Source organism: Phoenix dactylifera, unplaced genomic scaffold (assembly GCF_009389715.1).
Source record: "Phoenix dactylifera cultivar Barhee BC4 unplaced genomic scaffold, palm_55x_up_171113_PBpolish2nd_filt_p 000315F, whole genome shotgun sequence".
Lineage (NCBI taxonomy): Eukaryota > Viridiplantae > Streptophyta > Magnoliopsida > Arecales > Arecaceae > Phoenix > Phoenix dactylifera.
The window spans coordinates 379,489-451,577 of record NW_024067785.1 but is presented as its reverse complement, the minus strand read 5'-3'; the positions used below and the strand labels follow the sequence as shown (position 1 = coordinate 451,577).

At 41.5% G+C, this 72,089-nt stretch overlaps 2 protein-coding genes and 1 pseudogene across 3 annotated transcripts; 1 reads left to right on the top strand and 2 right to left on the bottom strand.

Moving 5' to 3' along the window:
* Positions 1 to 23,765: 23,765 nt before the first annotated feature.
* On the bottom strand, positions 23,766 to 46,200 carry LOC103718446 (pentatricopeptide repeat-containing protein At5g48730, chloroplastic). Of its 2 annotated transcripts, none has more exons than XM_008807275.4 (4): positions 45,591 to 46,200; positions 27,552 to 27,958; positions 26,185 to 26,914; positions 23,766 to 24,421 (listed from the first exon to the last, which is right to left on the bottom strand). In XM_008807275.4, exons 1-3 carry the CDS (start codon positions 46,026 to 46,028, stop codon positions 26,194 to 26,196), a joined length of 1,566 nt encoding a protein of 521 aa, XP_008805497.2. In that variant the 5' UTR covers positions 46,029 to 46,200; the 3' UTR covers positions 23,766 to 24,421; positions 26,185 to 26,193. The 2 variants fall into 2 exon arrangements, with proteins under 2 accessions (XP_008805497.2, XP_008805498.2); XM_008807276.4 differs by having other exon boundaries at positions 26,185 to 26,911; positions 45,591 to 46,198.
* On the top strand, positions 34,036 to 36,165 carry LOC120105585 (annotated as a pseudogene).
* Positions 46,201 to 52,245: 6,045 nt separating the features above from the next.
* Positions 52,246 to 67,068, bottom strand: LOC120105583. The gene is made up of 2 exons (XM_039118165.1): positions 66,279 to 67,068; positions 52,246 to 52,280 (listed from the first exon to the last, which is right to left on the bottom strand). The coding sequence occupies exons 1-2, from the start codon at positions 67,066 to 67,068 to the stop codon at positions 52,246 to 52,248; spliced, it is 825 nt and encodes a 274-aa protein (XP_038974093.1).
* Positions 67,069 to 72,089: the final 5,021 nt, after the last annotated feature.

Here is a 72,089-nt window from a genome sequence, read left to right as displayed (position 1 = left end):
TTCTCCATGAAAGACCTAGGTGAAGCATCTTATATTTTCGGGATTAAGGTCTATAGAGATAGATCTAAGAGGATGCTAGGCCTATTACACAAAATGTACATAGAGAAAGTGCTGAGGAGGATCAACATGGAAAACTCTAAGAGGGGATTGTTACCCCTAAGGCATGGGATAAATCTCTCCAAGAAGATGTGCCCTAAAACATCTGAAGAGATTCAGCGCATGAGTAGGATCCCTTATGCTTCGGCAATAGAGAGCCTCATGTATGCCATGCTATGTACTCGACCTGATATAGCATATGTTGTGAGTATCACGAGCAGATATCAAACGAATCCAGGCGAGGAGCACTAGATAGCTGTGAAGAATATCCTTAAGTACTTAAGAAGGACTAAGGATATATTTTTGGTCTTTGGGGGAGGCACTGAGTTAAAAGTAGAAGGATACACTGATTCAAATTTATGACTGATCCTGATGATAGAAAGTCTACATAAGGATATGTATTTTTATGCAATGAAGGATCGGTAAATTGGAAGAATTCCAAATAACTGATTATTGCAGATTCAACCATGGAAGCAGAGTACATTGCCGCATCGGATGCTGCGAAGGAAGCGTTCTGGTACAAAAAGTTTGTCGAGGAGCTAGGTGTCATGTCATCAGATGCCACATCCCTTTTCTGCAACAACAAACAGCGCCATAGCACTAGCTAAAGAGCCAAGGTCTCACCAGAAGTCCAAGCACATAGAGCGGTGATTTCATCTAATTCACGACTACCTCGAAAAGAAGTATGTAGAGGTGGAGAGAGTAGACTCCACTGATAACATGGTGGACCCATTCACTAAGCAGCTGAGTCAGAAGAAATTAGAAATTAGAAGTTCATCTTGAGAAGATGGGACTTAGATACATGTCTAATTGGCTTTAATGCAAGTGGGAGATTGTTAGAAGTATGCCCTAAAAGCCAATGTGGCTGACGCATATTTGTAATCTAGGGTATAAATTTGTAATTTGATACTTATTAATAAATAAGATTGGGCAATTTATTTTTCATTCATGTTTGTATGTGTCCATGAATCGTCCAAGAAATTAATAGATGATGACACATATTCTCAAGGAGTTGAGAATTTGAGGCATGTGTCATTAGGTATTAATTTCTAAATACTTCTGATCGATGGATCCATCATGAGGGACGGTGATCGATTCGATGAGATTAGTGCATAGATCACTTAGTCAGATGGATGAGTCTCGAGTCCATAGTGTAGAGACACTGAAGTGATTATGCAAGTACTTGTTAGAGAACAAGGTACTGAGCATGACCAAAGAAAGTAGTCGCATGGATGTCTATCCACTCGTCAGTGACTACTTATGCTGCAGTTGTATGACTGGTCCTTTGACCTGCGATGCCTTAGCTATTCACTGTGAGGTTGCTATAGTTTGACGAGCATGTGAACTTGGGCCCTAGCCATTCGGATCCTTGTAGTGCGGATTGGCTGCAGTAGGTTTATTTTGGAATAGGGTTGCATCTAGATGGAATCTATCGATCTTGATAGATTAGGAGAGATCCTATGTGATTTATGAGACTGAATTTGATAAATTTCTGGAATAGGGTTTGACGAGTTATCCATAACCTCCATCACGTCGGGATCCATGATAGAGAGACTACGCTAACTGTACCTAGAGGTTCAGATATTCTATTTTGCTAGATTGCCACCATATACTGCTAGGTATCACTAGTGGATTATGAGACTCGAAGGCATTCACTTGGTAATCAATGAACCTTGAGAGTAGAACTGAAATTGTTTCAGTCCACTGAAAAGGGTTTCAGTGATATTGAGATAGAGATCTCAATATATCTCACTACCAGTCAGAATAGAACCTACGGGGTCACACACATAGAGGATTTAATTAGTCAGACTATCATAATTATGATTTAGAATCACAATTCATGTCAATTATCAATGTGATTGGTGATTGAATTAACCCACTAAGTGCTAGTAAGTTAATGAAAGGAAAATTAAGTGGAATTTATTGCAATTGGATTGCAATTGGGCTGATTTAATTAGCCAAATCAAATTGAGTTCGACCCAAACTGATTTGGGTTTGATCCAAATTGATTTGGGTTCATGATTGGGTCAATTTGATGAAACCAGGCTTTGTGCGGATTTTAAAGTCCACATGTCGTCGTAGAATGAATATGACTTAAGTCGTGTTCACACTATGCGGACTTTAAAGACCACATGACATCATAGGATATAAATTCCGTAAGTCATATGCAGACTTTAAAGTCCACATGTCATCGTAGAATGAATATGATTTAAGTCGTATTCACACTATGCGAACTTTAAAGTCCACATGGCACCATATGGTTTAAGCCTAATCAGATTAGGCTTAATCTAGATCCATAGACACTTGTCATGCATTGATTTGATGGCACTGGGTAGGTGTCGGTGTGCAATAAGTCTCTGGAGATCTCACCAACTAAACATATCTCATATTGTCTAAAGATCAGAGTGAGTACCATACCATAGGGTAGAGAGGCCCTCGTCCTAGTCACAGCCTCATGCATCTGTCTGATCATCATAGCTGGGAGATTCAGGGGAATGCCTTGAGTAACATGCACCATAATGGCCAAATCTCTCTCGGATACATGGTCGAATCTCCCACTCTTCAAAAACAGTATCCGACCGATGAAGTTATGAAGCAATCTGATCTCAGTAGAGAAGGCACTGGCTACCAGATCATCAGAGTAGTTGATCTCATCTCTCTCCATGATCAACTGTAAAGCTCTGATCCTATCCTCTGGCCTATCTGCTATGGCACCCTCACAAGGAAGATGGAGCAAATGTCCTAGACTCTCCTCAATAACATGGATCTCAACCCCTCGAACCTCGGACATGAGCCCGCCTGCACCGACCCGTAGGGTAACATAAAACTTACGAACTAAACCCGGCTAGGTATGTAGGTCTAGGAAGCAGAGGTACTTCCATCCTTGATGCTTGATCCAACCACTTAGCCTAAATCCTTCTTGATCCAAAAATTCAAAGTTTATGTGCCTACCTGTCGTTACCGGTCTCCCCGCATATCTAGCAAGCAAAATCGAAGGGGAAGGCGGTTGGGGAGGCTCTACTCATGGCTCAGCTCGTGGAGGTACTGTAGATGGCCCACTAGCTTGCTCTTCCACAGTAGAACTACGTGTCACTCTGCTAGATCGCTTGGCCACGACTCGTTTGGGTCTCATTTTGACCTAATCTTCCTTTTGATTTGATCTACCGGCTTGGGAGAGGGTGGAAATGGAGTTTACCGACGATTGTAGTGAATGGAGGAGAGGAAACAGTGTTTCTAGGGATCTAGAATGAATGGAATGACCTAAATAGTGTTCTCAGCCAGCCCTAAAAAATAAGGGACCCGTCGTCGAGTCGACCCCAGTTTTTGCTTAGGTCGGCTCGCGTGGGGTCAACCCCACTTATATCTCGGGTCGACCCGAGTTCCGACCCCAAAAAAAAAAAATTTTGATGTTTCAGTTTTTTGATCCTTACCAAATTTCTATGGATCACTGATATACATGAGAGGAAGCTTTAAATCAATGATTTTATCAATGTTTCATAGGATTTAGGAAATGAGAGGAGCGTATCATGAAACATTTTTTCTTTTCTAAGCAAAGGGGTCATATACTCCTAATTCTCTTCTAAGCATACAAAATCTATTTTCACTAAGAGGCTTTGTAAATATATCAGCCAATTGATTTTTCGTGCACACATGTTCAACATTTATATTCCCATTTTGCACATGATCTCTTATGAAGTGATACCTTATTTCAATATGTTTTGCTTTAGAGTGTTGTACAGGATTTTTAGTTAAATTGGTTGCACTTGTATTATCACATTTTATGAAAATCTTATCAAGCTTAATTCCATAATCCTCTAATTGTTGCTTAAGCCATAATACTTGAGCACAGCAACTTCCAGCTGCAATGTATTCGACCTCAGCCATTGACAGTGCAACTGAATTCTACTTTTTGCTAAACCATGATACTAGATTTGCACCTAAGAATTGATATATCCCATTAGTGCCTTTTCTATCTAGTTTGCATCCAGCAAAATCCGCATCTAAGTATGCAATTAGTTCAAAACATGAATTTCTAAAGTACCATAATCCTATGCTAGATGTACTTCTTAGATACCTAAGAATTCTTTTAACAGCAGATAAATGTGATTCTTAGGATTAGACTGAAATCTAGCACACATTCCAATACTAAACATAATATTAGGCCTACTAGCAGTAAGATAAAGCAAGAATCCAATCATACCTCTATAGAGTTTAGTGTCAATGCTCCTACCTTTTTCATCTTTATCCAACTTACTAGTAGAATTCATCGGAGTTCCTATTTCTTTGTAATCTTCTTTCCCAAACTTCTTGAGAATTTTTCTTGTATATTTGGTTTGGTGAATGAAGATCCCTTCCTTAGTTTGCTTGATTTGGAGTCCGAGGAAGAAATTAAGTTCTCCCATCATGCTTATCTCGAACTCACTCTGCATTAACTCAGCAAACTCTTTTTACAAGGAATTGTCGGTAGCACCAAATAGTATGTCATTTACATATATTTGCACTACAAGAAGATTTCTATCTTTTCTTTTAATGAATAGTGTTTTATCTACATTTCCTCTATTGAACTTATTATCTAGCAAGAATTTGCTTAGTCTATCACACCAAGCTCTAGAAGCTTGTTTCAAACCATATAGTGCCTTGTGCAATTTAAATACATGTTCGGAAAATTTATGATCTTCAAAATCGGGAGGTTGTTTTACATATACTTACTCTGTTATGTAACCATTCAGAAAGGCACTCTTTACATCCATTTGATATAATTTAAAATCCATATAGCAAGTAAATGCAAGTAGTAATCTAATAGGCTCCTAATCTAGCAACTGGGGCAAAGATTTTCTCAAAGTCAATTCCTTCTTCCTGATTCTAACCCTTAGCTACTAGCCTAGCCTTGTTCCTAGTTACTATTCCATTTTCATCGAGTTTGTTTCTAAATATCCATTTGGTTCCAATAATAGTTTTGTTTTTAGGTCTTTTAATTAATGTCCATACATCATTCTTTTAAATTGATTCAATTCTTCTTGCATGACATTGATCCAATTTACATCATGTTCGGCTTCTTCATAAGTTTTAGGCTCTATTTGAGATACAAAGGCAAGATAGTTATTAATGTTTCTTAGATAGGATCGAGTTCTTACCCCTTATGATGGATCATCTATTATTAAGTCTTTGGGATGACCATGTGCATACCTCCATTCTTTAGATAGATCTGATGTTGTGGTGAACTATGATCATCTTCCTTTTTCTTCCTCACCTTGCTGTGATGTATCCTCTTGCTCATGATTCGGTGTATCATGAATACTTAGGTTCTCAAGCTCGAATGTTCCTATATCATCATCAAAAATATTTTTCTTCCTAGAGGTCTCACTGTTAGTTTCATCAAATATAACATTTATTGATTCTTCAACAACCATAATGCTCTTGTTGAAAACTCTGTATGGCCTACTAGATGTAGAGTATCCTAAGAAGATACCCTCATCTGACTTGGCATCAAATTTACTTAAATTCTTCTTGCCATTATTTAAAATATAACATCGACAACCAAAAACTCAAAAATATTTGATAATTGGTTTCTTATTCTTCCAAAGTTCCTAGGAAGTTTTTTTTATTATTGGGAGAATTAAAACATGGTTTAAAATATGGTAGGAGGTGTTTACAGCTTCAGCCCAAAAGTACTTTGAAAGATTTGACTCACATAGCATGGTGCGAGCCATTTCTATCAAGGTCCTATTTTTTCTTTCAACAACCCCATTTTGTTGAGGCATTCTAGGTGCTGAAAATTGATGAGATGTTTCATTTTCATTACAAAATTCTTCAAAGTGTTGATTTTCAAATTCGGTTTCATGATCACTACGAATTGAGATTAGAGTGGTGTTCTTTTCAGTTATAACATTTTTGTAGTATTTCAAAAAGGCTGAAAACGCTTCATTTTTATGTGTAAGAAATGACACCCATGTATATCTTGAAAAATCATCTACAATTACTATTCCATACTTTTTGCCTCCTAGACTTGCAGTTCTAGTTGGTCCAAATAAATTCATATGGATAAGCTGTAATGGCTTACTAGTTGAGACTATGCTCTTAGATTTGAAGGATGACCTTGTTTGTTTACCCAATTGACATGCACCACAAATTTTATCCTTTTCATAAGTTAATTTTGGTAAACCTTTCACTAACTCCTTTTTAACTAACTTTGAAATTAATTCCATACTAGCATGACCTAGTCCTCGGTGCCATAGCCAACTAGTTTCATTTATCTTATCCTCATTGGCAATTAGGCATAATCCATTTTTCTTGCCTAGATCGTCAAGGTCTACTATGTAAATGTTCCCATGCCTATGTCCTATGAGCACAATACTATTATCTTTGGGACTAGTGATTATACATGCTGAAGATTTGAAAGAAACTTTAAAACTTTTATCACAAAATTGACTTATACTTAGCAAATTATATTTTAGACCATCAACCAACAAAACATTATCTATGAATGTAGATGAAGTGATACGAATTTTATCCTTTCCAATAATGTGACCTTTGGCGTTGTCCCCAAAGGTTACCACTCCACCATCTTTAGATTTCACGGTGATGAATTGATCCTTATCACCTGTCATATGTCTTGAACAACCACTATCTAGATACCATAGTTGATTCTTCTCATTGGTTGTAAGATATACCTGCAAGTAAAATCAAGGATCCATTTTAGATACCCAAACTATGTTGGGTCCTTTAGGGTTAGTAGTTATAGTTCCTTTTGGAGCCCAAATTTTCTTAAATCTTGATTTACCTTTTACATTTAATTTTTGGTTATTGTTAAGTTTTCTAAAATCGTATTCATATGCTTTATGCCCTATTTTGTTACAGCAATAACAAGTAATGTTTTCTTTTTTGGATTTTACAAATATATTCTTCAAATATTTTTGCTTTTTGTTTGTTCTATACCCTAATCCTGCTTTATCATAAACATCTCTTTGACTATCAAGAATCATGTTAAATTTAATTAAGCTGAGTGTAAATTTATCTGCTAGAGATTTATATTTTTCTACTTCTCCTTTTAGTTTAATGTTTTCATTAATTTGATCTTTAGTTTTATTAGTAAACTTCTTACTTAATGTTTCATAATCATTAGATAGTTTTAGCTTATCTTGCATTAGTGTCTGATTTTCATTCCTTAAAATTTTATTTTTAGGAATAAGCTTCTTATGTTCTTCCATAAGATCTAGAAAGGCATCATACAATTCATCTACAGTAAAATCACAATCAAGTTCAGCATCTACCTAATCGTTGTTTGCCATGTAACACACTTGAGCTGTATGTTGCTGATTTTTCTCTTCTGAACTTGATTCCTCACTCTCACTCCATTCAGCCATGAGAGCTTTCTTTTTGAGTTTTCTTGCCATCAATTTTAATTGTGGACAATCTATTTTGAAGTGCCTGGGCTTATTGCATTCATAACAGATTGGCACTTTTCTTTTCTTTTTTGTCCTTACTCTTTTCTTTGCTCGTGTTGCTTTTGGAGAATGGCTTCATTTTGTGAAGTCCTTTCTTATTTCTTATGAATTTTCTGAACTTCTTGGCAAGTATAGCTACTTCTTCCTCATTGTACCCCTCTTCATCATCGGACTCATCCGACTCACTGTCTTCTTTAGGAATTGTGGACTTCAAGGCAATTGTCTTCTTTTTCTTGCCTTCTTCTTTCAAATTTTGCTTTATTGTTAGCTCATGGGTCATGAGAGACCCTAGAAGCTCCTCTAGCTGAAATATATTGAGGTCTTTGGCCTCTTGAATTGCAGTCACCTTGGCCTCCCACATATGCGGTAGAGACCTGAGAATTTTGCGTACCAATTCAGAGTTAGAATAAGATTTGCCTAAGCTTTTGAACCATTGATTATGTCGGTGAATCTTGTGAACATTTCAGTTATGCTTTCAGAGGATTCCATTTTAAACAATTCGTATTTGTGGACTCGCATATTTATCTTAGATTCTTTAACTTGGTTTGTACCTTCATGTGTGACCTCTAATCTATCCCAAATTTTCTTAGCTGAATTATATGTTGATATTCTATTGAACTCATTTGCATCTAGTGAGCAATAGAGGACATTCATGGCTTTGGCATTAAGTTGAGTCATCTTCTTATCATTATTATCCCATTCCTTTTGTGGCTTAGGGATGACCGTGCCATCTAGGCTAATAGTGGGTGTGTGCGCTCCTTCAACTATGATTCTCCATATATCATAGTCTACTGCTTGTATAAATATTCTCATTCGTGCTTTACAATAAGTATAATTAGTGCCATTAAATAAGGATGGTCTATTTGTTGATTGTCCCTCGGATAGAGAGCTACCTATATGAGTTGTCATGATCTTTGGCTTTTGATTGTTAGATCAATAATTAATATAAGAGCACCTGCTCTGATACCATTTGTTGCCCAAGATAACAACCCAAGAGGGGGGGTGAATTGGATTTTCTAAATTTTTAAGATCTTACTTAAGGTGATAGATGTATGAGTAATTTATCTTGTGTTAATTATATATGTGCAGTGGAATTAAAAAGAGAGAACACAATGCAAACACACAAGAGGTATAGTGGTTCGGTGCTCTCCAAAGCACCTACGTCCACTCTTCAAGCGTCCCCTTGGAAATTCACTATAATCCCGCGGATTATAGTTGGATTGTTTTACCGGACTCTCAATTCAAAAATCCTACAATTGGTTTTATGGGATCACCAATAACATAACCGTTGGTTTTATGGGTTTACCAACAACCTACACCGTTGGTTTTGCAGGCTCATCAATAAACCCTACAAGAAATAAAAAGGAGAGTTTAAAGCTCCAAAATGAGAAAGTAATACAATAATGCACTTAAAGAAGAGTTTAAAAAGTATTTATCGCTTTGTAGATTGCTCTTCTCTTCTTTGCTAATGTTGCTTCACTCCTTAAGGGGTTGGTAGAGCTCTTAAATACTCTTGAAGACTGCTCAACCACCTTCTTTTAGAATTTAAATGAAGCACAATTGATGAAGACACTTGGACTTTCTTTTCTCTTGAATGCACTCTTGATTTTTGCAAAAGATTCTTTCCCCTGATGAATAGTGCCTCTGAAATACTTTTCCAACCTCTATTAGTCACTCCCTAGCTGTTGGAATGGAGAAACTAACCGTTTCTAGCCGTTGGAGACTGAAAATGTACTTCTACATGACTAGCCATTATGCTATCAATTGTGCTAAGGTCGACCCAAGCAAATCTGGGGTCGACCCAAGTTACTATTCCACAGACTGGGGTCGGCTCCAGCTATAATGGGGTCGACTCAAGCTTGGCTGGGGTCGGCCCTCTTAGAGTTTCCAGAGACTTGTCTTTTTGTCATTCTGGGCTGGGGTCGACTCAACTTCTCTTGGGGTCAACTCAAACTTTCCTGCGGTCGACCCTCTTAGGGATTCCAGAGACTTGATTTTCTGACTCTTCAGGTTGGGGTTGACTCATACTTTCCTGGGGTCGACCCAAGCTACAGTGGGGTCAACTTAAAGTTATATGGGGTCAGCCCTCTCAGAAATTTCAGAAAGTTGTTTTTCAGGCTCTTTTGGCTAGAGTCGGCTCATCCTCTTGGGTTCGACTCAACCTGGGGTCTACTCATGGTTTCTTGGGGTCGACCCTAACTCTGTGCCATTTGTGCCATTTTATGCCAAAATGAACCAAAACGTGCCAGGATCGACTCCATTACTTCTGGAGTCGACTCCAACTCTGTGCCAAGTGTTCCAAGGGTGTGCCACATCATGCCAGGTCGTGCCTAATGTATCAGGATCGACTCCAAACTACTTTTGGTCGACTCTAACTCTTTTTTTCTGCACTTGAAGGTTAGTTTAGCACATTGAAGTAATAAAAAGTTATTCCAACTAAATTGATGAAGTATGGCACATTCAAGTTTCATTTGTTTCTACTAACAAAAATACGGAAATACCCCTTATAAAGAAAACTTCACTCTTAGTTTGGACAAACTGAAAATTAGATTTTCTCTCAAGTTCTTCTAGTAGATTTATCCTTGGATAAGTTCTTGAAGGTCATATTCAACATTGTAGAAGAGTGTATCATGAATGTATCAAGATTGTAGAATGTATCGAGGGTATATCACTTCTCAACATTGTAGAAGAGTGTATCATAAATGTATCAAGATTGTAGAATGTATCGAGGGTGTATCACTTCTCTCTTCCTTGAGTGTCTATTTACTTGATTAACTTTGTTAAATGCATTGGTACTTCCATATGGCCTTCATGATTTTGTAAACATCAAAATAACATTATGATTCTCATAGAGGGTGTATAGACTTCGCATAATGATGTCATTGTAGTTTTCTTAACCATCACTAAATATGATGTAAAATGTATTGTAGTGAATAATGGAAGCTTTGTGAATGTATAATTTTATAAGATTTTTTGCAAGATAAATCTGTCTGTTGGTTGATTAAAGAGGATCAACTCTCCTTTGATCGAATTCTCAGATTACCCCATCTCCATGGTGGAGTTTATCTCCCTCCCAATCATAGCTAGCCAAGCCTTAAAGCCAGCAACCACAATGCTCAATTTTTTGGTTGTAGAAGTCTCATTAGTGTACAATGCCATCCTAAGTTGACCTAGGTTGAACATCCTTTGCACCATTGTGTCTGTCTACCACTTATGAAGTTTCCAATCGGATATGGCATAGGAGAAGTTGGTGGTGACCAAACACTAGTTTGTTAGCGCTATATGGAAACTTTTTGAGGAAAGAAGCCTATGGAAGAACTCCAAATTGAAGGCTTCGATACTCGTGATGAGCAAAAATAGAAGCAAGGGGAACCAATCGAGAAACTCCTCTAAGTTCCTCTCAGCAAAGCGGACCCAAGCAGGATAATCAGACCCAACCTCAATGAAACTCCCAATCTCAGTTGATGAATTTTCTTCATATAAACACTGATGTCTTCACCTAGTCAGCCTCCAATATGTCAGGTATAAGCACTGATGCGATTGTTCATAGGTAATGTGTGGACCCACATTTAGACAAGTTTGGCAGAAAAAAAGGAACTCCACTCCCAAGAGGCAACAGACCGTTAATGAGGAGGTGGACCAACTTCATCTAGGAAGTCTCCTACCCCAACTGTTTAGCAAACATCATTCTTGCGAAGAAGACTAACAAGAAGTGCTACCGTGTATTGATTTCACCGATCTCAATAAAGCTTGTCTCAAGGACAGTTTTCCACTACCAAGGATCGACTAGCTTGTCGATGCAATGTTTGATAACATATGCTAAGCTTCATGGATGCGTTCTTGAGCTACAATTAGATACAGATGGTACCAACGATAAAAAAAATTTCCTTCATCATTGATAAAGGCCTATACTGCTACAAGGTTATGCCATTTGGACTAAAGAAGATTGGAGCCACTTACCAGAATTCGGTCAACAAGATATTCAAGTATTAGATCGGTCGCAACATGGAGGTTTATGTTGATGACATACTAATAAAGAGCAAGAAGACCAAGTAGCATGTGACCAACCTACTGAAGGCATTCACTACTTTGAGAAAGTACTGCATGAAGGTCAATCTAAGCAAGTGCACTTTTGAAGTTACTGTAGAAAAGTTTCTCAGATTTACGGTCACTCAGCACGGAATTGAAGCCAATCTAGAAAAGATCCATGGAGTGATGAAAATGATACCATCAAAGATGAAGAAGGAGGTCTAGCACTTAGCAGGCCAAATCACGACATTAAGCAAGTTTGTGGCAAGATCAGCCGAAAAATGCTTACCTTTCTTCAAAGCATGGAAGATTAAATACCTTTAGTGGTTTGAGGAGTGTTATATCGCCTTTGACCAACTCAAGCAATATCTTAGCTCACCATCCCTCCTCACCAAACCAAGTCTAGGGATATTCTGTATCTCTACATTGCAGTATGTCTTTATGCCGCAAACTCAGTCCTCATCCATGAAGAAGATGGAGTATAAAGGCCAATCTATTACATGAGTCGAGCTATCTGAGGCATAGAGATAAGGTACCCTAAGCTTGAAAAGGGACCCTATGCTCCTATTCACCTTGGCTAGAAGACTGCAAACCTACTTTCAGTCCCATTCCATCATTGTGTAAAAGACCAACCATTGAGACAAGTTCTTCAGAAGTTGAATGCATCATGAAGGCTGACTAAATGGGCAGTTGTGCTTGAGGAGTTCGACATTCACTATCTATCCCGACCAACCATCAAAGATCAAGCACTAGCCTACTTCCTCGTGGAAGGCATGATTTCTAAAGATACAGAGGTCAGCACAGAGCCATAAAAATACAAACTAGAAGATCCTTAGATGCTCCATGCAGACAGATCCTCCAACCAAATAGAAGTGGAGTCGGGCTAATCCTCACTAGCTTGGATGGAGTTGTGGAAAAGTATACCTTGTGTTTTGGCTTCAAGGCATCCAACAACCAAGCCTAGTGTGAGGCTTGCTTCATCAACCTTAAGGTCACCCAAAAACTTGAGTTCGACTGAAGGTTCTCAGCGAATCCCAGTTGATCGTCAGACAAGTTTGAGGAGACTTTGAAGCAAGGGTTCCCTTGATGGCTAGATATCCTCAAAAGGTTAAGGGCATCACAACCTTTGAGGAGTTTAAGGTCCTATAGATTCCTCATTCAAAATATGCTAGGGCCGACCTACTTTCAAAGCTCGCCACCTTAGAATGAGCTGACCTGCAGAAGATGGTCTATTTTGAAGTGTTCGACAAGCCGAGCATCGAGGAGAAGCCAGCTTCAGTTCTACAAGTAGATCTTAAGTCGAGCTGAATTAACCTCCTCATCAATTACCTTTGAGATAGAAGACTTCCTGAGGATAGGTAGGAAGCTCATGGGATTAAGAATCAACCCTCACACTACATCCTTCTAAAGCGGAAGCTCTACAAGGGGTCATGCATCCTACCTCTCCTTCGATGTTTCCAACCTTCTAAAGCTAAATAAAAACCCTATTAAGAAATTTGTTAGAACCACTTGGGGGGCAGGGCCTTATCTTACAATGTCCTCTAACAAAGCTATTATTGGCCAACTATCCAGAATGTTGTAGCTAACTTTGTGAAGTGGTGTGGCCAATGCTATTGACTCACAAACATCTAGTGACATCGGATGGCCCTTCTCACATTGATTAGCACTCTTTGGCCTTTTGCCCAGTCGAGCATGGACATTCTTAGATCTTTCCCAAAGACAACCGAGCAAAGAAAGTTTCTGAAAGTGGCCATTGACTACTTTACAAAGTGAGTCAAGGCCGAGCCATTAGCTCGAATCACTAAGAGAACATCCAGGAATTTGTCTGGAAGTTCATTGTATATCAATTTGGGCCTCCTCGAGCCATCAACACCAATAATGGAAGGCAGATCAACAATGTCCGCTTTACAGATTTTTGCACCGACCTTCATATAGATTGTTAGCTCACCTCAGTCGGACTTCCTTAGGCCAATGGGGAAGCTGAGGTGATCATCAGGATCATTCTATAGGGCCTGAAGGCTTGGCTAGATCGAGCAAAGAGGCTCTAGGTGGATGAGCTCCATAGTATTTTTTAGGCTTATCGAACTACTCACTGAACTCCAATGAAAGAAATATTCTTCATGAAATCAACACCTAAGAGGGAGGGTGAATTAGGTATCTATAAAAATAATGGCAAGTTAAAATAAATACTAAACAATCACAATAATAGTAAATATTAGCAATTAATCCAACCAAATAAGATATATAAACACAAGTAAAGAGAGTTAGGGATAGAGAGATGAAGCCAATATTATGAGGTGGTTCGGCCAAATTCTTGTCTACATCTACCTTCTCCCAAGGATAGCTCCGTCTTGAGATTCCACTAGTTGTAAAACTCCTTATAATATATAAGTTGGAGACCACCAAGTTGCAACAACACCACAATTTGAAAACCACCAAGTTGTTAGGAGTATGCCCTAGAAGTCAATTTGGTAGACGCATTGTAATTATTCCGAAGGCATAAAATTTGTACTTGATCTTTTATTAATTAATAAAATCAGGCACTTTGTTCATTTATGTTATTATGTGTTCATGAATTGTCCTAGGAATTAATAAAATAATAATACATATTATCAAGAGTTAAGAATTTAAGGCATGTGTAATTAATAGTTAATTTCTGAATAGCTCCTAATCGATGGATCATCATGAAGAACGGTGATCGATTCGATGAGATTAGTGCACGGATCACTTTTCTTGATGGACGAGTCTTAAGTCCATAGTGTGGGGACACTGGGATGACTGTGCAAGTGCTTGTTAGAGAACAAGGGTACTGAGCGTGACCAAAGCAAGAAGTCACTTGGATGTCTATTCACTCGTTAGTGACTTACTTGATACTGCAGTCGTATGACTAGTACTTAGACCTGCGATGCCTCAGCTAATTATGGTGAAGTTGCTGTAGTTTGATGAGCACATAAACATGGGCCCTAAGGGTCCTTGTGGTGCAGATTGGCTGCAGTAGGTTTACTGTCGGATTAGGATTGCATCTAGATGGGATCTATCGACCTTGATAGATTAGGAGAGATCCTATGTAATTCATGAGACTAAGTTCGAAAGACCTTGGCCAGGATAGTTCTGGAAAAAGAGTTTTCCAATCTTGAAATTGAGTCAAATGAATATGACATAAGATAGACTATGGGGTTTGACGAATTATCCATAACCTCCGTCATGTCGGGATCCATGATAGAGGTACTATATTATACGCTAACTGCACCTATAGGTTCATCCCTTCCATTCTGCTAGGTTGTCACTATATGCTGCTAGGTGTCACTAGTGGATTGTGAGACTCGAAGGCATTCACTTGGTGATCAGTGAATCCTAAGAGTAGAGTTGAAATCGTTTCAACCCATTGAAAGGAGTTTCGATGATATTATGATAGAGATCATAATATATCTCATTACCAGTCAGAATAGAACTTACGGGGTCATACACATTAGAGGTTTTGATCATTCCGACGGTTGGATTATGATTTGGAATCAAAATTAAAATTGATTGTCAATTTGATTGACAATTAGTTTAACCCGCTAAGAGTTAGTGAGTTAAAGAAGAAGGAATCACAATTGGATTGCAATTTAATTGATTTAATTGGACCTAATTAAATTAGGCTTAACCTTATTGAATAAGAATGGGAAGGCCTAATTAATTAGAACTCCTTATTAGATAAGGAACATGATTCATGAAGTCCAATTCAAGTCCTAATTGGATTAGGATTCATATAAATCAATTTGGAGGACACATTGGGTTCTAATTGGATTAGAATTTAATTAATTAGGTGGGACCATGTAATTCCTAATTGGATTAGCAGACCCACGCATGGAAGGAAGGGAGGGAACCCTCCCTCCATGCGTGTGGAGCAAAGAAGGAAAGAGGGAGGGGTGTCCGCCCCTGCTCCTTCTCACACGCATAAAGAAAGCAGGGGCGTCCGCCCCTCCTTTCCTATAATGGCCCCACGCCATGTGGAGGGGCAGATGCCCCTCCTCCTCCTTGTTCACGCGGATTACCACATGGCATGAGCACATCCCTTGGATTCTCTTCAAACTCTTTTAAGTAAGGGTTGCGATAAAATTAAATAAGGGGTGTTGCAGATTTTGGAGGGATAAATCAAGGAGTGATTGATCTCTGAAATTATTCCATATTTGTATAGGCATGAGATGCCTACTTAAAGGGCCCTGGCATGAAGCATGAAAGCATTGAAGCCCTCCTGCTGCCGCCACCCTCTCTCCCTTCTCCCTCCTTGGCATGAGCAAAAGAAGAAGAAGAAGAACCGCCATCCTCTTCTTCCTCCTCTTCGACGTTCATCATCTTTCTTCTTCTTCCTCTCAAAGTAATCAAGGAGTTGATTAAAAGGAGAGAAATTCAGCCATCAAAGGTGATCTCTACAAGAGAGCTAGCACCCCGGTGAGATCTTGGAGCGATCTATACCTCATGTGGATACCTGTAGAGGTCAGACGCTTGTGCGGCTTCAAGAGAACCAGAAATCCTACGATCATCAGATAGCGGTGAAGTTCTATCCGCTCAAAGGTAAAGATTAGATCTTTATAAATTCTATATAATTAGAAATTGTAGTAGATCTGAAATTAAACTAGTCTTTTAATTTTAATCTTTTCTTTAGATTTCATAAATCTGAGTTAGAGAACTCTAGAAAATTTTTGAAATCTACGTTCCCTAGAACGTTTATGAGATGAACGACCCCGCACGTATCTTTCCGCTGCGATTGTCGCAATGCATGCGAGGGTAATCCGACACAAGTTTTACTCTCCAATCTAATACTCCACTAGATTGAATACAAAACCCACAAGCTTGTTCTCATAATTACAAACTTTAATTCTCACAAATCTAATACACAAATAAGCTCACTATACAATTCTCTCACAATAGTAAAATAAGAGCACAATAGGAGCAATATGAAAGTACTATGAGAGAAGATGAGAACTTGGTTGAGAGAGAGATGCTTTGGCCGAGCGATGTGCTTTGAGACTTCACCGAAGGTCTCTATTTATAGGTTTGAGAGAGCAAGACATGTTGGAGGGCATTTAAAGCTTGATTTCCATCAATCTTCAACCATAAGGCATGATTGGCTTGATTAGCTTGATTTCTTCAATCAATATATGCTCAAATTGATCTTATTTTTCATAAGTTGATATGATTTGAATTTTGCACATGTTTGAGTGTGGTTGACATGCTTCAGCATGTGGCTTGGACATCCCTTTCTTGTGGCAAGATGACTTCTCTATGACTAAGATGACACATAGCATCATCTAGACCATTCAAGCTTGATTTCATTGATTTACTTATGCTATTCATGCTCTTGATAGAATGGACAAAATTTATTTCTCTTTAATCAGTAAATATACTTTTTCAAAGTTCTCTTACACTCCATTTAGAGAGATTTGACAAATAAAATCAAAATCACTTAGATTTTGCACACATGGCATCATCTAGATCATTCAAGCTTGATTTGGTTGATTTATTTTTATTTATGCTCTTGATGGAATGATTTTTTTTCTTTTCAATCAGCAAATATACATTTTCAAAGTTTTCTTACACTCCATTTAGAGAGATTTGACAAATAAAATCAAAACCACTTAGATTTTGCATACATGGCAAAATCAAGTGTAACTAGTGGACCATTTGGGATAGTAATCCCAAATTATCTTTAGGTAGGGCTATAAATGGGAGAGCACATACCCTTGATAAATAAGTATTAGTTAACATAATTTATAATAATATGATGACATAAAAATAAGATATGACAGCATAATTTCAAAGTTTACAAAAATCAAATTTAAAACTGGCAGTGTGCAGAGATCTTATTATTTTATATTTAATTTTCATTCAAACCCTATCAATATTGGTGCCGTTGCAAAGCTTATTTTATGAGATTTCTAGTGATATACAGTTTGCAATATTCTGAAATCATTTGGTCGGTCAAATATCTAAAATACAGAGAGCATGTCTTTAAGAAACTTATAAGCACACATACATGGAAGAACTTGGATTCAAATTCATTCAGACTAAAAAATTACCCTCGATAGAGGTCGGACTAAGGCCTACATTGACGCGCTCGCAAAAATATTTTCGCGAAACTAATCTCCCAAGTATAGGAGAATCGCACAAGTAGTAAATTCTCGGAAGTCCGAGGTCGAATCCTCAGGGAACGAAATATAATGAGATTATTTAGTATAATTTCATATTAATTAATTCAATAAATTCGTGGATTAAGATGATGTTTTGCAAATAGAAAATAAATCAGTAAATAGAGAATCGAAGTTTGGATAGATTAAGATGGTGTAGGGATCTGGAATCCCCCTTAACAATAGTACATTCAAGATATAAACTCTACGGTTTCTGATTTAAAAGTTCAAATGTTGGATAGATCTAACATGGAATATATTGTTTGAACACACGAACTCAATTTCTAAGCATTCGTCATGCCGGTTATGTATACGACAAATCAAATAATAAAGTAATCCATGCATCAATAGATATAAACCATTAAAGAACTATCTACAACATAGACAAGCAAGAAACCAAAATATATCAAAAGATCTAAATTGAATAGAACAATAGTTTAGAGTTTACTTCAAGAAAGTAACAAGTCAAGGGTTCTCCCATCACCCTTCACCTAAGGGATTAGCCGGCCATCAACATAAAAGAAAACTCCCCTGTTCCTCTTCCTTCCTTTTTTTCTTTTTATTTTCGGAAACAGGGCATCCCCTGTTTCCTTTTCTTTTTTTTTTTCTTTCCAAATGGCAGGGGGCCTCCTCTGTTTTTCGAATGAGGGAATGAGAGTCTCTCGGCCCAGGGAGAAGCCTTCTATATCCCCCAATAAATCCCTAATGCCAGTTGCAAGATACCCCGAACGTGAAATCGTGGGAGCTCGGACGTGGACGGCTAGGATGCGGACGGATGGGAAGACGCTCGCGAACAACTGGGAGGCGTGTTGATTGTGGATGCGGAATCTTGAACACGGGATGATGCTGGGACCTGAGACTCCGGAAGATTGCGATCGCCTGGAGGAGGATCTGATCGTGGATCCTAAAGCATGGGAGCTGAGATGCGGATGCTTCGGGCGGACGTGTGTGGCGGGCTCGGCTGAAGATACTTGCAGATGGCTGCAACGCTTCACAGGATGCTAGGATCACGGTGTAAATGCGCGGACGAAGCAGATGCGGAAGACTGGGAGACTGCTGATTATGTGGCCCGATCGAAGGGGATCAGGATCTCTTCCACGCGGGCGGATCGCTGATGTGGCTGGAACTTGGACTTGTGGAAGAAGCTGGGACGCTTGAAGAATCAGATGCGGACGAGATGCTTCATGGGATGCTGAAATCACGGGGTGAAGTCAGGATGCAGGGCTTTGCATATCCGATTCGGAAGCATGGGATACGGAATGCTAGGAGATGCGGGATCTGGATGCTTCGTGGATACTGGGTGGAAGCTGTGAATGCGAGAGATTAGATCATGGGATCTTGGCTGGGAATTAAGATGCGGATGAAAGAGGCTTGGGTGCTGAATTGCAAGCTCCTTCAAATGAATGCCTGAAATTGTGCATGAGGGCTCTATCAAGATGAGATGCACGGGCTGCTGACTGGAAATTGGTTGCAGTGAACTGGACGGCTGAACTTAGTCTCCTTCTAGTGTGCAACTGGAGTTGACCCATGCGGTCGGCTGGTCACCTGCAGTGATGCATCTTTTCTAGACCCAATGCGTATTTTAACTTTGATTTACGATCACCTGCACCCCACAAAAATATAATATTAATGCAGCACTTTTATCATTATTTGTTAGCAATAATACTAATTTAAGTGATGTATAGATCGCACTTTTGTGCTCTCATCATACATCAACCAAGATGGCCTTAAAAAGTAGTTCCGGACAGCGATGGCTGCTACTTACCATAAAAGGTACTGATTGACAACAAAATTTGGAATAGATTCATTATCTTTTTCCTTGACATGGATCATCGCGATAGCAAAGTCCAGCCCTTCTCCAAGGATACAAAAATGAATTGATCCTTCTAGCCATGAATGGAGAATGGGGTAGATGGAAAAAGGTGGTAACCTTGTCTACTAGAAAGATAGCACCACCCTTTACTTCGGGGGTGCTCCTCATTCGGAAGAAAGCTTGGAATATCCCTAGAGAAGGATGATCCCAATAATTATCCTCCAACCATTGGGGTTGGATTGGATGGGGACAAGCTGAAATATGTATAATAGTTCAGCAAAAAGGTTCGAGATCAGAAGTCTCCAACCTACCTTTAGGGTTTTCTCATAAATAGTGAGCTAATTCTTCTCTAGCAATGTCACCCGATCAGAAGGGCCAGGCAACTCCAAAATGAAGTCCTGAGGGATGTGGTACTCGAAGTGAATCTTTTCTAAATATGCTCTTCTCAGCATATGGGGCAAAATCGACCGCTGAATAAGATCCCTCCAAGCCTCTAAAAGCTCGATCAGATGAGTTTTGAACCACAGGCTCATCATTCGATGACCTCTCCATCATCAGTCTCAACACTTCCCTTGAACAAGAAATAAAAGAAAGAAGGAAAAAGGGGCAGAACTAGGAGATGGGACTAGGATAGAGAACCAGAGAGCCCTACAGAAAGTTTTAAGTGAAGAAACTCTAGTGGAAAAACAAATGGACGGAAGCCATTGGCGACGATGAAGGAAACCTTGGTCGAAGATGAAGCAGAAGGAGGATTTCGAGGGTTAAATGCTGGTTCAACCTCGGCCATTCTCAAAATGATTGGTTGCAGAAACTTCAGAGCGGAGACGAAACACGGATTGCTGGCATTATATAGAGCCTTGGGTAGTTCAAATCGATGCGACCATTCAAGCCATCGATCTAATCTCCCCATGCGTCGATTGGGCGTTCGACTCCGAACCGTCACCAGGATCACTATCGTCAAAGCGTCAAATCATCACCCTAGAAATTTGCTATTCATGATGCCATTTTGGAAAAAGCAAATGTTTAGTCTCCAAAAGGATTTTGAAACTAACAAGACAACCCCGACTAATCAACTCTCTAGCTTGTCTTTCTTAATCGGTTTCGCATGAGGTAAGCTACTTCCTTTACCCGAGTCGATTAGGGCACCTCAGCCTTTGAAGTGAGGGCCAAGGGTTATACCTTGAAACTGACCTATGCTGATAAGGCAAATTGACCTATGAAAGCTCACCATCTCATCGCGGGCTAACTATTCCAACTTGTCATATGGCCGATCCAAAATACTAAGAGTCCTCTGTATTTCAAACTCTGCGTATAGTTGGCAATAACTCGTTCGTATCACTAACTGCATCTTAACAAATACGGTACCCAAGCAAATCCCGTGACCAGGAAACATGGGCAAGATATACAATTTGTTATTTTATCAACTAGTGTATAGCCTCGAACTACTCGATAACGGGCTTCAGCCCTCACCTACATATTGCATTCTCGAAGCCCTTTAGGTAAAACATTAAGTTCTCTTTCGACTCTCTTGCACTGCCTTTCTTAGGCCTCCTCCTATTCTTTAAGAGTTGTATCTGACTTAGGCATCGGGAGGGTCTCCCAGTGGACACATTTCGATAGATGCACTTTTTGTTTTCATTATTTCTAGTCAGAGCCAACATCGGAGTGCCTTCCGAAGCCATTCCTCCACTGTCCAACACCAACTCGTGGGTGCTCGATGTTGGGACTGCCGATCAAGTGCAGTAGTCTAGCAGAGCATCATCGCGGAGACGTGCAGCGATCCTATTCGATCTTTTCGACCTGGAGGGTAGAGTTGGTCCTGTGATCCCTATCAATTTACTGTCTGGGTTGGACCGGTTTCCAGCTGCAACGGATCGCATATAATTCCAAGATTGCATGGTCAATGATTGGGATGCCATTAATCAAAAACATTGTTGTTTGTTTATAAAAAACGGATAAAGGTGTAGGTGCTTAAGATTTCGTAGACTGGAGCCTCACTATTAATCTTGGAGTTATGCTTCGTTGTGCTCTCTTTTTGTTGTATTTGTTCTTAAAAGTCTTACACGAAAGGAGAAAGTCTTTCGCTTTTAACTAGCATGAACTAATGCCAACTGCCAGTCAAACAAAGAGACAGGTATTAAGTCAACCTATTTAGTTTTTTGGCAAATAAATTATTATTCCTCTCACGTCCTGACCTTGCTCATATCGGTCATTTTGACATAAACAATTCTGATGGGATAAGGGTTAAAACAGCGGTACCGATCAATACTCACAAACACCAGTTTGAACTAATTAACGTGCAATGTTTCCCTATATCGTTAACAAAAAAGAGAAAATTATACGTCAGCCCACCTAGGATCCTTTTTTTTTCTTCATGTCTTGAGTCCCAGAATACAGACGCACATGCCATCTTTGCTGCAAGAATTTCTTCTCTTTCCGGTGTTTGTTCTTTTGCCGAGCAGGACCAGAATGTGAGGGATGGGGACCGATGAGTTCCCTGACGACGAAGCAACTCATCCTACTCTGCCACCGCCCACCCATATATAAAAAACAAACAGTAAAAGGCCGTGACTCACATGATCCACTCCTCGCGCCACCACCAGACACGGGCCTGTTGGCGCCTTGTGGGCGTCCCCACCGAAGCTCCTCTGTAAAGGTGCGCACCCCCACTGGGTAGCATCAGTCAAATCCTCTCCCGTGGCTCGCCAGCACCATTCTTTTGATTCTTAGTATCTACTTTCTTCAAACACACAATTTTATTTATTGTGTATATACTGCTCAAACCATCTATTGCTGAGTTGAAGTCCTCATGCAAACACATTCATAGATATTTATTTGATCTGTTATCCCCATTGCCCTTCAAAAACATACCATCCACGAATGATGCAAGGCATGAGCTTCAATTTTCAATTGGTCTGACAACCACATGCACAGTAGTGAGCCCAGATCCCCTGCAATGCACGGATTGCATCTGGCCACCATCAGAAGATGGACAGATATTACATAATACGTGATATACATGACAAAGGATCACTCGATGGTTGTCGACAGACAACTTTGCCTGTCTATATACATACATATGTCTGGTACAATGTGTTTTAATTTCTGATTGAGAACTGGACATCTGTTGCGTCCACTGACACTGCATATTAAAATAATTACTTCAGTTGTTCTGGGAGAGTAAATGACAAATGTTGAGATATACTTTGGACTTTGATATATCAGGTTGCATGTAATGCATTCAAAAGTGATCACGACTATGAGCAAGTCCATCCTGTGATACCCAATTCTATAGCATGGATAGAGAATATGAGAATCCATGCAGACATATGTTTAGTCCCACATTGGTTATTCGTTGGATACATATTAGATACTTATACAGGATCAAGAAATATAAATAATACCTTTTAGCTAGCTATTTTGGGTGATATCATCGGTTGTGACAAATGGCATCATAAAGACATGATCTATAACCTATGTGAACTAGCAGATCCTGCGGCACAGATTTATTAGAGCTGACCATAGGCCGATCGTAGTACTTGCGATTAGATTTGAATATATTTAAACTCTTACTCTGACGAGGACATCATGGCTTGAACAAGGTGTGTTTAGCCCTATATCAGTTATTCGTTGGATGGATGAACTCAAATAATACTTTTCGACTAGCCATTTTAGGTAAAGTCCTGAATTGTGATAGAAAAAGGACAAAAATATTTTGTGCATATTAAGCATCTCGCATTCTTGCAATACTGTGTAGAGAACTTGCTTGAGTTATTAGATATGATAAATGCACTCGATTTAACATTAAGAGTAATTAACAACTTGCAGTTCAATTTTGTAAGACGCGTTCTGCTTTTTTCTTTTTATCTATCCAGCCCTGTTGAACACTGCCTAAATGAGGCAGTAATTGTGAGTTTATCATGTAATAAGGCCACGCAACTTCTAAATCCGCCAAGTAATATCGTTTTAAAGCAGGACTGTAATTTTACTTGTTCTTGATTGATCATTTATACATTGCATAGAAACTTTATATGCATATCTGATTTTAGAAACATCACAATTGCATATCTGATTTTATATGCATATACTAAAAGAATCATACCATCCTATTGGATAGTCTTTTCAAAATCAATTTTATGATACTTTGAATCAATTAATAGATAAATTATAGAAAAGAAAAAACTACTCAGCTCGCGTGGGATACATGTCTAATTATTGCCCAAGTTTTTTTAATATTTTTATTATTTAGCGAACGGTGACAAAAGTTGCAACCATTTCTGACATGACAAAAACAGAGACACAGCCCTAACCGAAAGAAGCGTAGACCATTCTAGACAAACTCGAATTATACCAGAGCAGAAGACCTTGGGCCAAGATAAGACCCCAGAACAGCGGCCAAGCCATCTTACAGACATATCCACCCCACCCCATGTCACAGGATGTTAAATAAACAAAACAGAGCTCCAAGCAAAAGTTCACATAACAATTATAGAACCCTCTCCCAGAGCAGAGTTCCCTAGAAAAAAAGCAGTATCAAACTCAGTTACTGCGCAAGATTTTAATCTCCATTCACCGTACAGATGTGGTGGATTGTGATTTTAAGGTACGATCAGCCCCATCACCAACTGGTGCTCCATGAAAATATGCATGAAGTGCGACAAGAAACTTTTGTCTGGTCACCTCGTGAAGAAATGATGAAAACAGGTAAAAGAAAAAGAAGCTTTTGGAAGTTTTGAAGATTAAACAAAATGATGCTCGAGACACTTTTCTCTCTGGTCTTTATTTTATATTTGAAGGCCATTGTCTTATAGATCAAATTGGTCTCCATTCTACAGAGAGCCAAGGAATGGGAAGGCAAACGCCACATCCTGCAAGAAACATCCATATGAGAAGAAAAGTTTTGCTGATGGGGCACAATAATAAAAAAATTCTAAACTTACAGTTAAATAAAATTGTAAATGTTACTGGTATCTAGGTCAATTAAAACTGGAACAAAGCAGCGAAAGCACAGGTTTCTCCAGTTTTGATTGAACTTTCTGGCCACGAAACATTTTGTAAGCATATAACCCTGTGCTGCAATTTTTGGACGCATGGAAAGTCTAGATCAAGTATATAGTTGATAAAAACCATGGGAATTATAAGTTGATAAAAGATAACTGACTCCCGATAAAATTCAGTCCAATACATCAAGATAGAAGAACCAAGGACTTCAAAAAAACATATAATCCATTAATTTTTATAGCTATATGTACTAAATATCCATATTTTTTTCTTAATTCTCCTCTACAATATTTATATATTAATACCATATATCTTAGGGATCCACAAAATTATTTTGACAAACTTCTCATAATTCAAGATTAATATAGATGGCTACATGAATATAAAGTTATGAAAATATGTTTCTTCATTCAATATCAAGAGAGCACAATTTGTCAAGAATGAGTGGACTGAGAACTGTGAACTTAAGGTCTCCCAAACCTGAACTGACCTAACCTATGAGCAGATATTTGTGATCCAACCTTCAAACCTTTCCTAGTGCTTGAAGGTATAGTAAAATGGTAAAATTCCTCCATTATCAAAAAAGAAAAGGGTAAAACTCCTATCCCGAGAAATGGCTTATATCCACTATCCATCTGCCTAAAGCTTGGATTTCAAGGTAGCAGGCTGATGTCTAAGCCAACAATTTTTAGACTCTGTTTACAATCAATGTTTAGACCCATCTAACAGCCTAACATCCAACCAAAAGTCTGACTTCTGTCAGAAGTCCAATTAGAGCAAAAGCCCTAATAAACCCCTGTAGCAATGACCTCCTCAAGTATAATTTAAATAATTTCTTGATAGAAAATCACAGCCAGCCATCAAATACTAATCAAAGTTAGTTGCATGCATCATGTGTAAATTCAGCATCACTCACATAAATAAAAGAGTATGGCAAAAATTTCTTAATCCAAGACAGTAATTGGTTGACGGGAGTATAGAAACTTGTTACACATGAATAACATGTAATGGGATTGTAACCATTTTTCAAAAATTACTTCCATTTAACTAATGCACGTGTATCATACTACTTGAATCACACAGGTTGAGAATAAAAAGAATGATAGCAAAATACAGTGAACCCAAACATTAGATCGTGGTCACAACTTATTCTTAATTACTCTTAGTTTAATCACATGCATTTCAAAATTATTATGAAGCATCTTTCCTCCATATCTTCCACATACAACTGATCCTCCATATTCTCCTTATCTAAAATTTGATGGATTAAACATTAGATGATTCAAATCTAGACACAGTAAATACAGTCGATCAGCCATGTTTCATCCGTGCTATAATGATTATGACTGCAAACCATGGTAGAAAGCCCTGTCAGTCTGCCTATATTTAACATATTAGAAGTTTCAATGCATGATCGAAACAAGAAATAAAAAAAGCAGCAGCAATTGCTAGCTCTCCTTAAATTTGAATTAAATTGCACAGATGGAGCCATGGTGAATAAAACATGGCAAATCATCAATCCTTCCTTTTCTTTTAGAAAAAAAACAACATACAATTTATTACTTCTGGCACTAAAGAGCATAAATAATGGAGTACTCAATTATACCACAGAAAATGTCTACTACTTCACCTTCAGTGTTCAAGCTTGTAAAGTAGCATCGTCCACCAGTGTGGCAGTCTGTACTCTGCTGATATTGCGAAGATCCTGAACATGATGATTATCAATCCCTCTGCTGAGATAAGCCTTAATCATGGTGCTGTAAGTTATCTTGTCTGGTGTACAGCCTCGTGTCTTCATCATTTCCAGCACCCCCCTCATCTCTGCCAAGTACCCAGCCCTCCCATATGCATCGATCAAGCAGTTGAAGAACACAGTATCTAACATCACATCCAAGTTCTCAATAAATCTTAGTAGTGCTTTTATTTTATCCAGATCCCCTGCCCTTCCATAAGCTCTAACAAGTGAACAGAGTGTAACACAATTGGGCTTGATCCTTTCAGACTTCATCAATCTAAAGATATACTCCATCTGCTTCAGGTCTCCTGCCCTCCCAAATGCATCAATAACCACGTTATAAGTAACCACCGACCAGGAGAAGTAGTACTTCTGCATGTATTCCATCACAGCACCCATCTTTTCATACTTCCTAGCTTTGCCATAGGAATCTAGAAGTATGTTGAAGGTTTTGATGTTGGGGGAAATGCCAGAGTTTTGGAACTTGTCATAGCACTTCTCCATTGTCTCAATTTGCCCGCTACCACCAAAGGCTCGGAGAGTAGCATTCATAGTCCATACATCAGGTTTGCAATCATGGTTAGAGAGCATTTCCATGAGTGTTGACTCCATCTCCCAAAACCTTCTTGGAAAATAGAAACAAGAGATGACCAACTGTTGCACATGTAAAAAATGATTGCAGAATTGAACTAAGTAAATGCAAATATATGATAAAGAAGATTTGCCATGCATACAAGTTTAATTCTATTAGTCCATATAAACTTAAGCTAAAAATATCTTGTTCTCTTTGATGCACTCAATGGTTGGTTTTAACTTTAAACCATTGAAGACATTTGCTGTTACCAGCATAGTTCCGTTATATTTTCCAAGTGTAAGCAAAACGACTTATCCTCTCCTTCAAGTGCTAAGTGGTTGATCTGAGGCATACACTCCATTAGGTACTCTACAAGATTTGGTAAATGGATAATTGACTTGGAAAGGTACTTTAATATTCAGTCACCCACTAACCTAACCAAGAAACTAAAGTTTTGGGAAACAGTTAAATGGAAGGTCAGTAAACTTTGATGTTTCTGATTTCCAGCTATATCCAAATATGGAGGCAATTAGCGATGTAATTCAACTGATGTGGGCATGGATGATGGTGGAAAACATGGGTTATTTTAGCTTACTGTTTGTGGCAGATGGCAGTGGGCAAAAAAAAAAAAAGAACTGTTAATGTATGAGAGGGAGAGATCAAACTGAATAAAGCAAGAGTAATATACCTGCCTGCTTTTCCATAAGCATCAATTAGTGTGTTGTATGTGATGGTGTTAGGCCTTATCCCCATGCTCTCCATATCAGAAAGCAGAATCTGAACTTTGTCAAATGCAAAGACTTGCAAACAAGACTTGATGAGAATGGAATATGTCTGGACATCAGGATGGCAGCCCTCAGTAATTTTCATCTTGTTGAGCAGAGAGAATGCTTGGTCAAAGAGGCCACTCCTACTGTATGCTGAAATGAGGGCAGTGTATGATTCATGGTTTATGATGCAACCTTCATCAACCATGGTTTGGAAGAGTGCATGGGCCTTTTCAGGCTGTTTGCATTTTCCAAGCATGACAATGAGTTTAATATATATGCCAATGTTGGGCCTGTACCAAAGCTGCTCACGGAGTAGTTCGAACACCTAAGTCATCCAACAATAAGAACTTTAAGAAACTTTGAATGAAAAGGAGAGGTGTGTAAAAATACTCACCAGGTACTTGCTTATAGTTATTTTACATGAAAACCTTGTAGCATGAGATGCCAATTGATGAGGATAAAACAATCTAATAGATGCATAGACATAGAGGTGCACAAGAACACTCAACTGTTTGCAACTCTATAAATTACGCTTATACATGGAATGAAGATATTATTTGAATTTATACTAAACAAGGTTCACCATCTAGATACCAGACACCGTGCTGATATTATGTTGGTATAGTGTTGGTATGCCCAGTACCACAAGAAATAGAGATGCAAAAGTCAACATGGACATCATTGGACAAGCAAAACCACAAGAAATTACACTAGAGTTGATGAAAAGAGCATTCTTACTTTGATCATGCCATATGCTTAGCAACAAATGTGAGGTATTTTCATCAAACAGGGAGAACAGACTACATTAAACATCCAAATTAGTACTAGAGTTGACAAAAAGAGCATTCCACTGATGGGATTTATAGAAAATTTATATAAGTCCTTATAGAAATAAAATATGATTCAATCCCTAAGATTAAATAATAATTTAAAACAGCGTATGCCGTACCGGCCCAAACCGGACGGTATAAGACGTACTATACCCGATACGCATGGTGTACCAACACTCGGTACGCCAAAAAAATTTCGTACCATACCATACTGACACTGTGTTAGTGTGGCACCAGTACGGAGTCCGATATCGAGATGACAAACCTTGATTTAAACTAAACTAGGCTTGACTCAATAACTTTCCAAAGGCATCTAGATGGTGCCAAATCAATCAGATCCATCTGCAGGTTTGGATGTTTTTTGACACAAATTATAGACCTTGAAATCATCACAAATCCTATCGCTTAACTGCAGCTACAAAAATGTAAGTGGCAATGAGCAGCTTGATAAATCTGTTAAGTTCTATAATGTGATTGAGCATTCAGGTGTGAGTATATAGAATATTTTCAATTTTTCAAGCGAAAAGGTATATGCATATTAACTTGAGAGGGGAAAAGAAAACACCACAAAGCTCCCCCCGCAAACCCCCCCCCCCCCCCCAACCTGCACATATGCTCTAGCAACTCCCCTTGAATTGTCATAGATTTGACTTTTCTTGAGTACTGAAATCAGGAGACTACATCTAACTTCAATGAAGAGATCAACAATCTAATCAACAGTGAAGAGGTACCATGAGGGAAAAGATCCAGAATATAATAATGCTAGGAACAATGGCAATCAATCTTCATGATTTGTCCTCTCCAACAGAACAAAAGTTTTAGCAATCTAAAATAAATTATACTACTGTTTTGGTAAAATGAACTTGGACCAATATATGGTGATAGAAAAGTTTGCAAGTAAATGGCAGAACCAAATAAACTATGTCGCCGTGTTGGCCACGGTGCAATACCTATCATCTAAACTAGATTAAAGATAACCTCATACTTTCTGGTCATCTAAGAGATTGTTGAAGAATCACAATTGAAGACAAAAAAACCTACCATTCAATTAGATTTATAAAATATCATCAAAGAGTCAACACACAATGCTCCACAAATTGTGTGAATGATGTAGCCTTTTGCAAGAAAAGAATTATTACATTTCTTAAGTGGTCATCAATAAACAATATAGTGAACAAACACTAGAGAATGGCATCTCCAACTTTAAACAACCTAGGCAACACCAAATAGCTTATGATGAGACAAACTATGGACCAGCTAAACTTATGTATTGGAACCGGAAGGTGGCTACCCATCATGAGATCCATCAGACAAAGTTCAAGAACCAGCAAGATAGTCCTGAATACTAATCACTTATTTGATTGATAGTTTGATACTGATCATATCTTATTATGTTGCCTTCTTGACGCCTAGAATAATATAGCAGCAGTGGGACCTCTGCAGACTTTAAGCATTTCAATCCCAAACACCTAGACAAAGAAGCTAAAACTTGAGATTCAAAATTCTTTACTATTTGCTAATTTTATTAAAGACTTGATTTTCATGACTGATAAATATCTAGATCAACTATATGGCGTTTACAAGGCAAAATGAGTCAACTAAGAACTCAAAATACATTACTAAAGTTAGCAACTTCTCCGATCCCACTTTCTAAATTCTACTCCTGTAAGTTTTTCACTAAAAGGTTTCCAATTTAAAGAACCCAAAGAACATGTATAACTAATACTCATTAACATATTGAAGATTTAATGTGAATTCATCAAGTAATTTATTAGTTAATCATTTTTAGTAATATAAAGCAAGCTGCAACAGATGTCGTGTTGGGGGTGTAAAGTACAGCACATTTCATTACCTTTACTACTCAACTATATACATAGTGTTATCAAGATTTCCAAGCTTTTGCGGAGTCTGAATATTAAGGTTCCTTCAGTACACACCCTTTACAAAAATTGGCAATTCAATGTGTCAAATACCATTGGAACAGGATGGTATGGATGTATCGTTCCAGCAAATTTTCAGAACTGGTACACAGTGTGCCGGTATAGGATGAAATCCTGTACCGTGTATTGATAGTTGGTATATTACTATTCCATCAAAAAACTGGTACTAGGTTCCAGTACCAGTATGTGAAACCTTGCTTGGCATCATTTACAATATACATATTTGTTCTTTCTTCAACATGCATGTGTTGAAACACAAGCCTAAGTTGTGTGGAGGTCATGGGTAGTCTCTATAAAACTCTTATAACCAAATCTAGACCATATTCTCATACTGCACCACGTCAACTCTAACAGACACAGTCACAAAATAACAATTTGCTCACATATGCGAATAGTAAAGCAAGTTGATCTGCACATGCTAGACACTAGCATACTAGTATAACTTCAGCTTATGCAAATTAGTTCTTTTATACATCAATAATATGACCCACTGTTTCTTCAAAATTTAGACAAGACAATGTTATATGGACATGAGGATGAGTTTTATGTACAGGTGTATGCTAGGTGTCTCCATTTAATCTCCAAGAATTTACTCAGCTAGAGCCATAATGAAGTGTTAGAGAATAGTAGTCTGATTCCTAGTGCATCAAGGATCATGGTGTATCTTCGATCCAGTTCCCTAATGGAAAACAAAGGAAGGTAGTCCGATAGGGCTTTTTCCTAGTGCATCAAGGATCATGATTAGGATCAGTTAACTCAGCAACAAAAAAGAAGCGAGGGCGAGCTTAGGCTACCAGTGGCACACTTGCTTCAAAAATGCCCGGTTCACCTCTAAGGTTGGGTCATACTTGACTCTATCTAGGTTTGGTCGACCTAACCTTAATTAAGGAGTGCATAACGCAACCCCAGAGAGACAAGCATGATAGGGCTAGGTAATAGGAATCAGGTAGTGAAGCAAGATTGAAAGCGAAGTGAGTAGCAATGATTGAAAATGCAAGGGTATAGCAGGAAAAAGAGGAAGATATTAGGGCAAATTTGAAGGTTTTCTACCACATCGGGTGACAATCTTCAAAGACATTTATTATGGAATCAAAGGTACACTAGGACTGCTTAACTTGGCAAATTCTTGAGTTGAAAAAATGAATGAAACTCAAACTAAATAAGCTCGCTTTTCCTCTTCGACAAGGCTCTTGATTGACTCCTTATGGTTAATGTAGAAAAAGGGACTTTGACCTCACTGTGATGAACTACTCCCACCTGAGGAATGAGGCTAGGAGACCGATGGTAGTCTGGCGAGTAGAACAACCGACAAGCCAAGAGAGGGACATCCACAAATCAAAGAAGGGGAGTCTTGTAATGAGTCATTGAATCTTGGGTTGAAGCTTCTTTAGATGGAAGTACAATGCATGGAGGAAAGTGGAGAATGGGAGGCCTTAGACTTCCATTGTTGTTCCGGCAAGGACAAGGTAGGGCAGGAACTTCGCCAGCAAACTCCACACATCAACCTAGAAGGTGAGGTCATATGCCAAAACCAACCTTAGTGAAAGAGTTGAAATCATTTTTAGGAAAAGCTTGCTACTTGAGAAAGTTCTTACTAAGACTAGAAGCCTTATCATCCCCTCTTATGGAAATACTAAAGAAAAGGTGGAGTACAAATGGCAAGAAGTCCATCCACAAGCCCCAAAAACCAAGATTCGCCGAATTGGTATTAGACGGGATACTAGTTGGTGATTAGCTCGGTATGGTATGAATCCATATGGCGTCTTTCCGAGGCATACCGATATAGGGAGAATTGGAGAGGGAGGGAGAGAGGGAAAAGGAGAGAGAGGAAAAGAGAAAGAGGATAGGAGAGAAAGAGGGAGGGAGAGAGAGGGCTTAAAAGCCCTCATTGAAACAAAGACCCTCTGTTTCATTTTGATACAAGAATTCCTTTTTTTTTTTGCTGATTTTGATGTGGCCTTTTAAGCCCTCTCTATCTCGACCTCTCTCCCCCCTCCCTCTCCTTTTTCTTCCCTTCCTCTCTCTCTCTGTTTTCTTCTCTTTTCTTCTCCCTCTACCTCTCCCTCCGTAGGAGCTCGAACGCATGGTAGGACTTCCTTTTCGAACAGATGGAATGAATCATGCCGATAACCAACCGGTCCGGTCTGATAATGCCCTCAGTTTGGCATGGTTAAACAGACCTTGCTAGAAACTGCTTAACAACAGTCAGACAGGTAGGTAATATTGGGGTGAATAAAAAATTTTAGGTAGTGCCAGATCTAAGTGTTGTCCAGGTGAGTATCCTATAGTAAGAGTAGTTAAGAGCCTTGTAGACCATCCCCATGGGGCAGTACAAGCAAGTGGAAGAGCTACAAGGAGTAAGAGAAAAAAGCTATAATGAAGAGGAGTCAAAGCCATAACTTGTCTTAATCTTAAGGGGTAAGAGTGAGGATCTTAATGTTATTTTGATGTTTACAAAGCCATTGAGGCCATATGGAAGTGCAAATACCATTAACTCTATTGATCAAGTATACAAACACTCAAGGAAGAAAGAAGCGATACATACTCAATACATTCATGATACACTCTCCTTCGTTTAAAACAACACTCAAGAACTCATCTAAGAACTTGAGAAAAAACCTAATTTTCAGTTTGACAAAATTAAGAGTGAAGTTTTCTAAATAAGGGGCAATTTTGTCTTTTTACAAGTCAAAAAGATGAAACTTTCATGTGCCATTCATCCTAAATTAATTGCGATGTCATTTATTGCTTTAATGCGCTAAACTAACCTTAAGATGCAGAAAATCAGGGTTAGAGTCAACTCCAGGAAGTTTGGAGTCGACTCTAATATATTTGGCACGCTATAGCACGTTGTGGCACACCTTGGAACTTTTGGCACAAAGTTGGAGTCGACCCTAGAAGAATTGGAGTAGGCCCTGGCAGATCTGGCACGCCTGGCATAAGCTTCGGGTCGACCCCAAAAATCAGCACTGTAGCTTGAGTCGACCCCAACAAAGTTCCATCAGAAATCAGCTCTCTGGATTTTCTATCAGAGTCGACCCCAAGGGTCAACCCCAGCTAAGGTCGGGTCGACCCCAGCCTGAAACATCAGAAAAATAGCTCTCTGGATTTCCTGTCAGAGTCGACCCCAGCTAAGTTCGAGTCGACCCCACTGAAGCTCGAGTCGACCCTAGGAATTTTCGAGTCGACCCCAGCTTGGAGCAACAAAAAACTGCTCTCTGGATTTCTTGTCAGAGTCGACCCTAGGAAAGCTCAAGTCGACCCCAGCCAAGCTTGAGTCGACCCCAAAAAAATTCGAGTCGATCCGAGCACAACTAACAGCATAATGGCTAGTTCTGCAGAAGTACAGTTCAAAACTCCAACGGCTATAAACGGCTAGTTTCTTCAATCCAACGGCTAGAAACAGACTTTTAAGGATTGGAAAAGTATTTAAGAGCCACTATTCATCAGGAAAAATGATCTTTTGCAAAATCAAAGAGAGCTTTCAAAAGAAAAGAAAATCCAAGAGTTCTTTATTCATTTGCTTTATTCAAAATTCTGAAAGAAGGTGGTTGAGCAGTTTTCAAGTATCTTCAAGAGCTCTACCAACCCCTTAAGGAGTGAAGCAACCTTGGCAAAGAAAAGAAGAACAATCTACAAAGCGATAACTATTTTCTTATCTCTTCTTTAAGTGCATATTTGTTTTATTTGCTCATTTAGGAGCTTTAAACCTTTTATCTCTTACTCTTTGTAAGATTTGTTGGTGAGCCCGTAAAACCAACGGTGTAGGTTGTTGGTGAGCCCGTAAAACCAACAGTTAGATTTAATTGGTGATCCTGTAAAACCAATTGTAGGATTTTTGGATTGTGAGCCCGGTAAAACAATCCAACTATAATCCGAGGGATTATAGTTAATTTCCAAGGAAACGATTGGGAAGTGGACGTAGATGCCTTGGGATGCACCGAACCACTATATTTCTTTTGTATTTGCATTGTGTTCATTTTGCTTCCACTGTGCTTATATAATTAACACAAGTCAAACTACTCACCCATCTATCAATAAAATTTAAGGTCCTAAAAATTTAGAAAATCCAATTCACCCCCCTCTTGGGTTGTTATCTTGGGCAACAAAAAGTTATCACTTTAAAGTGAAATTGTTAGTCTTAGAATAGTCCCACAAATAGAGCTAGGAAAACCTATGCACACAAGAAAAGTGCTATGGCCAAGAACTAAAGGAGGCCAATGACTAAAGAGCATGGAATAAAACACTCTTCAACGACTACTTCCAATGCCCCTAAGATCCTCAGAAAGGCATTGCCCGAATTTGGAGCACAAATAATAGTTGCCTTTCACAAAGCTTGGTCAACCATCTATGAGTATGTTCTCAAAGAAAACAGAGCTCATAATATCGGGTGAAGATTCAATTGAAGAAATCAATGAAATCATTTGGGCTAGATATGGGCACAAAGGGAATCCAAAAAAAGTAATGCTCATTGAAAAGCTATGGAAATAGATGACTGGTATGAAACTTAAAATTATTGTAATAGATCAAAATGTAGCTCTTGTTGCCCTAATTTGCTGTCTGGTTTTTTTATCATGGAGTAAAGAATTCCATCCTGTCTCGGCACAGTGTCAAGCCCGATCATATCGCATCCTGCTTTTTATTTATAGAACATCATATTGTTGCTTTGAGGAACATTTGTTTGTTCCATTCATATTCAATCAAGTATTATGCTGAAGGAAAGGAGGACCCGTTTTGCATCCTTTGAAAGAAGATCTTGTGGGTCACCTTTCCCATGCAGCTCGTCCTGTGATCATAGGCATTCTTCTTCTTCTTCTGCAGCCTCTTGTAGACTTTCTAAATCTGGTGTTCCATCCACCAAGGACACCGAGTGGGAGGAGATCCGTTGCCATGTGTGCATGGAGCACCCTTACAATGCTATTCTCCTTCTCTGCTCCTCCCGAGAGAAGGGTTGTCGCACTTTCATGTGAGACACCAGCTACCACCATTCTAATTGCTTGGACCAGTACTGCAAGTCATTTTTTGAATCCCAACCATCTCGACAGGGTGCCGAGGGTCAACAGCCGGCAAAGCTCTTGTGTCCTCTGTGTCGTGGGCTCGTTAGTGGCTGGACCATGGTGGAGCCTACATGCCAGTATCTCAATGCTAAGATCCGTGGATGCTTGATGGAGTCCTGTGGGTTCAGCGGGGTTTATGGCGAGCTAAGAAAGCATGCTAGGAAAGAGCACCCCTCTGTGTGTCCATCGGAGGTCGACCCTGAACGAAAATGAGATTGGCAGAGGTTGGAGCAACAATGTGATCTTGGCAACCTGTTCAGCATATTTTGGTTGCCCATCAGTGGAGAGGAGGATGGCATCGGCGTCATCGGGAATGATGAAGAGTTAAGTGGCAGTACAATCCCATTTCCCTCGATCACAGTTTTTTTGATTGTATAGGTGGAGTACAAATGGCAAGAGGTCCAAAAACAAGCCCTAGAAACCAAGGTTTGGCGAATTGGTATTAGAAGGAATACTAGTTGGTGATTGGTTCAGTATGGTATGCATCCATGTGGTGTCTTTCCGAGGCATACCAATATAGGGAGAACTAGAGAGGAAGGGAGGGAGGAAAAAGGAGAGAGGAAAAGAGAAAGAGGGTAGGAGAGGAAGAGGGAGGGAAAGGGAGTGCTTAAAAGCCCTCATTGAAACAAGGACCCTCTGTTTCATTTTGAAACAAGGAACTCTAATTTTTTTTGCTGATTTTGATGTGGCCTTTTAAGCCCTCTCTATCTCGACCTCTCTCTCCCCCCCTCCCTCTCCCTCTCTCTCCCTGTCTCCCTCCCTCTCCTTTTCCCTCCCTCTCTCTCTGTTTTTCTCTCTTTTCTTTTCCCTCCACCTCTCCCTCCGTAGGAGTTCAAACGCATGGTAGGGCTTCCTTTTCGAACAGATGGAATGAATCATGCTGGTAACCAACCGGTCTGGTCTGATAATGCCCTCAGTTTGGTATGGTTAAACAGACCTTGCCAGAAACTACTTAGCAACAGTCAGACAGCTAGGTAATGTTGAGGTGAACAAAAAATTTTAGGTAGTGTCGGATCTAAGTGTTAGATAGGTGAGTATCCTATAGTAAGAGTAGTTAAGAGCCTTGTAGACCATCCCCATGGGGGCAGTAAAAGCATGTGGAAGAGTTATAAGGAGTAAGAGAAAAAAGCTATAATGAAGAGGAGTCAAAGCCATAACTTGTCTTAATCTTAAGGGATAAGAGTTATCACTTTAAAGTGAAATTGTTAGTCTTAAAATAGATCCACAACTCGAGCTAAGGGAACCTGTGCACACAAGAAAAGTGCTATGGCCAAGAACTAAAGGAGGCCAATGACTGAAGAGCGTAGAATTTGCCTGCTATACTACGAGTTACACTAATGCACTGGGTATGGTCGAGAATAAAACACTCTTCGACGACTACTTCCAATGCCCCTAAGATCCTCAAAAAGGCATTGCCCGAATTTGGAGCACAAATAATAGTCGCCTTTCACAAAGCTTGGTCAACCATCTATGAATATGTTCTCAAAGAAGACAGAGCTCATAATATCGGGTGAAGATTCAGATGAAGGAATCAATGAAATCATTTGGGCTAGATAAGGGCACAAAAGGAATCCAAAAAAAGAATGCTCATTGAAAAGCTATGGAAAATAGATGATTGGTATGAAACTTATAATTGTTGTAATAGATCAAAATGTAGCCCTTGGGGCCCTAATTTGTTGTTTGGTTTTTTTATCACAGAGTAAAGAACTCCATCCTGTCTCGGCACAGTGTCAAGCCCGATCATATCGCATCCTGCTTTTTATTTGTAGAACATCAGATTGTTGCTTTGAGGAACATTTGTTTGTTCCATTCATATTCAATCAAGTAATATGCCAAAGGAAAGGAGGACCCATTCTTCATCCTTTGAACGAAGATCTTGTGGGTCACCTTTCCCACGCAGCTCGTCCTATGATCGTAGGCATTCTTCTTCTTCTTCTTCGGCCTCTCGTAGACCTTCTGAATCTGGTGTTCCATCCGCTAAGGACACAAAGGAGTGGGAGGAGATCCGTTGCCCTGTGTGCATGGAGCACCCTCACAATGCTGTTCTCCTTCTCCGCTCCTCCCAGGAAAAGGGGTGTCGCGCTTTCATGTGAGAGACCAGCTACCACCATTCTAATTGCCTCAACCAGTACTGCAAGTCATTTTCTGAATCCCAACCGTCTCGATAGGGTGTCGTGGGTCAACAGCCGGCAAAGCTCTTATGCCCTCTGTACCGTGGGCTCATTACTGGCTAGACCGTGGTGGAGCCTACATGCTAGTATCTCAGTGCTAAGATCCGTGGCTGCTCTATGGAGTCCTGTGGGTTCAGCGGGGTTTATGGCGGGCTGAGAAAGCATGCTAGGAAAGAGCACCCCTCTATGCGTCCATTGGAGGTCGACCCTGAACGACAATGAGATTGGCAGAGGTTGGAGCAACAACGCGATCTTGGTGACCTGTTCAGCATGTTTCAGTCACCCATCGGGGGAGAGGAGGATCGCATCGGCGTCATCGAGGATGATGAAGAGTTAAGTGGCAGTACAATCCCACTGCCCTTGATCACAGTTTTCTTGATTTTTCAGGTGGAGTACAAATGGCAAGAGGTCCATCAACAAGCCCTAGAAACCAAGGTTCGCCGAATTGGTATTAGAGGGGATACTAGTTGGTGATTGGTTCGGTATGGTATGAATCCATGTGGTGTCTTTCCGAGGCACACCAATATAGGGAGAACTGGAGAGGGAGGGAGAGAGGGAAAAGGAGAGAGAGGAAAAGAGAAAGAGGGTACGAGAGGAAGAGGGAGGAAGAGAGGGCGCATCGAAACAAGGACCCTCTGTTTCATTTTGAAACAAGGATCCCTAATGTTTTTTGCTGATTTGATGTGGCCTTTTAAGCCCTCTCTATCTTGACCTCTCTCTCCCCCTTCCCTCTCCCTCTCTCTCCCTGCCTCCCTCCCTCTCCTTTTCCCTCCCTTCCTCTCTCTCTGTTTTCCTCCCTCTCCTTCTCCCTCTCCCTCTCCCTCTCCCTCCGTAGGAGCTCAAACGCATGGTAGGGCTTCCTTTTCAAACAGATGGAATGAATCATGCCAGTAACCAACCGGTCCGATCTGATTATGCCCTCAGTTTGGCATGGTTAAACAGACCCTGCCAGAAACTACTTAGCAACAGTCAAACAACTAGGTAATGTTGGGGTGAACAAAAAATTTTAGGTAGTGCCGGATCTAAGTGTTGGCCAGGTGAGTATCCTGTAGTAAGAGTAATTAAGAGCCTTATAGACCATCCCCATGGGGGCAGTAAAATCAAGTGAAAGAGTTATAAGGAGAAAGAAGAAAAAGCTATAATGAAGAGGAGTCAAAACCATAACTTGTCTTAATCTTAAGGGGTAAGAGTTATCACTTTAAGGTGAAATTGTTAGTCTTAGAATAGATCCACAAATAGAGCTAGGGGAACCTGTGCACACAAGAAAAGTGCTACGACCAAGAACTAAAGGAGGCCAATGACTAAAGAGCATAGAATTCACCTGCTATACTACGAGTTACACATTAATGCAATGGGTATGGTCGAGAATAAAACACTCTTCGACGACTACTTCCAATGCCCCTAAGATCCTCAAAAAGGCATTGCCCGAATTTGGAGCACAAATAATAGTCGCCTTTCACAAAGCTTGGTCAACCATATATGAGTATGTTCTCAAAGAAGACAGAGCTCATAATATCGGGTAAACATTCAATTGAAGGAATCAATGAAATCATTTGGGCTAGATAAGGGCAGAAAGGAAATCCAAAAAAAGCAATGCTCATTGAAAAGTTATGGAAAATAGATGACTGATATGAAACTTATAATGATTCCAGCTAATTTTCAGTGGCCTTTGACCAACTAAAGGAGTATTTCAGCTCATCACCTCTCCTTACAAAGCCATATGTTGGAGAAATGCTTTATCTATACTTATTGTTTCTCCTTCCGTTGTAAACTTGGTCTTGGTATGAGAAGAAAAAAGATGTTAGAAACCGATCTACTATACAAGTTGGATTCTATAAGATGTCGAGATAAGGTATTCCAAGTTGGAAAAGATGATCTATGCCCTCATCATCTCAGCTCGGAAGCTCCAGCCATATTTTCAAGCCCATTCAATCACAATCCTAACTGACCAACCAATGAAGTAAATTTTGCAATGATCTGAAAATGCAGGTCAGTTGGCAAAATAGGCAGTTGAGCTCGGGGAGTTCGACCTTAAGTATCAGCCACGACCGTCAATCAAAACACAAGTGTTGGTGGACTTCTGGTGGAATGTACCATTTCCGAGGAAGATCCTCCCGAGTTCTCCAAGAAAAAGAAGACTACCAAGCAGCCATGGATCTTACACGTGGATGGGTCATCAAGCTCGAGGGGCAGTGGGGCTAGACTTATACTTACCAGCCTAGATGGACTAATTACAGAGTATGCATTGCGGTTCAAATTCCCAGCCTCAAATAATGAAGCTGAATATGAAACGCTTATAAGCAGGCTCAAGGTTGCTAAAAAGCTCGGTGTTCAGCAATTAGTCTTCAACGACTCATAGATAGTTGTCAGCCAAGTGCAAGGAGAGTTCGAAGCTCGGAGTCCGTCGATGATCAAATATTTACAAAAGGTAAAGGACATCAATTTGGTCTTTCATAACTTTGAGATGCAACGAATTTCTTGAACAAAAAATGCAAGGGCTGACCTGCTACCAAAATTGGCTACCTCGGAGACTGCCGACCTAACTAAAGCCACATATCTCGAAGTTCTAGGATGCCAAGCATCAAAGAGCCTGAGTTCGTGATGAACACCACTATCAAATGTAGCTAGATGGATCCTCTCATCGACATTTTAAAGGATGGGAGATTGCTTATAGATTGGGCTAGAACTCGCCGAATAAAGCGTCAAGCCTCCCATTATGTTCTTGATGATAAGCTATATCGGAGATCATTTTCACTAGCGCTCCTCAAGTGCCTCTATCTGATCGAGGCAAATTATGCACTTCGGGATGTACATGAAGGAATCTGTGGTGATCACCTTGGGGGCAAATCTTTGGCCTACAAGATTCTGCGACAAGGATATTACTGGCCGACCTTAGTGTAGGATGCAGCCGACTTCGTCAAGAAATGTGACCCATGTCAGCACCATGCAAGCATCTAACGACGACCAACGGTACCATTAACACCGATCAACGCCTATTGGTCGTTTGCACAATGGAGAATCGACATCCTCAAACTTTTTCTAGTGGCAACTAGGCAGCGCAAGTTTCTCATCGTGGCTATGGTTACTTCACCAAATGGGTGGAAGCCAAACCAGTAGCTCAGATTACCGAGTGGCGGAAGCAATACGACTAAGGATGTATAAGCTAGAGCATCTCAACAGTACTCCGATCCTTCGGACTTGAAACTCCGAGAACCTACGTATCTATTACCAATAAGGTTCATTGTATTCCAAGCTCATTTCTAATAAAGATCTTGTTATATATCTATCTTTCAGATCGGGCAACTATGACTAGCATGTTCGACTCAGATAAAATAAGGGACACCCCATAGACGCTTGGGCCCCGACCTAAGACTTCCGAGGTAAGGATAGTTCAGTAACAAAACCGACTACTCCCATGTAGACACCTTGGATATATCCAAGACCTCTGTAAGCCGAGCTCATAGAATCTGAAGCAGATCTAGAAATGAACTCCGAAAAATTATATGAAGAACCCAAGATTGGTTAGGGATCCTCGCCGGCCCTCTGATCGAAATTAAGCCTAAGAGGCATCAAAAGAAAGAAGGTTCGATACAATGAATCTAACTCAAATAAGAAAGTAAGTTATGCAAGTACAAACTAAAATCAAGAACTTGGAGAAATTCCTATTTTCATTACTTTTAGAAGTTTATACATAGACCTCGGAATACCCGAGCAAAAGCACAATACACTAAGCTCGGTAAACCTGAGTGAAAACAAAAACAAAAAGGGGAAAAAAGCTTCATTCCTCGTCACTGTCGTCTTCATCTTTGTCGTCCTCTTCATCATCGAGGTCGATCTAAAGGCTACTGAAGTCCATCTCCGGATAAAGTTAAAGGACTTGAGCTCGGCACTCTTCGAAGCCTTTCGCAAAGGTGTCGGTGGCATTCTCAATGGACTCCACTTTAAACTATTCCAAAGAGAGAAAGTCCTCGACGGCTTTAGCAGCCCTCTCCTCCGGCTTTCAAGCCATCTCCTTGGCCTCGACAGTTTTCTGCTCGACTTGAGCAATTTTTGCAGACAACTCTATTACTTTCTCCTCAGATGCCAAGAATGCCTCCCTGCCTCGAAATTGTGACCGTCTGAAATCATCGCGCAAGCCCGTGTGGCTGAGGCTTAAGCTTTTGCCGATTCGACCATGTCCTTGGCCTTCCTTGCTCTCTCTTCAACTAGCCAAGCTTGCTCCTCTGCCTGCTCGAGATCAACCCTTGATTTTGCTTCAACCTCGGCGGCTTTTTGCTCAGCAACTTTCCACTTAATCTCAAACTCCGAACCATGCCGCCTAAGTGATACAATCGCCTCATGCATAAAGCTGATCACATGGGCATGCTGAAAAGAAGAATAGTTAGTAAATTGAAGTAAAAGATGGTGAAAATTTACAAAACAGAAGCTTACCCGAACAACCGAGGTGAAGGCTCCATCGATCAGGTCACTGACTTGGAAGGAGTGCATCATGCTCTTGTCGGCATGCAGCTGTATAGCTCGGACCACATCCTTGGCCACCTGAGGGGTTGTCAAGGCCAAATCAGACTCATTGACAGACCACCTCGAAATGTAGACCCTGGAAGAGCAAGCCGAAGAATCTGGTGTAGGAGCTAGAGCTGAAGGGTTGTCTTTCATTGGAGTAGACGAAGTTAGACCAGCTTGTGCCGAGGTATTAGCCTCGGATGATGATGGACAGAAAGAAACAACAGCAGCAGACGACTGCGCGAGGACGACCCCCTCCCGAGGAGCTAAATTAATGGGTGACATAATCTTGACCTTGGGGTCGAGCTCAACACCCTTTGTCCAAGGTGCTGGCACCTTAGGAGCACAGACCTAGACAACAGAGGCCTTAACTATTGCTTCAATAGGAGCTGAGGAGAATTCTCCCTTCAACTTATTCTTCTGAGCGGTTTCACCCCTATATGGCATGGTTGCTCTCTTGTGCATGGCCTTGCAGATCAGCGCCAGATCGATCTTCATAGCTGCAACAATTGCAAAGTCGCAGACAAGTTATATAGGAACATAATGCCGAGGAGAAAAGATAAAAATTTTGAAGAAATTTGCCCTAAGGATCGGCTAGGCTTAGACCAACATTACTTAGTGTTTCCTTAGACAACAATTCTTGTAAAGGAGGAATCTTAGATTTAAGAAGAGTATCCAAGGATCCTTGATCTCCAAGGTCGGTTTAGAGATCTCCGAGGCGTCCTCCATAGGATTTCAAACTAGTATGGCTGCTTGGAGGAGACAACAAAGAATCTCCCTTTCCATTCGTGAATGAAAGAGGGAGTGCCTTGGATCACCTAATGGCTTTTTCAAGAAGAGAAATACCACCGATTGCTTTTCTGGGGATGCCTCTTCAGAGTAAAGCATCCCCAAAAAAGAGAAACTGAGGCTCGGACGTGATAAAGAAAACCAAGAAAAAGAAAACCTACAATGACCGGCCAGGAGTTCGGAACCGGATGGGTCGGGATGAGGCTATAAACCCTTGTCAATTGAATAATGAAAGGGTGAAGAGGCAGTCTAAGCTCGGCCCTAAAAGTTTTCTCATACAAGTCGAGCCGAGATGGAGGAGGATTCGTCATCTGGTCTTCGGGACCGACAAGCTCAAAAGTGAACTCGGGAGAGACGAAGTGCTGAGCATGGAGCAAGTCCATGTCCTCTTGGGTGAGGACCGGCATCTCATAGTCTGGGTCAGATCGGACTTTGGGCTCAGACTCACTTGGAGGTGAGGATTGTTGAGCTCGAGGAGGATGGTCGGACAACCAACTCCCTGCTGAGACCTCGATCTCAGCCTCACTCATGGTGAAGAAAATATAGAAGAAAAAAGAGAGAAGCCAAGAAGGAAAAATTCGAGCAGCCAAAAGCAGAAACTTGCTGGTGATCGAAAGAAACCATGGAGTATGCCGGAGCCGGAGGAGAGGAACTTTGCTAGAGAAGCGCCTAGGAGGAAGCTTGAGCCGCTTGGGAGGCTTGTGGAAGAAGCAAGAAGTGTGAAATGAAGGAGGGGGTTACCCTTATATAGGGGTACGAACGACCCTGATTAAAGCAACGGTTCGACAATCCGAGCTGATTCATCCACGTCTCAACTCGGGATACGACGTGAATGATTCACCCAAATCACCACATTAATAGCGCCTCAAAAAGTTTCTGCAATAATGACATCTCAAGACAACCCTGATATATAGCACTTCAAGAAGATCAATTGAAGCATTAAAACTCCCTTCCAGATGCCTTGCCTTCGATCAAGATGACGATACAACTTCTATCACCCGAACTAAGATTTAGTTCAGCCTCAGAATTAGAAGGCAAGTAATGGAAGAAATATTGGACATCTTGATCTCGACTTAGACCGACTTTCTTGATTTTGGTATTAACCGAGGTGAACAACTTCGGTGAAAACCAAGATCTACTCTACTCGTGCTAATAAAGACTAGCAGTTATGGCGACACTACAGTCAATGCATGATTAGCGTAATTGCCTCTGCATGCTGCTCCCACGGGATGGTTACCACATTGTTAACGTGCAACCAACAGTTACCTTTATAGTTAAGGCACATCACGCCAAATCAAGTAACGGATCAGTATTCTATCCTATATAAAGGAGTGGCTTAGGGATCCTCAGGTAAGTTCATTTGGAGACTTTTCTCTACCAAATCTCTTCCTTCCATACTGTTGCCCTATCATTTTACCTTAGGCATCAGAGAATCCCCTGCTAGAAACTTTCGAGCAAGCAGACTTCTTACAGGTCATCCTCGAAGGTGACCGGTTCTTCTTCACCTCAGTCATCTCATTCAGTCTGATTCTCACCAACCTCAGAGCAAGCCGAGCCATGCTCCAAACTCGGTTCAGGATTTGGCAGCAATAGTAACATGTACCATGAGTTCATATTCCTCCCCTCTTCTTTGTTTTTCAATCATCCTTTGATATTTACATCATTACTTATTATTTACTTATTTTTTGAACTTTTTATTTCCTCTTGAAAGGATGCTGTTGTTATAGCTGCAAATCTAAAGTCACTCCTGCTGCATTAGATTTACATTCCCTTCTCTTTAGGGCCTTTAGGTTTATCCATATATTTCAGCTGTGATTAAAATGTACAAATAGCACGAATCCAACAGCAAGCACACTGGAAAAACATGTAAAGATTGTCTTAGACAGTTTACCATGAATCCAGAAATTTTCCCATTTTAAGGAATGTAATGAAAGAGATCAAGTGGAAATAGATTACTTGCAAAAAGACAACAACAAGCCAAGAATGTACAAATATAGATGGCATCTACTAGAAAGTTCTGCTTACTCTCAAATCACATCAGATGACATCCTTCATGATATGCCTAGCATCATATCCAATACAGGAAAGATAAGAATTTCTGTAGTGCATACATGTTCATTGGAGAAAGCATCCATTGGATCCTCAATAGAGAACATGAAATAAATTTCCTATAGTTGCAGCTACGCACCTTTAAGGGATGTAAAATCAATGGTGTACTAGATTTTGAATCTCACAAAGAACTTGAAACTTTTTTTTTCTCAGGACACCTTATTTTTTCAATAAGTTCCTCAACTAAATGAAAAGGCAACATCATTCTCCAAACAAATTTTCTCCTTCCATCAACCTACTCTGCTACACATCATATAACATCATTTACATTCTTTTATGTTAAAGTATAAGCCATTGTCGCATCAATAGCAGGTCGGCAGATTAGCTGATTCACAGGATATCCCCCAACAAGCAAATTGTTAAATTCACAAATACTAGAAAGAAGTGCATGCATCTACGAGAATCACAATTTTCTTTTGCAAGCAGCAAATTTCACAAATACAAAGCACCAGCATGAAATATACCTCCAAAACAAAATTGTTAGTAGCTAACCCAACGAATTCTACTCATTTAAATGTTAACAGCCGCAGAAGGAGGGGAACAACAAAGAGAGAGGACCTTGAGGGCGGATTCCCAACGGAGGGTGGTGATCCTCTCGTGGAGGGCCTCGAGGACAGTGCGTGGGAGAAGCTTCTTGGAATTGGTTGAGCCCCCTTTCTTCTCGATGATAGCTTTAGCAGCCTCCCTTCTCAAGATGACGGAGATCGCCTTCTTGGAGGCGATCCTACGGCTCACCTCCTCCCTCCTCTCCCTCGCCTTCTCCTCGTCGCCGCCACTGCTGCTGCTCGTCCTCTCGGAATGGGACCGCGCTGCAGCCGCTGCGACAACAGTCGCGCCGGGATGCTTCTTCTTCTTGTTCTTCTTTACCTCCTCCTTGCTCTTCGTATAAATGTAATCACGATTAGTGGTAGCAGAACAAGGATAACGAGAAAGGGGGAAGGGATTTGGGGCGATGCAGCGGTGGGATGTTGAGAGGGGTGGAGGAGCAGCAGCCATCGAGCTCCCGCCCCTGAGTTCGTTTTGTTTTGGTAAGTGGAAGAGACCCGAGGGCTTACACCAATGGGGGACCAGGAAGTGTTCTGGTACGGAGATATCTTTCGGAGTTGGGAAGGGGAAAACCAAGCGAGGAGCAGAGCCGTTTAGAATTAGACCGGTCCACCGATTCGCAGTACGATGTCGCATAAGGCCCGGGAGGTAGAGGTGCTTCCAAATATCCACCCCACGACCAAAAATCCCCGCATGCGCGCATGAGAAGATTTACGCTATCCTATCGCACCCATATTAAAATAAAAAATTGAAAAAATAAAAATGGGACAGAACTTCTTTCCCTAACAAAGTTTGTTCATCTAGTAACTTAAAAAAAAAAGTGAGGCTATTCCTCCATATCCTTCTTTTTTTTTTCTCATCAAGTCATTTTTTCCTCTCAATCCATCCACGAGTCCTTCCTCCTCCTCCCCGAATTCTTTTCTCCTCTTTTGAATCTTCTTCCACATGAAAACTTTTCCATCTCAAGTATATCTCATGGAGCCATGAGCTGTATATTGGTGAATACTATATTTTAGAAATTATGTATCGATTTACTTAGAGGTATATATTGGATTATTGTTGGGTATTGATAAGTGCTAAATAATGCATAAATTAATATCTTATTCATAGCACTTATCATTATTTTAATCACATATTTTATAAATTCAACTAAAAAAAATTATGTTACCTTCATCATTGCATTTTAATAAATTATTAAAGATAATTCGAGTTTTACTGATTAAACCTAATGAATGCAGGTCAAGTTAAACTTATTTGGGATGATCCCTGAACCCAAATCGTATGCAGCCCCGCAAATCAAGACCCTCTCAGATTCATCCCAATTTCCTTGTTTCTTTCCCATATTTGGCTCAACAAAACTTCCCTGCGTCACATCTTAGTCATCTAATTCTCTTCCCACACATGCTCCCAGCCAAATAGAATTAATTCTATCTTCCCGGCCAAACCAAATTAGAATCCTCAAACAAGCCATGCTATCATGCAAATCCCCCTTCATTCCATCTCATCTTGTTCCGAGTCCATCCCACACTCCAGCCTTCATTCGGACCCAAAACGGAACCAAGGAACAAAGCCACAGTTCTAGATTAACTCCAAAAAAAATATTCTTTTGTGACTCCTCCCATCCATCCAAACCACCCACGGATAAGCCCCAGATTCATGCAAACATATTCCCCAGCGTCTACGTCCTCTTCCCATCGTATCTTTATCCCGGATCTCCCAGCTCTCATCTCGTCCATGGATCCCACGATCTCCACATCCACGGATCCCGTCCAGCCAATGGAAACATCCGCCAGCCATCCCGTCTTCCTCCCAGCCAAATCAAGCCAACCCGCGACGGATTCCTTCCACGTCACGTCCACAGACCAAGCTCCCCTGTTTTAGAACCGTTCCCAGCTGCTTATACAACTCATTCTTATCCCTTTTCTTCCACGATTCAACCTCATCATTTTCTCTGAATCTTCCGGCTTCATCCCCTGTTTTCCAGCTGCTAGCCAAGTTCCAACTTTCTCTTCGTTCGCAAGATCAACTCCTTCCGATTCTTCTCGATGGATAAGCTCCCAGCCATCAGCCGAGAACACCATCTCATGTTTGTTCGGACTGGTCCCAAGCTTCACGGAATAGAACCGAATCCCCTGCATCCTCTCGTTCCGGATCAACTCCATTTAGCCGCGTCCAGCTTCTCCTCCGCGTTGAAATATGATATCTTCCGGCTTGATCGATCCCAACGTCCCAAGCTCTCCCATTTCCTCCCCGTGTCCGAATCTAAGCCCTCTCTATCCTTCTCCGAATCTCCCAACCAAATTCCAGCAGATCCAGCTTCTTCCGGATCACTCCACCATCCACGGATTCCTCCGCATTCCCCCTGCTTCGAAATAGAGTTACAGCTTCCAGCAAACGTACGCGTCTTCCATCCAAATCTTTTCCGAGTTTCCTCATCCCCTGTTCCGAGTTCTCCCCTGCTTCACCGGAACAAAGCCCAAGTCTTCCCATCGCGAGTTTCATTTCAACTGCCAGCCGAATCCCGAATTCCTCCCACGCATCTCGGCATGCCAGATTGACTCAACGAGATAAGCACCTCATGCGATCGGGATGAATCTTCCACATGCCTTCGAGCCATGCTTCCCAGGAATAGAACAAAGCCGGGAGTCTCATCTCTGGCATCGGTGGACTCCGACTTTCATGTCCGGATTGGATCTTCTCCCCATTTCGATCACGTCCACGGAACAAAAGCGATTCCTCTGCATTTATCTTCTCATTATATTCGAGCGAGGATAACAGGAGTCAGGAGTCTATAAAAAGGAAGAGTTATTCTCCTGGAAGGGGCAGCTCTTTTCTGATCCGAAGAAGTCTGTGGCTTGTTCATCAGGGAGTTCCAACAGAAGGGAGGAGAGAATTAGGGAAGGAAGGAAAGAAGAGATGGAAGCCTTCAGCGTTGCCGCTACCACCTTCCATACCATGCAGGGCTGATTTCTTCTCCAGGGCTGGATGCAGCCCTAACAAAGGGACACGGATTTTATATTTTATTTTATATTCTTGGGGTTGTACGAACTTATTGTTTTCAATGGATATCTTCTTTTGAATCATATTTAATTTCTGTGATTTTAAGTATGATGTTCGTACAACTGTTCTTCATGATCACTAAGTAAATATAAGATAGTCCATGCTTAGGAAAGATGCAGTGTCCTGCCACATTAGTTTTAGGGCAGACATTTCATGCCGACCGAAGATGGAGTATTCCCAAATTACTTTTGTAAATTTCTATTTAAATGCTTATTAGGCTTGTAGCCAATTTGCATGTTAATCCAAGAATAGATTAAAATACAATTAACCCTTGTTCCGATATTAGTGGTGAATTCCTTGCCCTAGGTTCCCTCAAACTGATAACATTTTAATTGCATTTTTTATTAAATTTCTTAGTTTAATTTTCTTCACAAACTCTTCCTTTTAATTTTTTTTAAAAAAAATAACTGTACCCCAATCTCTGTGGATCGATACCCGTAATCACTATCCTACCAGATACGTGCTATTGCATGGTCTTTGAAGTTGACTATCAGGTATGTATTAAAGAAGCTTATAGTATATATCAGAAATCCGTCGAGTATGTATCATCTAGACATATATATGTACTAGTGAACATGAGGCCCTCGGTCTTTGGAGGCAGGGATTGTGATGGCTTACTTGTCCTACTAAAAATTTGGTTGGACAGGAACGCCGGTCTGTTTGAGGGGAGGAGGATGTCACCGAGGATGGTGGTGGATAGAGCAGTGATATATGCGAGGGAGGTTTTGATGGCTGCCGATGTGTTTTCTTTTGGGATAGCTAGGGACACCTGGGGTACTCGTCATGCTGTTTCAACGTCCCGATTTGCCATTATTTCTTGGGTACCCCCATCCCTTGGCTATATCAAAGTTAACTTCGACGGCAGTAGGTCAGTGGATGGTGTGACTGGAGGGGTTGGTTTTGTGATCAGGGACCATCTTGGTAGGATGATAGCAGCAGGAGGTCGGCGTACGCCTAGACTTACGGTAGTGGAGGCTGAGCTGAGGGCAGCCTGGGAGGGTATATCCTATGCGAAGCTGGTACTTGGTGCCGAGCGGGTGTACCTCGTGGGAGAATCCTCCATGGTGATTGATTGGATCCGAGGGGAGGATAGGTTTGGCGATGGTCATCCCCTTATCCGGGGGATTCGCAGGATAGCTCAGATGTTGGGTGGCTTTCGGGCAGCACACGCGTTTAGGGAGGCGAACAGTGTAGCAGACTGGGTTGCCTCCTATGTCGCCCGTCATTCCGGAGATTTTATTTGGACGTCTACTTCAGATGTTTCCTATCCTTTGTCTTTTTTACTTTCCCGTGATTTGGCAGAATGTACTTACGTTCGAGTTATATGATATGAGTAGCCGTTTTCACCAAAAAAAAAAAACATGATATTTTGAAAATTGTCAATTTGCCTAGATGTGTATTGATTTTTCTAAAGATTTATATTAGATTGCTATTGGATATGAATCAGAGAAGCTTAAAGTATGCATCAAAAATTTATCGAATATATATCACCTGAATATGTATTATGTACTGGTGAACACGATGTTTTATAAACTGTGTAACAATTTGCTTAAATATATATTGATTTACTGTACGGTATATATTAGGTCACATTTAGGTATGTATTAAGAAAGCTTAAAGTATGTAGCAGAAATTCATCGAATGTGCATCACCTAGACATATGTTGTCTACTAGTAAACAAGATATTTTGAAAACTATCAATCTGCTTGGAGGTGCATATAGGTTGTTGGATGATTAATTTGTTAGATGTATAACATATGACCTTGTAATATATACTAGTGAATACAATCCATGACCATGAGGAAAGGACTTCATATTTTGGAGGAAAAGAAAGAAATTCAGAGAGGAAGAGGAAGACCTCACAAACAGATAGAAGAACGGCTTGAGGAGGAAGAAGAGAAGGATACCGATAGACCATTCTTCACATATTTCCTATCCCACTTTGACTATTCGATCTCTACTTTAAGATGGATGCGATAAGATATATGGTAAGAAAGGAAGATCGCTCCATATGATCTCCTTTGATGCCAACGTCAGGTGATTTTTGATCCAATCCCACAAATTGTTGGAAATGATTAATACGTTTTGCATATTTGCATTACTCCCACTAATAAGTCATAAAAACTTGAAAATTGAATTTGCACCAAAGATAGATCTCCATTTATTTTAAAGGTACATCAGATAAATTAACTAATACGAGTATAGATACATCCATGAAAATCTAAAAATAAAATATTCAAAAATTGAATAGAAAGATTTATTGAAGAATTCCATAACATTAGATGGTGCTCAAGGACGAGCAGAACCTTATAAATATTGGAACCAAAAATATTTGGGTTCCAAAGAAACTTGTATAATTCTTAGAGCTAACCCTTTTGGACCCAAGAGAGTTTGGGTACCAAATTCTAATGAGTACTTTTAATTTTTGTATATATGTTTGAAATCTCAAAGCAAGGAGGATAGATGGTTCTTAGATAGTGCTTGCTCAAGGCATATGATCGGAGATGAATCAAAATTCACAACACTAGCACCTAAAGATGGAGGATACGTTACATTTGGAGACAATAGTAAAGAAAAAAATATTGGTATTGGTAGTATCGGTAAAAGTCCTTCTCCTATTATTAATAATGTTTTACTTGTTGAAGGTTTAAAGCATAATTTTTTAAGTAGTAGTCAACTATGTGATAAAGAAAATAAAGTTATATTTGAGCATACTCATTGCACTATAGAAAGTATCAAAGATAACAAGACTTTATTTGTTGCATATAGACATTAAAATGTTTACATTGTTGATCTTAAAGATATGTCTTCTTTTAACGTCAAATGTTTTTCGGTTATAAATGATAATAGTTTCTTATGGCATAGAAGACTTGCTCATGCTAATATGGATTTGATCTCAAAACTTTCAAAACGAGAGCTAGTTATTGGTCTTCCAAAAATCAAATTTGAAAAGGATAAATTATGTGATGCATGTCAAAAAGAAAAAGAAATAAAGACATCTTTCGAATCTAAGAATATTGTCTCTACCTCTAGACATTTACAATTATTGTATATGGATTTATTTGGTCCTACAAGGACTCTTAGTCTTGGTGGAAAACGATATGCATTTCTCATTGTTGATGATTTTTCTAGATTTACTTGGGTTCTTTTTCTTGCCCATAAAGATGAAGCTTTTCATGTTTTTACAAAACTTTGTAAAAAAAGTTCAAAATGAAAAAATGTTTTCTCATTTCTAGTATTAGAAGTGATCATGGTAGAGAATTTGAAAACAAAGATTTTGAAAGTTTTTGTAATGAATATGGAATAAACCATAACTTCTCGGCTCCTAGAACTCCTCAACAAAATAGTGCAATTGAGAGAAAAAATAGGACTCTTGAAGAGATGGCTAGGACCATGCTTTATGAAAATGATTTACTAAAATATTTTTGGACCAAAGCCATTAACACCACTTGTTATATCATAAATCGAGGCATAATAAGGCCTATTCTTAAGAAAACTCCTTATGAGCTTTGAAAAGGAAGAAAGCCAAATATTGGTTATTTTCATGCATTTTATTGTAAATGCTCTATTTTAAATAATAATAAAAATATTTTAGGTAAATTTGATGCTAATTATCGGATGAAGCTATTTTTCTTGGATATTCTACATTTAGCAAGGCATATAGAGTTTTCAATAAAAGAACACTTGTAGTGGAAGAATCTATGCATGTTGTATTTGATGAATCTAACAATGTTTCTTCCAAGAATGTTGCAAGTGATGATGATAATATCGATATCGAGAAAAGTCTAGAAAAAGTAACCATCCAAGATGAAGAAAAAGAAACTAAATGATAATCCACAAGAGAAAAGCTCGAGTGTGAATCAAAAAGATGATGGCACAAAAGATGATCTTCAACTCTTACCAAAAGAATGGAGATATGCTCACAACTATCCAAAAGATGGGAGGCAAAATGGATCGTCCTACTCTGGCATGGAGTCACCTAATTACGGCCGAGCAAGCCCCACCAAGAGCCAGGCAGACCTCGGCCCCGCCAAGAGCCTGGCCGACCTCGGACCCTTTGAAGGCCGAGCCGACCTCGACTAGAGGCCCGGCCGATCTCAGCCCGCCAAAGGTCGAGCCGACCTCGCCAAGCATATGTTGCGGCCTTTAAGCCTGTCCGACCTCGTCCGCATCCAAACCTGCACATACGCCCACACCCACACATGTGGCCGGACATCCCAACCTAGCCAACCCCCTTCTACGAACCATTGCTTGCTGGCCACACCATGGCGCGCCAACCAAGGGTCGTACCCTGCCATACCTGCCAAGGGCCATACCCCACTGCACCTGCCAACAAACGCCATCTCCAGCTATTGGCCAGCTAATCATATCTCAGCCCGAGATTTCAGGTAACGGCTGTCACCGTCACCCAAAAAAGGGATAGAAAAAGGCCCTCGGTAAGTAGTTACAAGCTATTATAAGTGTCTACAAGCCATTACAAGCTATTTTGAGCTACAAGAGGCCATCAAAAGTACTCAGAAAGCTCTCCTCCAAAAAAGGCCCGGCTAATTTAGCCATCGGAGGGCCTTCGCTGAAATTTCCGTCCAAGGCTTTATGGAGGTATCCTGGAGTGCAGGAGGCGGCCCTTCTTCTCCATCCCGGCTGACGTCTCCTCGCCTTCTTTCGGTGTGGTCACCCTCAGGCCAGATTTCAACCACAATATCTGGCGCTAAAGGAAGGGCCTGAGTAGTGGTCATGAGGTTGAGGAGTCAAGGAGCTTCTAATGCATCGAGGCGTCAGGCACCAACTTTCGGCCACTCGCTCCAAAGCCCACCACCTACGGCACTGGTGAATCAAATTTTTCAGGTCCAGCTAGAGCAGTTTAGCCTGCTTGTCGAGCAAGTCCAAACACTCACCGCGGCCGTTCAAGGCCCGTAGCAGGTGGGAGCCCAATATGCACCCCCTCTTCGCAAGCGATGTCCTTAGAGGGTTAGCTGCCTGTCGATCACGGCCGGGCACGCGCGCCTTGAGAAAGTACTGTAAAGTTAAACTTTCTCGTGGTCCGGAACCGCTGAGTCTACAATGCCGCTCTTGGCCGACTAAGGCTGAACGCCCTCCGAGCTGTGGTCTCTACCTACCACTTACTCGTGCGGTTCCCCACAAGCCGAGCTCAACCCGAAAGAAGAAGAGGTTCCTGGACAGCATCGAATCCTATATGTTGATGACTCCTCAACCTCGGAGGGCAGTGGCGCATGCCTCACCCTCACCAGCCTGGAGGAAATCGGTGGAAGCCATCAAGAATACAATGACGTCCCGGTCCGAGCTCCGAGGCACCCTACAGAGTTGACTACGAGCCCAAGAGGCTCCCTCGACCGCAAGTAATGACGTCCCAGTCCGAGCTCTGGGGCACCCTGTAGAGTCAACCGCGAGCCTAAAAGGCTTCCTCGATCGCAGGTACAATGACATCCCGGTTCGAGCTCCGAGTCATCTTGCAAAGTTGACTGCGAGCCGAAGAGGCTCCCTCGACCGTAGTTACAATGACGTCCCGATCTGAGCTCCGGGGCATCCTGCAGAGTCGACCGCAAGCCCAATAGAGTCCCTCGACCGCAGGTAATGACGTCCCGACCAGAGGGCAAGGCGCCCTGCAGAGTCGACCGCGAGCCCAAGAGGCTCCCTCGACTGCAGGTAATGACGTTTTGGTCCGAGCTCCAGGGTGCCCTACATAGTTGACCATGAGCCCAAGAAGCTCCCTCGACTGCAGGTACAATGACATTCCGGTCCGAACTCTGAGGCACCCTATAGAGTCGATCGCGAGCCCAAGAGGCTCCCTCGATCGCAGAAAATGACATTTTGATCCGAGCTTTGGGGCGCTCTGTAGAGTCGACCGCAAGCCCAAGAGGCTTCCTCGACCGCAGGCACAATGACGTCCTAGTTTGAGCTCCGGGGCGTCCTATAGTGTCGACCACGAGCCCAAGAGGCTTCCTCGACTGCAGGTATAATGACATCTCGATCTGAGCTTCGGGGTGCCCTGCAGCATCGACCGTGAGCCCAAGAGGCTTCCTCGATTGTAGGTACAATGATGTCCCGATCCGAGCTTTGGGGCGCCTTGCAGTGTCGACCGTGAGCCCAAGAGGCTCCCTCGATCGTAGGTAATGACGTGTCGACCAGAAGGCGAGGCGCCCTGCAGAGTTGACCACGAGCCCAAGAGGCTCCCTCGACCGTAGGTAATGATGTCTTGGCCAGACGGCGGGGCACCCTGAAGAGTCAACTGTGAGTCCAAGAGGCTTCCTCGACCGCAGGTATAATGATGTCCTGGTCTGAGCTCCGAGGCTCCCTCCAGCGTCAACCACGAGCCAAAGAGGCTCCCTCAGCCGTAGGTACAATGACGTCCCGATCCAAGCTCCGAGGTGCCCTATAGCGTCGACCGCAAGCCCAAGAGGCTCCCTCAGCCGCAAGTAGAATGACATCCCGGTCCGAGCTCCGAGACGCCTTGCAGTGTCGACCGCGAGCCCAAGAGGCTCGCTCGACTGCAGGCATAATGACGTCCCGGTCCGAGCTCTGGGGCACCCTACAGTGTCGACCACAAGCCCAAGAGGCTCTCTCGACTGCAGGTACAATGTGTTAGATGTATGCCCTAGAAGCCAATTTGGCTGACACATTGTTGATTCTAGGGACATAATTTTGTACTTGACTATTTATTATTGAATAAATAAAAGGCATCTTTTTCATTCATATTGTTTATGTGTCTATGAATCGTCCAAGAAATTAATAAGATGATGATACATATTCTCAAGAGTTGAGAATTTGAGCCATGTATCATTGGTGATTAATTTCTAAATGCTCCTGATCAAAGGATCATCACGAGGACGGTGATCGATCCGATCAGTGCACAGATCACTCTCCTTCTGGATGGACGAGACTTGAGTCCACAGTGTAGGGACACTGAAGTGATAGTGCAGGTGCTTGTTAGAGAACAAGGGTACTGAGCGTGACCAATACAAGAAGTCACTTGGATGTCTATCCACTCGTCAGTGACTTGCTTGATGTTGCAGTAGTGTGACTGGTCCTTTGACCTGCGGCGCTTCGGCTACTCACAGTGAGGTTATTGTAGTTTGACTGCACACATACATGGTCTCTAGCCATATGGGTCCATGCAGTGTAGATTGGCTGCAGTAAGTTCACTGTAGGAGTAGGGTATGCACCTATATGGAATCTATCGACCTTGATAGATAAGGAGAGATCCTATGTGATTTATAAGACTGAGTTCGTAAGACCTCGGCCGGGGCAGTATGCACAGTGGACAAAGAGTTTTTTCACTATCGAACTCGAGTCGAATAAATCTTGACATATGACAGACGATGGGGTTTGACGAGTTGTCCATGACCTCCGTCCTGTAGGGATCCACGATAGTAGGACTGTATCACATGTTAACTGCACCTAGAGGTTCATCATTCCATTCTGCTGGGTAGCCACTACATGCTGCTAGGTGTCACTGGTGGATGGTGGGACTCATAGGGATTATCTTGATAATCGATAAACCTTAATGAGTTGAGTTGGAATCGTTCCAACCCATTGAAAGGAGTTTTCAATGATATAGTGATAGAGATCACAATATATCTCACTACCAGTCAGAATAGAACCTATGGGGTCACACACACTAGAAGTATTGACCGATCCGATGGTTGAAATCGTGATTAGGAATCACAAGAAATCAATTTGATTGATAAGAAGTTGAAGAAGAACAAAGGAAATTAATTAATTAGACTTAAACACAAATCCTACTTCGGGTAGGATTCCTAGAGTCCTAATTGGATTAGGGCTGGGAATCCTAGTTGGAGTAGGACTGGAATTCCTACTTGGAATAGGATTCCTAAAATCCTAATGAGATTAGGAGTTTTGAATTAAAATTGGATTCCTACTTGGAGTAGGATTCCTAGAAATCCTAATTGGATTAGGACTAAAATTAAATACATCCTAATTAGATTAGGATTCCTTAAGTCTAAATTAATTATTAATCTAATGAATCAACATGACTCCTAATTGGATTAGGATTGAAGAGTTCAATTGAGTCATGGTTCATTCAAGTCCTAATTGGATTAGGACTAGCATAGATTGAACCCAATTTGGCTAATCCTAATTGGATTGGGATTAAACCATAAGAGAGGCACCCAATCCTCTTTGGAAGAGGATTAGGGCATCACAAAAAGGAGGGTTCACACCCCTCCTCCTCTCCTTGTGTGCGGCATGAAGAGAGGGGCCGGCGCCCCCCTTCCCTCTTAGGCAATATGTCTAGGGCTCCTAGATTGTAGGAGCCCTAGATGGCTTTATAAGGAGGCATGAGGCCGGCGCCCTAGCTAAGAGCTCTCTTCCTCCTCTTGCTGCCGCCACCAGCCCCTCTCCTCTCTTGGTTCAGCCGCAAGCAAAGGGAGAGCAAAGTCCAAGCGTTGGCTTCATCCTCTTCCTCCAATCCTTCTTCCAACGCAGGGAAAAGAAAGAAGGCTGCAGAAGCTGTGTTCTTCTTCCTTGAGTTCCTTCTTCTTCTTCCTCCTCTCAAGCACTTTCAAGAGTTGAAAGAAAGAGAAGAGATCAGCCATCAAAGGAGTCTTTGCAAGGGAGCTAGCACCCCGGGAAGACAAGAAAGCTTTGATCGGTTCTCTACTTCGTGTGGATACCCGTAGAGGCCGGACGTTTGAACGGCTTCAAACGAACCCTCTTCCAAAACCACGAATTCAGATTCGCGGTGATCATCTACCCGCGCAAGGTGAAGATTTGATCTTCCTATTAGTTCTAAAAGTTTTAATTCTTACCTAATTACGAAAGGTCTCGAAACAAGCGTTCATGCGATGAACGTCGAACCCGTGCATGCCGATTCCGCTGCCATCTGAAAATTTTTGAAATATCAGCGGCATGGGCGGGTTCCCAACAGTGGTATCAGAGCCTAGGCTTCGTAGATTAAGGTAAGAATTAAATATCTAAAGGCATATTAGATCTGAAAATTAAATGATCATGCATGCTGAAAAATTCTGCATGCAGATTTTTCAGGGGTGCTGATTTTTACATGCTGATTTTTATGTGATAAAAAGATGATTCTAATTGCATTGTTAATGGGATTACAAAGTTTAGAATCATGATTAGCATGATCAGCGACCTATGTCATGATATAATCAGTTAAGTTTCAGATCTGAAAATTATAATTGTAGCATACGGTGATGATCATAGGATTCAACCCCTTTTGGTATCAAATGTAATGACCTGCGATGTGATCTGCGATGTCATGTAATTTTTCAGATGCTTGCATGCATCTTATTTGATGTTTTGAGAGGCCTGCGTGCCTCCTAAAAGGAGATGTAAATTATTTTTATTTTTATTTTACATCTGGTTGTATTTCTGTGATGTGATGTACATCAACGATCAAGTTGAAGCAAAGGCATGAGATGAAAGGTGATCTAAGCGGTTGATGGCGATGGGATCAAGAGTTGATCAAGGATCGAATCAAGGAAGCTTGGATCCAATTCAAGAGTTGAAGACCACTTGATCGATTGATGTGCATGTGCTTGTAATACGACCTGATTAGAATCCATGATCATCACCTAGTTAAAGTTTAGCTTTAATTATTGCCGCGATTATAACTGCCTGCAATGCGCCGTTTGCATGTGATGTGAATGAGAGTCGGGTAGATAGGTCTACATGTGATGTAGCAAACCCAATTGAGACCTAAATCAAAACCTCCTCAATCAAGTCGAGAGTGAACCGACATGAGCAAGTCATATTAGATTAATTGATCTAATTGGTGTCTAGGAAAGCATGAAAGGTGGTTACTTAATTAGGACCTTACTCTCTGAGTAAGGGGAGCCTCCCACCTGCTTACCTGGCCAATTGTTCGATTACCTCTTATGAAAGGCTCAAGTTGCAAACACTAAGACCTGATTAACCAATATTAAGTCAATAGGTCTTCCACTGTAGTAGAGCTGCTAAGGCCTTTCTGATGTTGACTTGTCTCGGCTGGATACAGTGGTCAAGTTGCATTGGGGGGCTGGACCTCTCTATAGACATGAGATGTTGTAGGGTAAAGGTGGGGTTGGGCACCAATAACTGTTAGGTGAGGACCCAATGACGACTTTATTCCTACGGTTATACGGTGGGTCTGACTTAACTAAGAAATGAGACCAATAACTGTTAGGTGAGGTCTTCATGGCTTAGAGACCAAGTTGCACTGCAACATGCTTGAGAAGCATTGTACAAGAGTTGTACACTCATCCATCTATGTGTCACCAATAACTGTTAGGTGAGGTGGCATGTAAATTGGTGGGACCGCAGTACCCACTAGAAACCCTAGTCGTGTGGGATTTCCGTTTTCCTACCAGGGGAGTGTGAGGAATTCGAGAAAATAGTGGGAGTCACATTTGTTCTAAAAGACCTTAGGACAGATTAGGATCAAGTACAAAAGTCTAACTAAGAATCTTTACTCTCTGCAGATACAATGTCGGCTTCAAACCCTTTGACCCGTATTCTTGAGACCAACCGACTGACCGGAACCAATTACAAGGACTGGCTTAGAAATCTCAAAATAGTTTTGGACTGTGAGAAGATAGGCTATATACTTGATTCAGATATCCCCACATTACCAGTACGTCCCACTGATGTTCAGCGTGAGATGCATAAAAAGTGGTTGGACGATGACATTAGAGTAAAATGCTATATGATGGCATCTATGTCTAATGAACTCCAATGCCAGCATGAAAATATAAAGACTGCTAGGGACATACTGGCACACCTACAAGAGTTGTATGGTGAGCAGAGTCGCACAGCTCGTTTTGAAGTGTCCAAGAGGCTTTTCAAAGCGAAGATGCGCGAAGGGCAGTCTGTCCATGATCACGGTCTGACCATGATCAAGGACCTAGAGGAGCTTGAGAAGCTCGGTATGGACATGCACAAGGAATTGCAAGTGGATTTGATCCTACAGTCACTTCCTGATTCATTTGGTCAGTTTATAGTAAACTACCACATGAATAAGATTGAATGCACTAAGACTGAACTAATCAACATGTTGGTAACTGCTGAGGGAGCCTTGAAAGGTTCAAGGGGCAATGTCCTCGCTGCTGAGTTGACTTCTGGTTCCAAGAGAAAGTCTACTTGGAAGAAAAGGAAGCCTACAAAGAAGCAGAAGAAAGACAAGAAGCCAAAGAAGGAAGTTCAAAAGAAAAAAGGCTAACAACAAAGAAAAATATTTCCACTGCAATGTCGAAGGCCACTGGAAGAGAAACTGTCCTTCATACCTCGAGAGCCTAAAGAACAAGAAAGGTGACACACCTTCAGAAGGTATAGACTTGCTCATTATTGAAACTAATCTAACGGTTTCTTCTACTTCTAGTTGGGTTATAGATTCTGGTTCTAGTGCTCATTTGTGCACTACTATGCAGGGTCTAAAGGAAAGTAGAAGGCTGGCGGAAGGTGCGGTAACCCTTCGGGTTGGCAACGGGGCAAAAGTTGCTGCTGTGGCTGTGGGCACCTACCATCTGCGACTACCGTCTGGATTTAGTTTAATACTTAGAGACTGCTATTATGTACCTGTTGCTAGCAGAAATTTGATTTCTGTTTCATGTCTAGCACAGGAAGGTCATGTTTTTACATTTGACAAAGACTGCTGTTCTATTTATTTGAGAAATAAAATAGTCGCACGTGGTTTTATGATTGACAGTCTCTACCATTTACATATGGATGTATCTGTGAATGTTACCGAGCAAGATGTGAGTGCCAAAGGATCCAAAAGATCCAGAGATGAGATAAACCAAAGATATTTGTGGCACCTCAGACTTGGCCATATTGGAGAAGATAGAATGAACAAAATGGATAAAGATGGGCTCTTAGGCTCATTGACTTCCGAGTCATATCCAGTTTGCGAGTCCTGTCTTCAAGGAAAGATGGCCAGACTACCCTTTGTAGGACATGGGGAGAGGACCACTGAAATACTTACCCTAGTACATACAGATGTATGTGGCCCATTCGATGTGCTAGCCAGGGGACGTTATTCTTACTTCATTACCTTTACCGATGATTATTCACGGTATGGGTATGTGTATCTTATGAGACACAAGTCTGAATCCTTTGAAAAGTTCAAAGAGTTCAAGAATGAAGTAGAAAAACAAACTGGAAAACCTCTTAAGGCTCTTCGATCAGATCGAGGAGGAGAATACCTTAGTGGGGAATTTCGGGACTATCTCAAAGAAAACGGCATAGTCTCACAATGGACACCTCCGGGTACACCTCAACTCAACGGGGTGTCAGAGAGGAGAAATCGGACCCTATTGGATATGGTCAGGTCCATGATGAGCTTCACTGATTTACCTATGTTCCTTTGGGGAGATGCCTTACTCACAGCAATTTATTTATTGAATAGAGTTCCCTCTAAATCCGTTCCTACCACACCGTATGAGATATGGCATGGTAAGAAACCAAGTCTGGGTCATCTCAAGATTTGGGGATGTCCGGCCCACGTCAAGCGACTACAAGCGGACAAGTTAGAGGCTAGGACCATAAGTGCTCGTTTTATAGGATATCCTAAAGAGTCATTAGGATACAATTTTTACGTCTCAGAGGATCACAATGTGTTTGTGAGCCGTCATGCCATCTTCTTGGAAAATCAGTTTATCCTTGATAGAGGCAGTGGGAGGAAAATTGAGCTTGAAGAGAAAGTCTCTGAAAAGCAACGAGTCATGGATCCTATAGAACCTATTCATAAGGAGCCAGTACACGATGTCCCTCAACCACCTCGTAGATCTAGTAGAGTCTCCCATCCTCCCGATAGATACTTAGGTATACTTGAAGAGGATACTGAGGAAATGTTCCTAGTGGGAGATAGGGATCACATACAGGATCCCAAAACATACAACGAGGCGATATCTGATATCGATTCCGAGAAATGGCTGGAAGCTATGAAGTCAGAGATAGACTCCATGCATTCCAACCAAGTCTGGACCTTAGTAGATCCACCAGAAGGTATTGTACCTATTGGATGCAAATGGATCTACAAAAGGAAGATAGGTTCGGATGGAAAGGTAGAGACCTATAAGGCAAGGCTTGTGGCGAAAGGGTATAGTCAGCGCGAAGGCATTGACTATCAGGAGACCTTTTCACCTGTAGCCATGCTAAAATCCATCCGAACATTGCTTGCCATTGCAGCATTTCATGATTATGAAATCTGGCAGATGGATGTGAAAACTGCTTTCCTGAATGGATATCTTGATGAAGATATCTATATGGAACAGCCTTTGGGTTTCACTTCCAGTGATGGAGATCACAAGGTCTGCAAGCTGCAAAGGTCCATCTATGGACTAAAGCAAGCCTCTCGGAGTTGGAACACTCGTTTCGATGATGCAATCAAAACGTTTGATTTCATCAAAAACGAGGAGGAACCATGTGTTTATAAAAAGGTTAGTGGGAGTGCTGTCGCTTTTCTCGTACTATACGTAGATGACATTCTCCTGATTGGGAATGATATTCCCATGCTAACCTCGGTCAAGGTCTGGTTGTCAAAAGAATTCTCCATGAAAGACCTTGGGGAAGCATCCTATATTTTGGGAATAAAGGTCTATAGAGATAGATCTAAAAGGATGCTTGGCCTGTCACAGAAAATGTACATAGAGGAGGTGCTGAAGAGGTTCAGCATGGAAAACTCCAAGAGGGGTCTCTTACCCCTAAGGCATGGAATTCATCTCTCCAAGAAGATGTGCCCCAACACATCTGAGGAGATTCAACGCATGAGCAAGATTCCTTATGCATCGGCAATAGGAAGCCTCATGTATGCCATGCTATGTACACGACCTGATATAGCTCTTGCTGTGAGTGTCACAAGCAGATATCAGTCGAATCCAGGTGAAGAACACTGGACAGCTGTGAAGAATATTCTTAAGTACTTGAGAAGAACTAAAGATTTATTCTTAGTTTTTGGAGGATCATCAGAGTTAAAGGTAGAAGGGTACACAGATTCAGACTTCATGACTGATGTCGATGACAGGAAGTCAACATCTGGATACGTGTTCTTGTGCAATGGTGGTACGGTGAATTGGAAGAGTTCTAAACAACCGATCATTGCTGATTCGACTATGGAAGCCGAATACATCGCCGCCTCTGAAGCTGCTAAGGAAGGCTTCTGGTTCAAGAAATTCATTGCAGAGCTGGATGTGATGACATCAGATGCCATAACACTCTACTGCGATAACAATGGCGCCATAGCCCTTGCTAAGGAGCCAAGGTCTCATCAGAAGTCTAAGCATATAGAGCGGCGCTTTCACCTCATACGCGACTATGTGGAGAAGAAATATGTAGAGGTGCAGAGAGTAGACTCCGCGGATAACGTGGCAGACCCTTTCACTAAGCAGCTGAGTCAGCAAAAGACTGAAGCCCACCTTGAGAAGATGGGCCAAAGATATATGACCAATTGGCTTTAGTGCAAGTGGGAGATTGTTAGATGTATGCCCTAGAAGCCAATTTGGCTGACACATTGTTGATTCTAGGGACATAATTTTGTACTTGACTATTTATTATTGAATAAATAAAAGGCATCTTTTTCATTCATATTGTTTATGTGTCTATGAATCGTCCAAGAAATTAATAAGATGATGATACATATTCTCAAGAGTTGAGAATTTGAGCCATGTATCATTGGTGATTAATTTCTAAATGCTCCTGATCAAAGGATCATCACGAGGACGGTGATCGATCCGATCAGTGCACAGATCACTCTCCTTCTGGATGGACGAGACTTGAGTCCACAGTGTAGGGACACTGAAGTGATAGTGCAGGTGCTTGTTAGAGAACAAGGGTACTGAGCGTGACCAATATAAGAAGTCACTTGGATGTCTATCCACTCGTCAGTGACTTGCTTGATGTTGCAGTAGTGTGACTGGTCCTTTGACCTGCGGCGCTTCGGCTACTCACAGTGAGGTTATTGTAGTTTGACTGCACACATACATGGTCTCTAGCCATATGGGTCCATGCAGTGTAGATTGGCTGCAGTAAGTTCACTGTAGGAGTAGGGTATGCACCTATATGGAATCTATCGACCTTGATAGATAAGGAGAGATCCTATGTGATTTATAAGACTGAGTTCGTAAGACCTCGGCCGGGGCAGTATGCACAGTGGAGAAAGAGTTTTTTCACTATCGAACTCGAGTCGAATAAATCTTGACATATGACAGACGATGGGGTTTGACGAGTTGTCCATGACCTCCGTCCTGTAGGGATCCACGATAGTAGGACTGTATCACATGTTAACTGCACCTAGAGGTTCATCATTCCATTCTGCTGGGTAGCCACTACATGCTGCTAGGTGTCACTGGTGGATGGTGGGACTCATAGGGATTATCTTGATGATCGATAAACCCTAATGAGTTGAGTTGGAATCGTTCCAACCCATTGAAAGGAGTTTTCAATGATATAGTGATAGAGATCACAATATATCTCACTACCAGTCAGAATAGAACCTATGGGGTCACACACACTAGAAGTATTGACCGATCCGATGGTTGAAATCGTGATTAGGAATCACAAGAAATCAATTTGATTGATAAGAAGTTGAAGAAGAACAAAGGGAATTAATTAATTAGACTTAAACATAAATCCTACTTCGGGTAGGATTCCTAGAGTCCTAATTGGATTAGGGCTGGGAATCCTAGTTGGAGTAGGACTGGAATTCCTACTTGGAATAGGATTCCTAAAATCCTAATGAGATTAGGAGTTTTGAATTAAAATTGGATTCCTACTTGGAGTAGGATTCCTAGAAATCCTAATTGGATTAGGACTAAAATTAAATACATCCTAATTGGATTAGGATTCCTTAAGTCTAAATTAATTATTAATCTAATGAATCAACATGACTCCTAATTGGATTAGGATTGAAGAGTTCAATTGAGTCATGGTTCATTCAAGTCCTAATTGGATTAGGACTAGCATAGATTGAACCCAATTTGGCTAATCCTAATTGGATTGGGATTAAACCATAAGAGAGGCACCCAATCCTCTTTGGAAGAGGATTAGGGCATCACAAGAAGGAGGGTTCACACCCCTCCTCCTCTCCTTGTGTGCGGCATGAAGAGAGGGGCCGGCGCCCCCCTTCCCTCTTAGGCAATATGTCTAGGGCTCCTAGATTGTAGGAGCCCTAGATGGCTTTATAAGGAGGCATGAGGCCGGCGCCCTAGCTAAGAGCTCTCTTCCTCCTCTTGCTGCCGCCACCAGCCCCTCTCCTCTCTTGGTTCAGCCGCAAGCAAAGGGAGAGCAAAGTCCAAGCGTTGGCTTCATCCTCTTCCTCCAATCCTTCTTCCAACGCAGGGAAAAGAAAGAAGGCTGCAGAAGCTGTGTTCTTCTTCCTTGAGTTCCTTCTTCTTCTTCCTCCTCTCAAGCACTTTCAAGAGTTGAAAGAAAGAGAAGAGATCAGCCATCAAAGGAGTCTTTGCAAGGGAGCTAGCACCCCGGGAAGACAAGAAAGCTTTGATCGGTTCTCTACTTCGTGTGGATACCCGTAGAGGCCGGACGTTTGAACGGCTTCAAACGAACCCTCTTCCAAAACCACGAATTCAGATTCGCGGTGATCATCTACCCGCGCAAGGTGAAGATTTGATCTTCCTATTAGTTCTAAAAGTTTTAATTCTTACCTAATTACGAAAGGTCTCGAAACAAGCGTTCATGCGATGAACGTCGAACCCGTGCATGCCGATTCCGCTGCCATCTGAAAATTTTTGAAATATCAGCGGCATGGGCGGGTTCCCAACACAATGACATCTTGGTGCGAGCTCCGAGGCACCCTGTAGTGTCGATCGCGAGCCCAAGAAACTCCTTCGACCACAGGTAATGATGTCCCGGCTAGAGGGCGGGGCACCTTGCAGTGTCGACCGCAAGCCCAAGAGGCTCCCTCGACTACAGGTAATGAAGTTTCAGCCAGAGGGCGGGGCACTCTGCAGAGTTGACCACGAGCCCAAGAGGCTCCCTCAACCGCAGGAGCCTGCAATGACGTCCCGGTCCAAGCTTCGATGCGCTCTGTAGTGTCGATCGCGAGCCCAAGAGGCTCCCTCGACCATAGGTACAATGACGTCTCGGTTCGAGCTCCGAGGCACTCTGCAGAGTCGACTGCGAGCCCAAGAGGCTCCCTCGACTGTAGGTAATGACATCCCGATCCGAGCTCTGAGGTGCCCTGCAGTGTCAACGGCGAGCCCAAGAAGCTTCCTCGACCATAAGTAATGATGTTCCAGCCAGAGGGCGAGGTGCTCTGCAGAGTCGAGCGCGACATGTAGTTCAAGAGTAGATTATACTTCTTTCAAACTAATTCATAACACTCTTCAAATCAAAGTCGTCTTGTCTGACCAATTTCAAATAATTCTATTCACCACATTTTCTCTGCACATTCTGATTTAAACCTTAACATACCCGTGTCAAGTCTAGATTTTTTTTTTTCCTAGAATTACTTGCTTATTTGGTACATTCATTATTATGTCTTAATCCATGTGAACACTTTCAAAATTTAAAAGTTCATATTCTTCTTTTGACAATTAATCAAAAAATGTTATGTAACTATTTAATCTTTTCTAGCAGCATAATGAGTTGTCTAACAAAGAGCAGTGGGCATGGCAAAACAATAAATAAAAATAAATATTGGGACTAGATTAATACCTGTCGTCAACACATCAGAAGCCTGTGCATCTTGTTGTGTAAGTGCAAATACTCTTCCTTGAGTCTTTGGCCCCTGGCTTCCTTCCAATGCTTGAGTAGATCTATTCTCGTTTCTTTGTGGGCAGTCTGCAATTTTATGACCTATCTTACCGCATCTAAAGCAGGCACCGGTTTTCCAATGGCAATTCTTGTCAGCATGAGCTTTACCACATCTAGAACATTTATTGATATTCATCTGCTTAGGGTTGTCACTCGTAGATTTCTTGTTTGAACTTTCAGCGTTTTCATTGCTCTGCCCCTGGAAGTCATTTGACCTGTTCCTCTTCTTTTGATTTCTTTCCTTTTCCAACCGTTCATCATTAACTTCTCTTTCAATTATTAAAGCCTTATTTACCACAGCTGCATAGGTAGTCAATTCATAAGGTACCACTTGTTTTCTAATATCAGTCTTTAATCCCATCTCAAATTTATGCGCTCGATCTAGCTCATCCTCGACTAACTTTGGAACAAATTTAGCTAGCTCGGTAAATTTAGCTTCATATTCTGCAACAGTCATATTTCTCTGCTTTAGATGAATAAACTCCTGCTCTTTCTGTGTCCTTACACTCCGAGGAAAATACTTATCATAAAATGCTCCTCGAAATTTTTCCCAAGTGAGTGGCTCCCTATCCTGCTCATATTTATGTTCCAACATCCGCCACCAGTTGAATGCCTCACCTTGCATCATGTATGATGCAAACAAAATCTTTTCATCATCCTGGCATCTCAAGACAGCAAATGCTTTTTCCATCTCTGTAAGCCAATTGTCTGCTTCCAACGGTTCTGTAGTCTCCTTGAAAGCTGGAGGAGCCAGCCTCTTAAATTCAGCTATACTACTACGCTGTTCACACTGTTCCCCTCGTCCTTGCTGTGGTTGTGTCTGGGGCAACTGCGCTTGTTGTTGGAGCAACTGCTATTGCACCTGTTGTTGCATCTGCATAAGGCCCACTATGGTCTGCATAACCTGGCCTAGGCCCGACTCTTGTCCTGTCTGAGTATCACTAGCAGGATTGACGACTCTCTCCTGCTGAGGGGTGTTACCAACTTGTTGGGGTGTACTGTCATTTTGCGGGTTGGGTGCCTTATTAGTAGCTCTGCGAGTAGTCTTTCTCATCCGACGTGGAGGCATCCTGACCTATGTCTATCAGATAGCAGTATGCCAATAATAAGCTTACCAGTTCATTACAAGTACATAGAATGGTTGCTACAATCATCATAAACTAACGTCCCAATGTCCCTAGTGTCTACCCACCTACACTCATGTCATGTCAGATTTTCTTATCTTAGAATTTATCCATTCATGCTCTGATACCATAAAAGTTGTCACGCCCCCGGCCCGAGATCGCGAGCCGGGGGTCGCGCCAACCGCCGCACACCCATAGGGAACTCTCCCCACGAGCATGCAAGGCATCTAAACCAAATATCTCAAATATATATAACTAAAATAATTCAGCTGAAATAAATGCAATCTTATTCCATTGACTGACACAAATTATAAAGTTTCACAGTTCTCAATGCGCAGCGGAACAATAAAGATAGAACATTAACTTAAATAAAATCTAATCTAAGATAACTTGTGTCATAATTTTTGTATTCGCTCTCCCATATTGTAAAACCCCCGGATCGAGCTAATTCTTCGTATCTGTAAAAACAGTAAGAAATCGTATAATGAGCTAGACAGCCCAGTAAGTAATAAACACCTTAACTAGTCAATTCATATAATAACATAAAATATAAATACAAATTACGATGAATCAACATAATAACATAATCAATTCCTTTTCAAGCACAAATTTATTGAAATCCGTATCTTTCAAATATCCACATACATAATCATAAATCTGATTCGAAACAAATCACATTCATCTCATCAGCCTTTAGCTACGACCACACTTATACCCTGTGGCTAGGCCAGAAACAGAACCGTACTTATACCCTACGGAGTGGGCCAGAATACCGCACTTATACCCTGCGGAGTGGGCCAGAATACCACACTTATACCCTGTGGTGGGGCCAGAATTGCCAATGCATAACCCCTTATTGGCAGGGTCCAGAACATAGCCAGGCTGAGAGTTCTAAATCTGATGCACATCAAAATTCTTTTGTAACATAATAAATATATCATAATCCGATCTAAATATGCATATACAATGCAAGAACAGTAATATAACAATAGTCCGCAAAATATTATTCCAATTCACATATCCATTTTTCATTCAAAGCATCATCTCGTAAAATTCATAAATCACATATAAATTCATTAACAATTTATTCGATGCAAAAATAATATTATATAAATGAAGAGTCTAGAGAAGGCAGTTCATTACTTATATTGAACGCGATCCACAATAAATCCAATTAATCTCACAAATTCCTCGCAGGACCTAATATCCAAAAATCATATTTTCTTTTAAAATTAATCACAATATATATAAAAACTTAAATTTAATATTTTCCCATGGCCGACCCTGCAGAAGTGCCTAGCACTCCAAGTTCGGGTTCGGATTTGGGTTCGGGTTCATACCCGTAGACCACCCTCTTCCCTTTATTTTACTATTATTATTATTATTATTATTTTCTTTTCTTCCTTTTTTTTTCTTTTCTTTTCTTTCCTTCTCTTTTCTTTTTCTTTTCTTTTTCTTTTCTTTTCTTCTCTTTTTTTTCTTTTCTTTCCTTCTCTTTTCTTTTCTTTTCTTTTCTTTCCTTCCCTTTTCTTTTCTTTTCTTCTTCTCCAGAAGCTTCTCCCGACTTCATCTCCTTCCCTCCCCTTTCTTTCTTCTTTCTTCTTTTTCTTTCTCCTCCTCCTCTTCTCCCGACGTCTTCTCCTCCCCCCTTTCTTTCTTCTTCTTTCTCCTCCCGCGAAGGGAGGTCGGTGAGCTCGGAAGAAGCCAAGTTGAGGCCGGCGGCGCTCGCGACGGCCGGCCCGCTCCTTCCCGCGGAGGAGGCATGCAGACGGGAGGAGAAGAAGACCCTGCGACGGTCATCCTTCTCCTTCTTCCCTCTCTTCTTCTTTCTTTCTTCTCTTTTTTTTTTTTTATCAAATGGTACTACAAAGAGATAAAGATTAGGATTCCTTACCTCAGCCCCGGTGAAGGTCCAGCGGCTTCCTCCCTCTCCAGCGGCTCCTTCCTCTCCGGCGGCAATGGTGGAAGAAAGGGTCGTCCGTGCTGTGGCTCGGCTCTCTCTTTCTCTCTCTCGGTCGGCAACCCAAGGAAGAAGAACCCCCAACCAGGAAGGGACTTGGGTTTGCGGCTCCTCTTCCAATGGCTTCAACGAGAGGAGGAGAAGCCCTAAAAACAACCAGACGCTGGCTTCTTCGGATCTCCCCTTCTTCACGCCCCCTCACGTGCGACGCACGTGAGGCCAAAACCTTGGGGCTGCCGGTCCACTGGACCGGCTCAGTTCCAGGGTCTCACAACTGTATTAAACGTGCCAGTGCGCGAGACGTCTCCAGCTGAGTGCAAGTCATCTCGTAAAGTAAAGAACCAGAGCGCGAGTCGACTCTAGTATGTTACGAGCCGACTCATCACAAAAAGACAGAAAAGGTGTTTCAAGGAACCAGAGCGCGAGTCAACTCTTCACAGAAAGACAGAAGGTCAGTTTCAAAGAGCCAGAGCACGAGTCGACTCCAGTCTGTTACGAGCCAACTCCCCGCAAAAAGACAGAATGTTAGTTTAACGAGCCAAGAGCACGAGTCGACTCCAAAGTGTCGCGAGCCGTCTTCTGCAAAAATGATAGAAGGCGACTTTTAAAGAGCCTAACCGCAAGTCGACTTCCTACAGGCGCGAGACGTCTCCTACCTCAGGTGAGCCGTCTCCCAGAATGCTCGAGTCAACTCCAAATCTGCTGGGACACCAACGACTATATAGTTAGAAATCCAGAAATGGGACAATGGCTAGTTTTCAGTCTCTAATGGCTAGTTTTATAAAAAATAGGTTATAAGTGTTGGCAGCGACCCGCACCGGAACCCACTCACACCGGTACAACCACCAACGTCGAACAAGCAAAGAGAGAAGCAAACGGATAAGCACTCTCTCGCTCCCTCGACACCGGACTCAAGGATCACCGCTTCGCTTCCGCTACAAAGGGCAAAAGATTACCCCGTGGTATCAATAGGGTAAAACACTTGAGCACCGCAGCGGATTATCAAACCAAAAGAAGAAGAAATAGAAAGAAAATAGCAAAGCAAACACAAAGATGTAACGAGGTTCGGCTACAAGTAGCCTACGTCCTCCACCGCTCCAAATCTCAATTAGGATGAACAGATTACAGAGATAGCACACACCCGAACGATCACACGCGATCGCTCTACAAGAGATTCACACAGAATTCCCTTTGCACAAGAAGTAGGATCCCAATCCTCTTCTTCTCTAGAACCCTAGCCGCACAAAACAAGAGTCTCTCTCAAAAATTATCCTTGAATATCTCTCCTCCTAGGGCTCTCATGAGTCCTATATATAGTCTCAAGACCTTCAGATGATCATAGCCGTCGAAACGCCACCAAAAACACCAAAAAAAAATCGTCCGTACGATTTTTTCGCGAGCTCGAGTCGACTCGGCTGTGGTTCGAGTCGACTCTGGCACGTCTGGACAAAACTGGCACGATCTAGAGTCGACTTGACTGTAGCTCGAGTCGACTCGACGATGCTTCGAGTCGACTCGACTGTAGCTCGAGTCGACTCTGACAGTCGAGACAGAAACATGGTTTTCTCGGTCTTCTGGCCTTTCTCCTCCCGGGTCGACTCGACTGTTCCCGAGTCGACTCGACTGTTCCTGAGTCGACTCGACTGTAGCTCGAGTCGACTCCGACAGTCCGCCAGACAGAATTATGCAGAATTGATTCTCCTTCAATTCTCTTCATCACCAATGGTCTCCACATACCCCAACAATCTCCCGCTTGGAGACCTTGGGTATATCCTCTTGTTACTTGGCTCTCCTCTGTGCTCCCACTGAAACTGAATCATCCTAGTGAGATAGGTACGATGCCTCCTCAACGTCTTCAAGCATGAAGACCAGCAGAAGCTGAACAACTCCTCAACTTCTCCACCGTGACGACCTTCGTCAACATATCTGCAGGATTCTGACTTGTATGAATCTTCTCCAACTTGACGAGTCCCTGCTCGAGCAATGACCTCACAAAGTGGTACTGTATGTCAATATGCTTCGTCCTTGAATGGAAAGCTGAATTCTTTGCCAGATGAATTGCACTTTGACTATCTGAATATAACATGCAATCCTTCTGCTCCTTCCCAAGCTCCTTCATCAAGCCCTGAAGCCATATTAGTTCCTTGCACGCCTCTGTGGCTGCCACATACTCCGCCTCCGTAGTCAACAATGCAACAACTGGTTGCAACCTGGAAATCCAACTGACGGCTCCACTGCCCAGAGTGAACAAGTACCCTGTCGTGCTCCTCCTGCCGTCCAAGTCCCCTGCCATGTCTGAGTCCACAAAGCCCTGTAACCGGATCTCAGAACCTCCATAGCACATTGATATGTGCTCCGTGCCTCTCAGATACCTCAGTATCCATTTGACCGCACGCCAATGCTCCAAGCCTGGGCGGCTCATAAAGCGACTCACAACTCCCACTGCTTGAGCAATGTCAGGTCTCGTACAGACCATAGCGTACATCAAGCTCCCCACCGCCGATGCATACGGGATTTTTGACATATTGAGCTCCTCCACCCGCGTCTTCGGACTTTGTCCTTTTGAAAGCTTTAAGTGGGCACCTAGTGGTGTGCCAACAGGTTTGGCATCCTCCATGCAGAATCTCT

Excerpts from the sequence above, each read along its gene's own strand:
- LOC103718446 (XM_008807275.4), bottom strand. The coding sequence starts at position 46,028 with ATGGCTGCTGCTCCTCCACCCCTCTCAACATCCCACCGCTGCATCGCC. Across the intron at positions 27,959-45,590 it reads GTTGGGAATCCGCCCTCAAG|GTGTTCGAACTACTCCGTGA; the intron begins GTCCTCTCTCTT and ends TGGATGACTTAG. Across the intron at positions 26,915-27,551 it reads GCTTATGGAAAAGCAGGCAG|AAGGTTTTGGGAGATGGAGT; the intron begins GTATATTACTCT and ends CTATTTTCCAAG.
- LOC120105583 (XM_039118165.1), bottom strand. The coding sequence starts at position 67,068 with ATGGAAAAAGCATTTGCTGTCTTGAGATGCCAGGATGATGAAAAGATT. Across the intron at positions 52,281-66,278 it reads TTCTGATGTGTTGACGACAG|AATATCCAAGAAAAATAGCT; the intron begins GTATTAATCTAG and ends TGCTAAATGTAG.